The sequence below is a fragment of the Cricetulus griseus genome, chromosome 3 (genome assembly GCF_003668045.3).
Source record: "Cricetulus griseus strain 17A/GY chromosome 3, alternate assembly CriGri-PICRH-1.0, whole genome shotgun sequence".
In the NCBI taxonomy this organism is placed as follows: Eukaryota; Metazoa; Chordata; class Mammalia; order Rodentia; family Cricetidae; genus Cricetulus; species Cricetulus griseus.
In genome coordinates, this window is record NC_048596.1 from 271520940 (window position 1) to 271592501 (window position 71562).

The window sequence follows — 71562 nt, forward strand, 5'->3', positions numbered from 1 at the left end:
CCTGTGAGTCCAAAAAAATCTCAAAAGAACCCTTAATATATTTTGATGAGCATAAAAATGAAAATTCATTAATTAGTTCAGCACTTGTTGCTCTTGCAGAGGACCCAAGTTCGATTCCCAGCACCATTCTGACAGCTCACAACTATGTGTAACTCCATTCCCAAGGGATCTGATGTCCTCCTCTGATACCCATGGGTACCAGACACCCGTGTGGTACATATACAAATATGTAGGCAAAGTATTCGCAAACATAAAATAATACTTCTTAAAAAAATGAAAATACAGATTACCAGAATGTTGAGAATGATGCCAAGAGTAGTTAGAGGGGACTTCTAACACCAAGTCCATTGCTATAACAAAATTCCCGAGACTCAGTGCTTCCTAAAGAAAAGGAGCTGAAGTTGGCCAGCAGCTTAGGGTTTAAACACACATGTTCAGGCAGCCACCTCAGGTGAGCACCTCACGGTCACGCAAAGAATGTGATGGAATAGTGGCTGTGAATGGGACCAAACTGGTGCCATGACCTTGCTTTATAACAATCTACTGTTAAAGTAACCAACCTAGCCCACTGAGGCTTAATTTAGGCCTCTTAGCCATTAATCTTTTCCAAGGTTGGTGCCCCAGTGAACTCACCCCTCATACCAGACCCCTCCCCTCTTAAAAATTCTGCCACCTGAATATACCACACCCCGGCCAGGGTTCCAGCACAAGAATCTTTGAATGGCACACCCAAACCGTGACGATGTATCAGATAAAAGAAGCATGTCAGTCAAGTCAGTCCTCTATAATCTTAGGTGAGTGTGCTCTGTGGAATTATAGTAAATTCTTGAACCACGATGGTGAAAACTTTGAAACCAAAACTAGGAAGCTGTAAACAAAAATGAACAAAACCCACTTCGAGCCTTTAAAATTATCAACAGAATTATTAAACTGTCAAGCATGGTTTACAATAAAAAAAAAATGAGAAGAAAATTTGGTATCCCCCAAATTTAGCACATGGTTTTAACCAGGATGTGTGGGAAACTGTGTGCCCACCCTGGCCAGGAATTGCTGTGTCCACTGAGCCTCCTTGGCTGGAGGGTGTTTGTTTGGGATCCCTGCCTTCCAACTTTAGCTTCGTTTTGAATATGAAATTAACAAGCAGCCTGTCCTAGGGCCTCTCACTTCTGCTTTCTGTCTTGTCTTGCTTGCTGACACTTGTCTTGCTTGCTGACACTTTGAGGAAAAGCCACTTCCCTAGTGACAGACACCAGTCAACAGCAGGAAACCTCCGCTGTTCTCTGCCTGCTCTCCATTGCAGCCATCCCCATCTTCAAGCCTGTCGGCTCGGCTTGGTGCTATCGCAGCTCCATGCCACCTGGCGCCTGGGAGCCCAGGCCTTCTGTGAGTTCAGGAAGGTAAGTCAGCAATTAACAATGTGAGCCCAGGGCTCTCTGCATGATGGACGGGCATGGGAGGGCACACCAATTTCTGAGTGTGAGTGCTTCCCCGGCTGACACGATGCCCTGGTTACATTCATTTGTCTTGAGCTGTGAAGACTCGACAAATTACTGTAGTTCTCATGGGACAAAACTGTGTTTCTCCCTGTGTACAAAACCTTTGCCACTTTCTTTGAGCTTGGGGGCATAATTTGTGTATTTAGATACAGTCGTGAAATCTCGGGAGCCCATGGTAATTTCCTGGAATATTTTAGCGTCATGAATTTCAGAAAAACCTGGGTTTCCTTGAGCAGGAATGGCTGCATGGCGTGTCCTTTGTCTAACTTGGGTTGTTTGGCTTCGCTAGATGCCTTGAGGGCCTGTGTAGATTGTTTTTATGAGGTTGGCAGATGGGGAAGTAAAAATAGTGCCTAGACTCCAGCCGCTTCAGCCAGGCCTCCATGTCCTAGAGGGAAGTGAAGTGTGCTGGTCGCAGTGTCCACTATGGCCTCTACCCTGGCCACTTAACTGGGGTTCTCTGGGTTTGGGCTTCTTAGGGTTTGAGGTGGGAACTGAAGGAATACTATTACTTGACTGTTGACCTGTCCTGGTTGCTTTGCCCCAAGATGATGGCAGTGAAAGCTAGAAGACATTTTTATCATGAAGTGTCTGGTACTTGGTCAGTTGTTGGTATTTTATGTGTGAGTGTATATGGTATGTGTATGTGCGTATATGTGTATACCTGTATGTATGGTGGGGGTGGCGGAGTGTGTGTGTGTGTGTGTGTGTGTGTGTACTGACACATGCATGCCGTGGTACACACGTGGATGTCAGAAGACAGCCCCGAGTGAATGTCAGCCTCTGTTGTTCAGTGCTGCATATACAGGCTTCCTGGCCCATGAGCTTCGGCGATTTTTCCCTGTCTCTACCTTCCATTTTAAGGTAAGGCACTGGGATTAATGAGCTGTGCTTCCATGCAAGCAGGGAGTAGCTTGGATGGTTCTCCCTGGTTGGTTTCTCTGCTGTGCCAAATGGCTGTTCAGTTTGCTCTACCTGCCTGGCCAGTCCAGGAGGAATACAGTCTACCGGTTTCTCTCTCAGGCAATGTCCCTTCAAGAAGGAAATTGCTGGCTTCTAGCAGAATTTTCCAAGTTTCCTGCTGAAAAATCACAAAGAGAGAGAGCATTTGTACCAATGTCTCATTCTTTGGCCTCCTTGCTGCGTCTTTGCTAGTCAAAAGAGTGAGTGGAGCTGGCACCCTGAGAACACAGAAGCTCAACCTGAGAGCACTCTCTTCCTTGTTCCAGGAGTGTCATCCGCAGGCCACATCAGCCAGTCACCATAAGATACATAAAGTACACCGAGAACCAGGGTATATGCAGTCCTGGCTGGAACCTGGCACCTTTCATTCCAGAACTTTCTCTGCTTTCATGTTGTCAGGGAAACAAGCGTGTTCATGTTCTCGTTGGCACGACACTGACTGACTAGCTTATGGTGTCAGTTCAGCAGACCTGTCCAATGGAGCTGAGATTTAGATTTAGATTTAGGTTGCACCAGGAGCTGGGGAGATAGCTTAGTTGGTAAAGTTGCTTGTCAAGCAAGCACGGGGACCTGAGTTCAGTCCCCAGAGCTCCTATTTTAAAAAGCTGGCTGTGCTGGTACTGTGTAATTCTGGTGCTGGGGACGTGTGGAGAGAGGCAGATAGATCCCTAGGGCTCAGAACACAGATGGATGACACAGGTGGAGCAGCAGGAGATTGCTCTCTGGCCTCCACATAGGCACATGCACACATACATGGGTATGTACAAATATGAAGTGAGCTGCAGTGGCTAGCTGCTTGTTTGTAAGCAAACAGTTGATATTCTGTGGACCACGGGCATCCTCTGTGACTTGTGCTTAAGGCATCAAGATGGGCATAGAGACCAGGCTTAGGGAACTTGCCTGTGGACTCTGAGGGTGTTCAGGGGCCCATTGAGATGGGTCAGCCCCTGCCATGTGTGTTTTGGGGTTCTCTGCCCTGAAGCTTACCTCACACCGGTCTGGTTTTGAAGGCACAAGACCTTTTATATGAAGGCTTTTGTGTGTTTTATTGGCTCTCTGTTTCTGAGTGGTAGTGGACATCACGCAGCCAACCACGGCCGTGCTTCCCCTCTCTGAAGTATTCCGAGAAGTCTCCTACGCTTGCTGTCAGTAGAGACAGAGAGGTGCTCCTCAGAGAGGTGTGGTTCCCCCTTGAGAGGCTAGGTGTCTGAGCAGTGTGACATCCAGGCAGGGATCAGGAAGGCTGGGGGACAGACTCCCACAGGATAGCTAGCATCCCAGAGGACAAACCTCGATCTGCCAATGAAGCCAAAGCAGCTGTCCTGAGCAATCCAGGCCCAGCATCCCCTGCGTGCCATGCTTCCCTGCTCAGGCCCCAGCTATGTGCCCGTGTGTTTTCTGTATGGTGAGATCCCACACAGAAGCCATGTGAACACTCAGCTCCAGGAAGAGCGGTTTCGGGCATTTAGCGGCCGAGCCGGGTGCTGCGGGGTAGCCACTGAGGCACCTCCGTTTCCTTCATATTTCTCTCTCACCAAGCAGACTGACTGGCCTAGCGAGACTGATTCTCCCTCTAGGCTGGGTTCATTCCTCTTTTTCATGAAAATTAACCTAACCCCCCAGAGGAAGTTTTTCTTTTTAATGAAGTTCTGGCTTTTAATTTACTCAACTTAAAGCTGCAAGGAAATTTCCCATGTACACTTGAGTGGGGCTGTTTTGCATTGGGGTGGCCACATGGTTTCAAGTGTCATAAACTTGCATTTGCATCTTCCTGATTTTGTTTCCCTGTGTAGCCCAGATTGGGCAGAAGTTACCCTTGGGTGTTGTTCGGTTTTTTGTTTTTTGTTTTTTGTTTTTAATTTTTTTTTTCCAGTCACAGTCCATATTACACCAGGGGCTCTTGTGGCCAAGTGAAGGGGACACCAGCAATCTTACATGGCTGAGAACCTCTGGAAGTGTCCTCCAGGCAGCGGGATGGGAGCATCTGGAAGGGGAGGGGAGCCTTACCTGCAGAAACCATGCTCCAGTGGTCTCTGGATGGGCTGAAGCTTTGACCCCCCCTGGTCAGAGCCCCTTTGGTAACAGGGAGGAGGCTAATTATGAAAAGGGCGCACGGCAGAGGATGCCCCTTGTAGCTCATGTCCAGCTAGGAATTGGGGGAAATAACAGAGTTAACGAGAGTTGTGCATAGGTGAACATAGTCTTAACATGAAGGTAACTGGTTTTCCCAAAACTGCCCAGGCTGCAGTCTGTGTCTTTTCATGGAGGTGTGGAGAGGAGGGAGGAGATTACCTAGAGCCAGTGCACACTGGTCATGGATTCCTTACTCAAGATTCACTGTTCCCTGATCTTGGTTAGTAGCCCGTCCAGTCAAGTGTTTGTCTTGCAAGCACAAGGACCTGAGTTCGATCCCACGCACACCTACAAAACCACCACACCACCAGCAGCAGGCGTGGTGGCTTACACTTCTCAGCTCCGAGGAGGTAGGGACAGGTGGATCCCTGGGGCTGACTAGGCAGTCCAGCCTGTTTGGAAAGCTCCAAGCCAGTGAAAACAAGATGGTGGAGTCCGAGGAACAACAGCTAAGGTGCACCTCTGGTGAGTGTGCGCACACGCGCCTCACTATTCACTAAAACATATTTGCAGCCCCAGTCAATCATGGCACCTTTGCTGTTGTTTGTGAACGTGAACTAAGTGATCTCATCCTGTCTCTGTGATAAAATACTCTGACCAAAAACAGCTTGTGGGGAGGAAAGGACTTGTTTGGTTTACACTTCCAGGTCAGTCAGTCCCTGAGAGGAGTCAGGCTGAGAACGCGAGCAGGAACTTGAAACAGAAACTGTGTAAGAAGGCTGCTTGTTGGCTCATTCTCAGACTCAGGCATAGCTAGCTTTCTTATACAGCCTAGGAACACTTGCCTAGGGATTGTGCTGCCTGTGGTGGGCTGGGTCTTCCCACATAAATCATCGGTTAGGACTGTCTGTCGCAGACATGGATGCAGGCCAGTCTGACCCAGGCAACCCCTCACCTGAGGCTCCTCCTTTCAGTGACTCCAGGTTGTCAAGTTAGCAATCACAGGACAGTGGCCCTCTTCTTGCCTCAGCATAAACAGTCCCCATTTTCTTGATCTATTTGGGGCCACTTTTTAATAGCAGTTTTTGTTGGTTTTCTTCCCTACTGAAAATGGTCACAAACATGAGGGTAAAGTGCTGCCTTGTGCCTCTGAGCATGTGCTATGCAGGTCATTAAGTAAATCTCCATGCTTGGTAAGCTTCTCACACGCTCGGGAAAGCTGCCTGGAAAGCACTGTCAGTGCTTTGACAGTGCATGGGAGTCGTTTCTTTGAACAGACGCATATCTGCTACAAGGCTGTGCATTCTTTGCCTGATAGAATTCCGGTCAGAAGATCTCTAGGATTTCACCTTAAAAGTTCCCTGAGAAAGTGCTTGAAAATTTGTGAGTGCCATGCTCATGGTACCTCTATACAAAGTATCTACTGTACAGCACAGGAAGTAACTATATTTAGTTCCAGGCGTTAGAGGAAGCAAATAGGGTCCAGGGCAGGAATATGGATGGGATGGGGAGGAGAAAAGAGACACGAGGCTGTGGAGACATGTGAGCCATGACGCTTGTGATGTATAACTAACAAGAAAACTGGGGTTGTCTCTGATCCCAAACACAGTGAACAGTAAGTCCTGGGCTCAGATGGTGCTGCCCTGACAGAACCCAGGCAGAGTGCCCTGGCCTCTGGCCTGGTGTACAGAGAGAGGAGAGGAGAGAGGGAAGATGGGATAGAGCTGGAACATGCCCCAGGCATGTGTGTCTTAACATGTTGTCTTTGTGTGAGTTCTCCTCTCTTGAATTCTGGGTACCAGAAAGCCTTCTCCCGACTCCCCGGAGCCCAGACGTGAATGCTCACTCACTGCCCCCTGGTTTGTTAAGAGTCCATTCAGATGGCTGTCAGGTGCCGGCTGCTCCTGCAGTCTGGTTTTTTTTGTACATGCGGTCCAGGATTTAAAGCTCTGCATGTGACTGCCCTGAGAAATGTGACTATTTAATTAGCTCAGAGGCTACCAGAGACACGGTGCTTGCAAGGACAGGCACGGCTATTGCTCAGTCTCTATGGAGTTGTTGACTGACAAGATAGCACTACAAGGATGCCTATGAAAGGACAAAGGTCACACAGTCCACCTTAGTCCTGGGACTGGGGAATTGATATGTGATTGCCTAATGGGAAAAGAAGTTCAGATGTCAGTGAAGTGCTTGTCCCGCAAGCCTGAGGTCATGAGTTCACATTCCCAGCACCCATGGAAAAGGCAGGGGTAGCAAATGTTGCAATCCCACGGCTACAGAAGCAGTGATAGATAGGCAGACCCCTGCAGCTCCCTAGCCAGCCAGTCTAGCCAAGTCGGGGAGCTCTAAATGAGAGTCCTGTCTCAAAAAATAATGTGGAAGAGGAAGATACCAGATGTCATGCTCAGACCTTCATATGTACTTTCATTATGTTCTCTCTGTGTGTGTCTCTCTCTGTCTCTCTGTGTGTCTCTGTCTCTGTGTGTGTGTGTGTGTGTGTGTCTGTCTGTCTGTCTCTCTGTCTCTCTCTCTCTCGTTCGTAAGAAGAAAACTGCTTTAGGCTCCTTCCTGGCCTCGCTAAGCATCCCATCTTCCTTACACGGATGTGTCTGTCCCTGTGTGGTGAGCACGTGCCCTCGTGCCACACAAGCACTTCTCTTCCTCTTCTTCACATCCATGAGGCCCAGTCCTTTCTTCTCAGAGCTTGCTATCATGAGGCACTAGTTGCCATGGTATCATTCATAACCAAAGCACTACAGTCACTCTGAGACTGTGTCTTCTGCGTCCATAGGAGAATTGCTAAGGTGCATGGGGTCAAGGCCATGCAAAGCCAGGTGGAACGCCAGCAGAGCTTGCTTTCAGCCACTGTTCCGCAGCCCATCCTTTCTGCCTTCTAGGCTTAGATGACATCATAGGCAAGTATCTAGGCCTCCTGTCCTCTGCTGTTGTATGGCACTATCCTTAGAGACAGATAGCTGGCTTCCTCCTCAGATTAGCTGTTCCAGATTGCAGGAGTCCATCAGGAGCCAGTTTGGGGACCAGGACCCAACCTCAGAGAAGGAGGGTGTGATTGGGGTCACTGGACCCTCAGGTGATACTATTGTTAGACCCCCCCGGAAAACTCAGGTATCCGGGGCCCAGGCCACGACCGCAGTCACCCCAATCACCAGGCAGATTCGAGAGCTTGCTGCAAACTGCATGAGGCTTTATTGTAATTTAACAAGCTAACCCCATGTTAGCTCAGGTCTTTTGTCCACCCACTATGGCGGTTGGCTACAAAAGACAGCTCCTAGGGGCTCCTGAGAGATCTTGTAGGGCAGCGTAAGGGGAGTGTCTAGGAGTACGCACAGGCTCAGGATTGGTGTGCCTCCAGGCTTGGAGAGCTTGCCCTGTGTTGATTGGCCAACTGGTTGTTACGGCCCCTAGGCCCTCCCAGGGTGGTTGCTATGCTCTGTCCGTAAAGTACACCCAGGGTCGTAAAGCATAGCACCATCAGCTAACTTCTGATTGGTTCCTTGTCACGAGGTAGGCGTCTGACCTCTAAGTGACCAAGGCAAGGTCATAGTGAACACAAGTTACTGTCATGGCTGCCGAAATGTGGAGCTGGTCCCTTCACTATAGACACTCCTCCCAGTCGTTGTACACATTTGTGACCTAGTTGTATGTGGCTTGGTGTCTAGGGAGGGGCTGGAGTGTGTAGGTTGGGCATTCTAGAAGTATAGTCATGGGGAAGCCGTCATCCATGCTGGATTCTGATCTTCCAGTGCGATTACTTTAGAGTCATCCATGCTCCTGCCCATAAAACCCTCATCTGTAACTAAGTCTGGTGAACTCATTGGTCCCCTAGGGTGAATTGAAGGGGAAAATGCTGTTTATGCCTCTCCCAGGGAGAAATTTCCACATTGTCTGCTCATTGTTGAGAACTGTCATCAAATAGATAAGGAATGTTTAATTATTTAATATATCGGTGAAACCAAAGACACAAAGGCAGGCCATATCAGATTTGTGGTCAGGACACAGAAACTAAGCTAGTGGTTTCCAGTCAAGGGCACCTTTGCCCCAGGAAGACCTGGTGATGCCTGGAGGTGGCTTTGGGTTTGCATGATTGTAGAATGAGCTGCTATAGACGCCCAGTGAGTGGGAGGCAGGGATGCTGGTAAATAGTGTTAAGTGGGAGACAAGTCCCTACCACCACAAACACTCACGCCAAAGACTGGTCCAGCCCCTCCATCAAGACTGCCCAGGCTGAGCAGCTCTGAGACGACACCATAAAAGGCTCTGGAGAAACCAGTGGGTGTTCTAGGGTGACAATGCAGCTGTCCTCGTATGTAAATAGGGGGTGGGAAGGGTGTCATGACCACATGTGGAAGAGAAACTTCTCATTCTCCAGAAGCCCAGAGAAGATGCTGGACAGCTGGGGCCGTCTACTGCTGTGTTCATGGACCCCTGGCCCAGATCAAGGAGATCAAAGCAGCGGCTTCAAAGTCAGTGGTGTATTTTAAAGGGGCTTGCATGACATGAAATCATGTGGGAAAATTAGAAAGCCACGAGCACTTTGGCAATACTGGCAAGCAGGAAGAGTGTATTGACAGGATATGCCCTGGGGGCAGCCTTTGAGGAATTTGAGAGCAGCAGATCAGAATGGTGTCCTAGGAACACTGGGAAGACCAGGGCTGAAGAGAAGAGGCAGGGAATCGGGTGAGACTGCATTTCCTGCTTGAAGCATGGAGCATGTGACAGAAGGTTCCCTCCCCACAAGAAGCCATGAGCTCATACAAGACATGAGTGGGCACCATCAACACAACCACAGGGCCGGGCGTCTGGACAGCTGGTGAGCCGGTCTCCAGGGTCCTCCGGGCTCATACAAATTGGACTTTAAGCACTTTTGTTAGGAAAATAGGATATACTCACAGTAAAATCTCTAAAATGAAAGAAAGCAGGTGTCTATTAAGCACATGTGGATAGCTGGAAAACCCTGAGCAAGCCAGTTGCAATGCCGGGACCTTTGAAGCTCACATTTTAGCATCAGGGAAGGTGGAAGCGGTGGATAAGGGAAGTAGACACTTAAGTGAATTTAAATGAAAATGTGTTGGCAGGAAGCAATGACAGACAAAGGCAGACACCTAAATTCAGATCCTTAGGACAGCTGAGCAGAGGCAGGAACTTAGACCACAGGCCTGGAAAGAAGGAAAGTCACGAGGGGAAATGCTGTAACCCAGACACAATAGGTCTGGCATGTGAGGCCTGGAAGCACAGTGTGGACACAGCTAGAAGGGGTGGAGTCGGGCCAGTGATGGCCTCGTAGGCTAGGGAAGGTTTGGGATGTGCTGTGGATGTGGACATCTTGAGTTCACTGTATTTGCCAAGAAGGAAATGGACAAAGAATGGGGAGGGATCGGTAAGACTCGGAGGTGGTTGTCACCACTGGCTGTGTTGGGAATGGGTGAGGAACACGGGTGACTTCAGAATCGATTTTCGAATCTGTTGCTGGACAAGCCTAGAAACCGGCTCAGTGAAAGTCCCTTCAGATCCTTCAGGGAAGACTGGGACAACTCTGCCCCTGCGTGTGCCATGCTTGGAGAGAGAGGTCTTTCATGGCTCTGGGGATGAGCTATGGAGGAAGGGAGCGAAAGAAGGCTCCAGAAGGTCTCCAGCATTGTCTTGACTGGCTGTTGCAGTTGCTGCCATTTCCATTAGAGTGGGGAGAAATGTGATGGTCCCTCAAAACGAGGGGTCAGGATGAGGAGTGGAGCTGGGAAGGCCGAGCTACTACTTGGGCATCCAAGGGGAACTTGGATCAGCCAACACACAGTGTGAGCTCATTAGAAAGACTGACGTCTGTTAATGGGCAAATATTCATGTATTTTTATGATGCTTCACCAAACATCAAGAACTGCCCCAGGCATGGATGTGTAGCAGTCCTAGCCATGCTTCCCACGGCCAGCCCTGCTGATGTGTTAAAGGGATGTCACCGTGTGACGATGGACCATGGAGAAAATTGAAGTGGGAAGGGGAGACAAAACAGCCAAGGGAGCCCCAAAATATTACTTCATGTGAAAAACCATCCCCTCAGTCTGGGTAGCTCAGTCAGTAAGGTGATTGCCTCAAAAGCACAGGGGCTTGAGTTGAATGGCCAGAACCCATGCAAAACACCTCAGCTTGGTGGCGCACACGGGCATGTAATCCCAGCCCTGGAGAGGCAGACACAGGAGGATCCTGGGACTTAGTGGCCAGCCAGTGTAGCCTATCTGACAAGCTCCAGGTTCAGTGAGAAGCCTGTTTCAAAAGAATGAGGTAGAGTGATTCAAAAACAACACGTGAAGTTGGTGTCCACCCTTCATACGTATGCGTTGCCTGACATCCACCTGAGTGAACGCGTGCACACATATTCCCTTATTGCTACGGCCTGGTATGTAACTTACACACTAAAAGGCCCCAAGAGAGTGAGAGGTTTCCTGTGCTCTGACCGGCTCCCCTAAACCCTCGCTGCCGTGGAGCTCCCTATACAGGTGTGTGCAGAGGAAGGGCTAGCTCACTGTGGGCACAGGTGGAGTAAGAAGGAGTGGGAGGTTTGCCAGGACCGGGGTCTCCTTTAATCTTTCTCAGGGTTATGCTTTTATACAGTGGCCTCACACCCCTGTGAATGTCAAACTAAGAAAATGTCGTGGTGAACTGAGAAAGAACACAAGAGTTCTCAGTACTGGTGAGGGTGCTGGAATGATCTTGAGCTGTAGACTGTCTCTGCAGTCAGAGAAGGAGAGTCCAGACAGCACATGTAAGCCACAGTGGCAGGTGCTATGAGTTCAGCGGCACCCAGAGGAGTCCACTTGTCAGGTAATGTTGACTCTTTAAGGGGTGGCAATTATGGAGGTGCCAAGGTTGTGGCCAAGACTAAGTGAAGAAAGCTTAGTATCTTTGTTTTCGTTTGGGGTTCTTAGGGAGTTTGTTTGGTTGTTATCTTTCTTAGTTGGAGTTTCTATTCCTGTGAAGAAACACCATTACCATGACAACTTTTGTAACGGAAAGCATTTAATTGTGGCTGGCTTACCATTCCAGAGGTTTATTCCATTGTCATCGTAGGATCATGGCAGCATGCAGGCAGACATGGTGCCAGAGGAGCTGAGAATTCTACCTACACCTGGACTAGCAGGCAGCAGAAAGTGAACTGGCTTGAGTTTCTGTGACCTCAAAGCCCACCCCCTAGTGACACGCTTCCTCCAACAAAGCCACACCTATTCCAACAAGACCACACCTTCTAATAGTGCTGCTCCCTATGGGCCTATGGGGCCATTTTTATTCAAACTACCACAGTATCCTACTCTTGTTTCTGCTGCCATTATATAATATTTTGGTGGGCTCTAAAGATCAGCAGTCAGTGTGTGTCACTGCGGCAGCAGGGGTTGTAGTGCCCAAGGACCCTGTGGTTATCAGAGTCCCCTAGAAGGTGCAATACAGGAAAACTTAGGAGTGCTGGGTGGCAGCAGGCAGGGGAGGGGGGAGTTTGGTGGAAAGAAGGCAGAAGTAACAGGATAGATGGATGGACTGAGGAAAGAAAGCTTGGGCTGTCACTGTCACTAAGATGAAATCTTAGAAAGCAAAGGACATTCAATAATAGCCAAATGTCAGGAGAAGCCCCATGTTCTGTGGACTGTCAGAATACAACAGAATTTATCTCAGGGTGCAGTTTCAGGACATCCTGTCACCTGTGCCAACATGGCATCTTTGGCTTGTGAAGCCACAGAATATGACTCAGAAGCCACACAGAGGGTAAGCTGTGCAGAGAGGCTCTTTGGTGTAACTCTATGTGGTGTGATTCTGGTGTGTCTCTATGTGCTCATGCTGTGGTGTGTGTATGTATGTGTGCTGTAGTGTGTGTATGTGTGTGTGCTGTGGTGTGTGTGTGTGTGTGTGTGTGTGTGTGTGCTGTGGTGTGTGTATGTGTGTGTTGTGTGTGTATGTGGGTGTGGTGTGGTGTGTGTGAGTGTGTGTGTGTGTGTGCTGTGGTGTGTGTGTGTGTGTGTGTGTGCTGTGGTGTGTGTATGTGTGTGTGTTGTGTGTGTATGTGTGTGTGTGTTGTGGTGTGTGTATGTGTGTGTGTGTTGTGGTGTGTGTATGTGTGTGTGTTGTGGTGTGTGTATGTGTGCATGCTGTGGTGTGTTATGTGCTCATGCTGTGGTTGATACAAATCTTTTGACTTATATCTTGAAGCCAAGATATTTTAAAAATAGGTTGGTTTAATCTAGCAGCTTTCGTAATCAAATGTCTCTCAGTAGTGTTAGTATTTGCTCACTAACTTTCAAAAAATCTAAAGACAAGCTGCACGGTGGTTGTGCACACCTTTAATCCCAACACTCAGGAGGCAGAAGCAGGTGGATCTCTGTGAGTTGGAGTTCAGCCTGTTATACAGAGCGAGTTTCAGGACAGGCTCCAAAGCTACACAAAGAAACCCTGTTTTGTTAAAAAAAAAAAAATCTAAAGACAACACAATAAATAAAACCAACTCTCTCTTGGTTTTCCTGGTGATGGTACTGGCAGGAGCCACATTTATCACGCCAACTCTGGCAAGTGTCTGGGTCCGTGCAGCCACTGAGTGGTAGCAGGACCTCTGCAAAGAGCCACATCGTTTTTGCCACTAACACTGAGTCAGGAAGCTGTCTCTTAAAGGAGCCGCACCTCTACTCCCACCAGCAAACAGAGCCCACCTAAGAAAATGCTGCTACCAAGAAGCCCTGCTTGACTGTTCTTTCGTGTGTTTAGAATCCTTTTTTTTTAAAGCTTTCTTGAGTTTTATGTGCAACTTTGTGCCAAACATTTGTCCACCATATGTAAATGGACATTTTTCTCCTGCCTGCCTGTTTGCAAATACCCAGTGTTCGATTCCCAAATAATTGACCTGGAGGCTTAATTACTTATAAATGTTCAGCCAATAGAAACGTCTGACTGCAAAAGCCTGTGCTCTGAGGTGTGATTCTCCTGTTTGGCTGTATGGGCTTGGGGTGTGGCTCAGTTGTAGAGTATTTCCCAGCATGTATGAAGCCCTTGGTTACACCCCAGCCTAACATAAACTAGGTGTGGTTTTCATGCCTCTGATCTCACACTGGGGAAGTAGAGGCAGGAGGATCAGAAGTTGAAGGTTATCCTTAGCTGCCTAATGAGTTCAAGGTCAGCAAAGGCAATATAAGAACCAAGAGCTAGATAGGTAGGTAGGTAGATAGATCAATATCATCTGTCTTTATTTTTAGTGTGATCTGTGCCTCCTGAGGCCATCGAGGGCTTTGAGTCCTTGCTGGTTCTGTCCCATGGACCACTGTTCACATTCAGGGTGTGCCCTGAGCACTGTGTCAAAAGACTACTGTGCACTTCTCTTTTTCTAGGTGTCTTAGTTTTTTAGTTTGTTTGTTTGCTTGTTTTTGTTTTGGTTTTGGTTTTGGTTTTTTGGTCCATTATCATCAATGGTGGGGAGCATGGCGGTGTACAGGCAGACATGGTGCTGGAGCTGAGAGTGTACATCTTGCAGGCAACAGGAAGTCAACTGACTGTCACACTGAGGGAAGCTTGAGAAAAGAGATCTCAAAGTCTGCCCCCACAGTTACACCCTTCCTCCAACAAAACCACACCCACTCCAATAAGGGCAAACCTCCTAATAGTGCCACTCCCTTTGGGGACCATTTTCTTTCAAACCACCACACTGTGTTTCTTCTTAGAACTCTTTTTTTTTTTCACTAGAAAAAATAATAGTGAGTTGGGTCACCTTTGTCAAAGGCCATGGAGTTGGTTAACTAACCACAGGATGTTCTGGGAAACTGGAAATTAGATGTCAGGACCATGCACGAAATAGGGTGGTGTGTCCATTCTAAACTAGAAAGGCTTATGTCCCTGTGGAATAGGCCCTGGTGGGCTTAGTCAGTGCCCCTTGCTAGTTGGATTCCTCACTGGGGCTCACTCATCTTTGTTGTCCCCAGGTGCTTTCCCACATACCTGCTGGAATTCTGAAGAGGGGCAGACATGGCAGGCAATGCGGCAGACAGCGCCAACCACCTGCCCTACTTTTTTGGCAACATCACTAGGGAAGAGGCTGAAGACTACCTGGTCCAGGGAGGCATGACAGATGGGCTCTACCTGCTGCGCCAGAGTCGCAATTATCTGGGTGGTTTCGCTTTGTCAGTGGCATACAACAGGAAGGCGCACCACTACACCATTGAGAGGGAACTTAATGGTACCTATGCCATCTCCGGTGGCAGGACCCATGCCAGCCCGGCAGACCTCTGCCAGTACCACTCCCAGGAATCTGATGGCCTCATCTGCCTCCTCAAGAAGCCCTTCAACCGGCCTCCGGGGGTACAACCCAAGACTGGACCCTTTGAAGACCTGAAGGAGAACCTCATCAGGGAATACGTGAAACAGACCTGGAACCTTCAGGTGAGTCTGGTGGGCACTGCTCCCTGAGACCATGGAGCCCTGTCCTAGCATCACCCAGAATCCTTTGCATCCTTTACAGGAAGACTGAGACAGCATGGTGGTTGAGTTTCTGGTATGTTCCAGATCCCTGTGTGGCCACGCCCCTCACTGCCTTTGTTTCCCACTCCATCTGAGCATGTAGTCAGAGCCCAGTCTTCACATTCCCCTCAGCAGTCCATTTTCCTTCTGTGAGAAGGCTGTGTTTTCAAATATATATATATGTGTGTGTGTGTGTGTGTGTGTGTGTGTGTGTGTGTGTGTGTGTAGTCAGTAATCAAACTCTGGCTATTCATTACCAAGAAGATCTTTTTCAGTCTCTCTGAGAAAGATAGGGAAATCAGTCCTCTCTACTATTAATGGTACTGTTTTTATTTCCACCTTTTCTCCAGGTGGTCCAGGCTGCTCACCTGTGACTCCTCTGATGGCATTTCCTGTAGGTGTGTGTGTTTGGGGCGGGGGGGAAGATGGGAGTGAGGACACAGCTGAATCCTGACAGACAGAAAGCCACAGATGCCTGCCTCTAACACAACTTTTTTTTTTTTGTTTTTGTTTTTGTTTTTTTGGGACAGGGTTTCTCTGTGTAGCTTTGGAGCCTATCTTGGCACTCACTCTGGAGACCAGGCTGGCCTCGAACTCACAGAGATCCGCCTGCCTCTGCCTCCCGAGTGCTGGGATTAAAGGCGTGTGCCACCAATGACAGCCACAATTTCTTTGAAAAGTTTTCTTTGGTTAGAGTCAGTCTCTCTTCCACCATGTGAGTCCCAGGAATGAGGCTGAAATGGGCAGCGAGCACTTAGCCTGCTGAGCTACCTCTCTTCCTCGAACTCAAACACATCTCAAGCCTTCTTGCCCATTATGAAATGACTCTAGGTTTTCCCACAGAACCTAGCTTTCGTATATAGCTGTCTTTGTCAGATCCATGCTCTGACTCCAGGTGTATATGACCTACATATGCAAATTCTTGTCTGGCTTTTCAAGGAATCTTCCCTTCATTACAAAATGCATTCATTTATTGATACACGTGAAGACATGCAAGTAATATACAAAGATCTTATTGGTTCCCTTATTTTAGGGAATGAATAAAAGAAGGATGAGTGATGGGAAGAGTGTGATGGGAAGAGTAGAGTTTGGTCCTGTTTTGCTGCATAGAACTTGGGACACAGATCTAACTTCTCTGTACCTGGCCAGCTCACTCTCTCTCCATCCTCTGCAGGGCCAAGCTCTGGAACAAGCCATCATCAGCCAGAAGCCCCAACTGGAGAAGCTGATTGCCACCACTGCCCACGAGAAGATGCCCTGGTTCCATGGCAACATCTCCAGAGACGAATCAGAGCAGACAGTCCTCATAGGATCAAAGACCAATGGGAAATTCCTGTGAGTATCGTGTCTTCCCCCTACTTCCTAACTTCAGGGCTGCTCACCTAGGGGTAGCAGCTTCCCCAAGAATAGAACCCAGGTGGCCCCAGGAAGGTGTCACACATCCCCATTTGCCAATGAGAGTTGGTGTCACTTGTGACCCAGCATGTGTTTTATCTAGTCTGAGCATAAAGTGTGATGATGTGTTCAGCCACATGAGGGTTGAGTTTGTTATCCAACGTGGTGGGCCCAGAAGTGCTTTGGGTTGGGGATATTTTCAGATACAGGAATATTTGCACATATGTAAAGATATGTCACGAGCTCTTGCCCAAGCCTGCACTAGAAATTCCTTGACCTTTTAGAAACACTTTATGCTTATGATATCTAGGCAATTTCTTGTGTGTGTAGGATAGCATGCTCACATATGTAAAAGTGTGTGAAGTGTATACACATGCGTGTGGAGGTCAGAGGTGGACACTGGTGCCTTATCAGTTGCTTTCCACCTTATTCATCCGAGTATCTCGTTCTCATTTATTATCATGTCTGTTCATGTTGGTGGGGGAGTGCATAGATGCCGAAGTGCAACCTCCATGGAGGGCAGTTCTTTCTTTCACCTTTACATGGTTCTAAGCATTAAACCCAGGTCATCGGGCTTGGGCGCAGCCATCTTTACCCAATGAGTTAGCTTGCTGGCTCTTCCTTCCCAGTTTTGAGAAACAGTCTCTCCCTGAACCTGGAGCCTGCTGCTTTGTCTATAGTGACTTGCCTGCAGCCCCCAGGGTTCCTCTGGTCTGTGCCGAGATTACAGGCACTCACTGCAACACCCAGATTTTTACATGGGTTCTTGGGATCAGTTTGGGACATCGTGTGTTATAAACACTTCACCAACTGACCATCGTCCCAGGCCCCTAGCTAGCGTCAAGGTAATTTTTCCCACAGTATTTTAGTGTTTCTGGAGTAGGGTTGCTCAGCCTGAATTCTGCTTCACATGGCAGACATGGTGTACAATGTGGTCACGGAACAAATGTAAGACAGCACAGTTTGTTCGCTTCGATCTGCCCCCAGATTTTGGACTTCTGTTTGTGCTTGGAACTGTGTGCTAACGCAGACATTCAGGAGCAAAGTCCTGGGAGCTGCTTACACCAAACCTGGGCATAGATATCTGAGCAGAAATGGGTCTGTGGGCTTCAGCCTGTACAGCTCAGCTCATGAAGGCTAGGATCCTGGGTTCCTGGCCTGGGCATCTGCAGTGGCCCTGTGTGAGCCAAAATTCAGAAGGTCCCAGGGCAGTGGTACAGCTAGGCAGGGTCTGTAGTCCACAGAAGCAAGGGGTATCCTGGTGAGTGTAAGCCTCTTCTAAAGATGTGCCTGCCAAGGTTGTGCTGGGAGAATGCCTGCATTTGTGGTCACTCAGTGTCCCTACACAGAGGCCTTCAGGGTTTTGAAGAGCCACCCACATTCTATCCAGTAAAACTTTCCCAGAATCAATGAGGTTTCTTCATGGTCAGGCACATTGATCAGCACCAGGCTAATCTTCCTAGAAGTTCAGGTTTTTTTCTCTGCATTTGTATCTCGCTCAAGAATTGTCCTCTTACTTCTGATATTAAAGAATTATCTTAGGAGCTGAAGAGATGATTCAATGGCTAAGATCATTGGCTACTCTTAAAAGGAGAGCATTCAAGTTCCAGCCTCGATGCTCTCTCAGGGTCCAGACTGAGACAGCAGGGCTACACAGCAGGCAGTGAGGGTTTCCCTCAAAGGAGTCTGAGAGTGAGAGGGAAATAAATGGCTGTCACACACGTATTCCTCTCATGACTCTTTATTCTTCAAGAAAACGTTCTTCCCAAAAAGTTCTCTCTCAAAAGCTCTCTTTAAGATTTCTCTTCTATGAAAGTTTTCTCCTCAAAAGTTCTTTCTCTAAAAGCTCTCTCCTCAGAAGTTCTCTCTCTAAAAGTTATCTTAAGATCTAAAAGTCCCTTTTTCTAAAAGTTCTTCTGAGGTCTCCCTATCCCACAGGCTTCTAGGTTTTACACCTACAGGCACATTTAACCACTCTCTGACAATAGGGCATGCTATCTCTCAGAGCCAGGAAGTACGCTAGGATCTTGAGCAAAGCAGGTGCCACAAGTCAATCCCCTGGACGTGACTTGCAAAACATCCTGGCAGACTTATGTCTCAGGGGTGACTTGCAACTTGTGCTGTTAACTGATTAAGAGGGGCTTCTCAGTGCTATATCAGAGGGAAAAACTAAGGCTGTGCAGTGTAAGATCTGGAGGCTGCATCTTTTACTGCTGATGCCAGGTAAGAAGGATTTCCTTTCTCTGGGGCCTATTTGAAAATACAAAGCACCCAATATATATATATATATATATATATCCTATATACAGTGAAATTCATAGTAACAAATATTCTGGAGTCGGTACCTAGAATTTTAATTGCTACTTCTGTAATAAATGATATGGGCTCACTCTTCCAAAACACTGGGGTTCAATTCCCAACTCCCCAGTGGTGGCTCCCAAGTGTCTGTAACTCCAGTCCCAGGGGATCCACCACCCTCTTCTGGCCTCTGTTTGAGCTAGGCATGCATGTGGTGCATAGGCGTACATGCTGGCAAAACATCCATAGATTAAAAATAATACTAACAGAAATACTATTTTTATATTATCTTAACTATCTGTAGATTAAAAATAATACTAACAGAAATATTATTCTTATATTATCTTAACCAACCATAGATTAAAAATAATACTAACAGGAATATTATTTTTACATTATCTTAACAATTTCTTTTTTTTTCAATTTTTTATTTTACATACCAACTATAGTTTCCCCTCCCTTCTCTCACCTCCCTGCTACACACCCTCTTCTTGGCTTAGATGTGTTAAGGCTTCCCATAGGAGTCAGCAAAGCATGGCACATCAAACTGAGGCAGGACCAAGCCAACCCCCCCCCCCCCCCCCCCCGCCACCACACATCAAGGCTGAGCAAGGCATCCCACCATCGGGATTAGGTTCCAAAGAGCCAGCTCATGCATCAGGAACAGGACCTGGCCCCACTGCTAGGGGCCCCCAGAAGACCACACAGTTGTCACCCAGACACAGAGGGCCTAGGCCACAGCTCCCTAGCTGTTTGTTCAGTCTGTGAGCTCCCACGGGCTTAGGTCAGCTGTCTCTGTGAGTTTCCCGTCATGAGGTTGACCCCACCCCCCCTTGCTCATACAATCCCTCCACCCTCTCTTCAAATGGACTCCTGGAGCTTGGCCCAGTGCTTGGCTGTGGATCTCTGCCTCTGCTTCCATCGGGTACTGGATGAAGGCTCTATGACGACAACTAGGGTAGTCACCAATCTGATTGCAGGGAAAGGTCAGTTCAGGGACCCTCTCCAGTCTTGTAGGAGTCTTAGCTGGAGTCATCCTTGTGGGTTCCCCAGGAGCCTCCCTGGCATCAGGTTTCTCCCTAACCCACCCCCCTGCAATGACCCCCTCTATCAAGATATCTCCTGCTGTCCCGCCCACTACTCAACCATCCTGATTCCTCATGTTCCCTTCCCCCACCCTCCCTCTCCCCCCACCACTGCCTCAGTTTACCCAACACATCTCATCTACTTCCTCTTCCCAGGGAGATCCCTGTGTCCCTCTTAGGACCTCCTTGTTTCCTGGCTTCTCCGGGGATGTGGGTCGTAGTCTGGTTGTCCTTTGCTTTACATCTAATATCCACTTATCCACTTATGAGTGAGTACATACTGCGTTTGTCTTTCTGGTCTGGGTTATCTCACTCAGGATGATTTTTTTTTTCTAGTTCTATCCATTTGTCTGCAAATTTCATGATGTCATCCCCCCCCCCACTGAGTAATACTCCATTGTGTAAATGTACCACATTTTCTTTATCCATTCTTCAGTTGAGGGGCTTGCTTCCAGGTTCTGGCTATTACGAATAATGAACAAGTGTCCCTGTGGTCTGATTGAGCATCCTTTGGGTATGTGCCCAAGAGTCTTAAATATTTCTTAAAAAAAGAAAAGAGTAGGCAAGGTAACTAGACCCTGGTGACTGGAATGAGATGTTCTGTGGGACAGGACATCCCAGAGAGACTGTAGCAGAAGGAAGGCAATTTCCCCTCATGTAGACGCATAGCAAAACATTTTCCTGAGAGCTACTGCATTTCCTCTTTGAGCAATAGTTTCTGGCACAAATACCCTAGGGTAGCAGGCAGCATTGTGACACTCAGCGCACTCAGAAGACACGCTGACTCCCGGAAGGCTGCTGCCTAGAGCTTTTGGTCTCAAGCTCTTTGGGGAAGAACTGTGGCCACAGATTTCCCCCAAGTTCTGCACTCCTACTTTTTTCCCAGGGACACGTATAACCCCGAGCAGAAGGCAGGAAGTCTTCCAGCAGTCTGTCAGTCAGTTACACAGACATCCCACGCCTCATCCTGCCACATTCCACCCTAACACTGGGCCTTGTAGTTTATGCAGGATTTTCAAAGCTTGTGTGTGTCCGTATCAACTAGTAACAGAGCTCAAAAGATGCAAATCCTCATGGACCAGGGACCTGCGTGGATATCTGTGTTTCCACAGCGTGCTCACAGTCCCATTGGGGGTGGGTCCTGCTTTAGATTGCAATCACCTAAATGTCCACTGTAGACCCGAACTTCTCACACACTGCCCTCCCTACCTCTGTGTTGCCAAAGAGCCAGCCCCACTCCTTCCCAGACCCCACACCTGCAGGGCTTGCCCATGGATGGATGTATGGATCTTCAGCTAAGGCCTCACCTCAGGCAGGGTGAGAGTCCAAAGCTTGGAGAAGGTGTGACCTGTCTTCAGACCCTACCTTCAGATCTCCATAGGGTCAGGCTGAATCCTCTAGGTCTGAGCTTCATGATTGAATCTCTCTCTCTCTCTCCCTCTCCTTACCTCCTTCCTGAACCCAGGCTTCATGCATGCCAGGCGGATGCCCTACCCACTCCTCTACATCCCTAGCTCTGCACCACCGCCTTGAGGAATAAATAAAGATGCATGTGAGCTCACAACCCAGTGTGTGTGGTCAGCATGGGACACACACAGAGTTTCCCCTCTGTGGCTTCTGTGTGGTTTCTCCATCATTAGCATCAGGCCATTCTCCTGATGAGGGAATTTAGTGGATCTTCAAACAGAGGAAATAGGAGGCAGCATTCATACGACTTGGTGACTGTCTTGTGGCTTCCTGGCTCCCTACAGAACCTGATGATCTCAGCTGTGTCTGGCATGTGTCTTCCACTCCCTTCTTTAGTTTGGGTGTGTGAACGGGGCATGTAGCCTGTGGGAAGTTGGCCACTAGGCCTCCTGTGCCCCAGTGAGCCCAGGTGGCCCCAAGCCTGCTCCATCTTCCTTCTTCCACACAAGTACTCACATGTTATGGGAAATAGAGTCACAGGCTCCTGAGAAGTCTTGTAAACCAGCCCCGACCTGATCCATCACAGGCTTCTGTCCTGTTTCCCCAGTGGCAGTGAACCACAGTTTAAGGAGATCTTGAACTTGACTGAATAACCCAGAACTAACCCACTTACAGTTCATTTCGTAAAATGTCCCTTACTTCCAATGAGCGTTCAGGGCATAGAGTTTTTAAAGTCAAAACTGGATTATAATTACAGTTGACTGTCCTCAGAAGGGACATGTCACCCTTCGGGCACAGGCAACGGTCTAAGGCAGCTGTTGGCTTCCTCCTTCTCCCCTTTCTTTCAGGCGGAGTTTTCTTTTTGTTTATATTTTCCTAAAGGATATGTCTCCTGTCACTTGCTAATCACTCTGTGAGCCCATCCCTCCTGGATGAACATAGGTAGACTCTTCAGACCCAAGGAACAGAGCTCCTGGCACTGTCATGGCCACTGGACTGCAGAAGTAAGTTCTGCAAGAGTTAGGGCTGCTGTGTCTGTCTGCACATTTACTCCTCTTCATTCCTGCTCACTCTGGGTACCTTGGGAGCAAGGACCTGGCTCTTGTCTTCAACAGCTGCAATCTTCGCTTTTACAGCAATGACTGGGTGGGAGGAACTCTGAGGAAAGGGACTTCCAAAGGAAGAAGGTGGTTAGCTGAGGAGGGGAGTAGTACAGCAGAAGGAGTGTCTGTACAGAGCCCTGGGAACCTACATGTTGCTGTAACCAGCCATGGGAAGGGAGATGGCCAGACCAGAGAAAAAGCTGAGTAGCTGAGTAGCTAACCATGTGACATTTTGAGACTGCAAAAGGACTACTACCTGGAGGGGAGGAGACAGAGTGGGAAGAGAGGCAGGGAGAGGAGACCTGGGGGCAGGGGAGGGCAGGGAGGCTGGGGAGTAGGGAGGAAGGAAGTTACACAGCCTGGCTGGTCATCCTGTAAGGCAATGGTAGAACTTAGCAGCCACCCTTGTCAGCATCTGGGGTTGAGGTCCTGCTGAGTAGAGCGGACAGTAGAATAATGGAATTAGGAGCCCAAGAAGGTGGCAGGAGTGGGGTGAACTGGGAAGGGCTGGACTCACGCAGGAGAGCTGGGAAGCTCAGCAGGGAAAGTGCCAGTGAGTGTGTCCTCCAAGGACAGGCAGTTACAGTGAAGGCAAATAGGTGAATAGAGTGTTCTGGTGACTCCCAGGCTTCCATCATTGTGGGAGAGGACTTGAAGAAGCCCGAGGGAGATCCCAGGAGGGCAGAACACCATGCACAGAAGAGTGCCCCCAGGTGATGGCAGATTGGCTGGGTGGAAGAACACGTGGTCCCTCCATTGTCTTATGATCTCTTGCTGGAAGGGGACATTCTTAGAGACCCCTGGGAAAGGGGAACTGGAGACCAGGTCTGAGCTGGACCCATCACAGATGTCTTCAGGGGGTGAGAATAATGCTGTCAGTGGTTTAGCTGAGTGATGGCAGTGGGAATGAGAAGGGGAGTTTGAGAAACTTCATTAGAGAAAGGAAATCCAGGGGATTTTGAGACGCCCATGTGGACACTGGGTAAGGAAGATGGGAGTTATGTCTTGTGGCCCGGGAGCTCAATATCATCCCTGTCACTTGCAGTTGAGATGGCTCTTGGCACTTTGTTTTGGTCTTTTTCATCGTGCATGATCGGAAGGTTCGGAGGCACAGATAGTGATTCACGGGACTAGGTTCAAACATAGGTTAAATATAATTTAGTTCGGGAAGAAGTCACTTATACAAGAAGCAGATGGCCATCTCAGGTTCCCACTCTAAGGATCCGCACAGGCTGCTCCCTGTGACCTGACTGGACACAAGAAAGAGCCACCTGCCCAGACCCCAGAGCTAAAACTCACTCTGCATCAGGTCCATACCTGTGACCACGCCCAAACGGGTGTGGTCAGCACTACAGGTACAGGGGTGGGGGTGGGGGTGGATATCTCACTACAGGAAGGGACTCCCATGTGTTCCTTTTCCGTAATAGCTCTTTAGTAACTCAGCTAAACTAAGCTCTAAGAAGCCCTTGTTTCCTATATTCAGAGTAGAGTGTGTATACAGTCCAAAGCGGGTGAAGCCCAGAAGTATCTCTTAGACATGTGAGTGTCCAAGTATGTCTCTCTGTGTGTGAATGTGTGTGTGCATATATGTGTGCATAGGTATGTGTGCATGGCAGGTGTGCATGGAGGGTCCCCAACCCCTGAGCTGTTAATTCCCTGGGTGTGGTTTACGGTTTAGTGGTTCGAATTTCTAAGTTCTCAAATGCACTGCTGATGGCTGCGGTTGTGGTGGCTCTGTGGAGATGCCTGACACCTAGGTAGGCTACATGAAGAACAGTGGTCATTTGAGACTTCTGAAGGTCTGTTACCATAGGTGGGCAAACAGTCCTACCGCACACCCAAGTGCTGTAGTATTTGACTGGGGAGAGAGAGACAACCTTCAGACTAGATGATACTTCTGTGTAAGAATGTCTGAGAGACTTTCAAAAACACCTGCTAGAGGGGCTAAGGACCAGTGATTGAGCATTTGCCCAGTGTGTACAGAGACCATTGCCCACCCCAGCTGACCAGGTAGTAGAAAGAGTGGCGAACTACCAAGCTTGTGAGGCAAAACTTTATGTATTAAAAGGGAAGTAGGAGGCCGGCGTTGGTGGTGCACGCCTTTAATCCCAGCACTCAGGAGGCAGAGGCAGGCAAATATCTGTGAGTTCGAGGCCAGCCTGGTCTCCAGAGCGAGTTCCAGGACAGGCTCCAAAGCGACACAGAGAAACCCTGTCTTGAAAAACCAAAAAAAAAAAAAAAAAAGGGAAGTAGGTGTTGGAAAGATGGGCTCTTGCTGCTCTTCCGGGGACTGGGGTTTGGTTCTTAGTACCCACGGCAGGCAGCTCACAACCTCCTGTAACTTCAGCTCTGCGGGGTCTGGTGCCCTCTTCTGTCTTCTGAGGCCACTTTTACACATGTGGCATTCACCCAGACACACAGACACATAAGTGACAAGAACAAAAAATAAATCTCTTTGAAGAAAAGATTAGTAAGTTGGAGAAAAACGAAAAGTGATAACTTCCCATCTGTTCTGAGCAAGGGGGACTTGAGAACAAGTTGTGGTTGTGGTGTATCCCCTCGCCCGCATGCTGCTCCTCTCCGTTCACAGACCAGTTCTTCCTTCAGAGGAAGGCCATGGGGCCGCCTTATGGTGTCCTCTCCCGTGCTCTGCCCACTGCCTCTTTCTCTGCCACATGGGTCCTTGCAGAGCTAGCTTGTGTTCCATACTTTGTGGTTTTGATACTGAGCGTGTCTGGGTGTATAATGCCCCCGTTTTCCCTCCTGTCTCTCTTCCTTGATGCCTCCTCTCTCATAACTCATGCTCACTTACATTTGGAGTGATGCTTTTGAGCTCATGATTGGTGGATAGTCATCCGTGGGGAGGGGCCCCGCCCTGGCCTGAACCTCAACCCCTGCCCACTGCAGTGCTGCGCTGGTAGAGGTGTTTGTCTTAACCTCGCTCGTGTGTGTGTGTGTGTGTGTGTGTGTGTGTGTGTGTGTGTGTGTGTACGTGCGCACACAGGTACACATATGAGTGCATGCATACAGAGGTCAGAGGTCAACCTTAAATGTCATTTCTCAGGATCCAACCACTAGGACCGGGAGTTCATCAATTAGACTAGGTTGTCTGGCCAGACAGTCTCAGGATCTGCCTCTCTCCACCTCCCCAGTGCTGGGATTAAAAAGATGTCGTGCCCCACGCCCCACCCCGTCAGCTTTGTTTGTGAGTTCTGGGAATTGAACTCAGGTCTTCATGCTTGCTCAGCAAGGATCTTACTGCCTGAACAGTCTTCCCCAGCCCCGAGCCCATGCTTTTGCTCTTATTTGCCAATTTTGCCTCCTCAAGTTTCAGCTCACTTTGTGGTCTCTACATGCACTACAAAATTATATTGTGGGCATCAAAGAAACACCTCTCTTTGTTCATTAATGAATGAAGCCGTAGCTGTTGCAAGCCTCCTGTACCACAGTGAAAGCCGAGTTCAGTCAGTCTTCCCACACTGCCATGCTGGATCAAAGCAGGTCATTCATTTGATCTGTGTGGCTTTGCCAGTAGGGTCATCCAAAGGAGCGTCACAGCCTGTCTGAAGGAAAAGTTCAAAGATGGCCCTGGACTGATGTTAGTATCTGTTCACTGCTGCTGCACAGAGGCCCTGGGAAACTGGGAGAGAAGCCACAAAAAGAACTGGACCTTTAGGGACTGGAGCAGAGAGACCACGAGAAAGAAGCATTTGGTGTGTGTGTGTGTGTTTGTGTGTGTGTGTGTGTGTGTGTGTGTGTGTGTGTGTGTGTGTGTGTAAAGGCCAGAGGTCCACCTAGCTGTTAAGGCAGGAGCTTTCACTCAGACACTGGGCCAGCAACCCAGCAAGTCCCAGAGATTTGCCTCCCCAGTGATCTGTCTCTGCCTCTCCAGCGCAGGGATTACAAGCACAAATCTACACTTGGCTGTTGTTTGTTTTAATAGGGATTCTGAGGCTTGAACTCGGGCCATCATGGATCAAGGCAAGCGCTTTACCTAGTGCACCACCTCCACCATGCAAGGAGAGACATTTGTGAAAACTGCTTTAAAAGATGCACTATGGAGAACACGAGCTTGGCATGCCCCAGATCCTGTTTGCTGTAGGAACTGATCTTGCTTTCAGGGTCTGCACCGAGGACACCCAGGGTGCCTATGTGTTGCTAGTTCAAGGTGTTGGCAGATACAGTGTTTCTGTCTGGTATCACTTACTCCTGAATCCCCATCTCCCTCTTCCCTTAGCTCTCCTGGAAAAGCCGCTGTGCATTCTTAGCTCTGAGTAAGGTTCATTTCCTCCCATCTAGTAACCCCTCCCCTCCCCTCCCCTCCCTCCCCTCCCCCTCCCCTTCCTTCCCCTCCCCTTTCCTCCCTCCCCTCCACCTCTCTCCTCCCTCTTCTCTCCCCTCCCCTGTCCTCTCCTCTCTCCCCTGCCCATCCAGACATCCTTCCTCCCTCTGACTCTGATGCCCCATCACAGATTGCCCTGGACAAAAGCAGCAGAGCCTGAATGGTCCATGACTGGAATGTACCTGCTGCTCTGTTCTGTTGGCAGCAGATGCAGGCCATATCCCTAGAGTCATAGGGAGACAGCCTACAGGGTCTCATCATCTCCCAGGGCCTCGCTCGGTGCCTGGCCTCATTGCCACCCATACACTCTCTCAAGCCCTCCTCTCTCACCTCTGTGAGGGACACGAGGTCTGCCTGTTTAATCAAGACCCAGCTTCTGGAGGAACACACCAAGGAAGAACAAGGACTCTTGTAAGGCCAGTTAGCACAACATTCCAGACAGAAAAATCCTCAGGGCATCACCTTAAAACTAGCATTCCATACTTACTACAAGGAAAACGTTGGGTGGAGGTTGTCAGATGTTGAGCTGGGGAGGTAGCAAAGTCAGTGAGGTGGTTTTCTGACAAGCCTGAGGATCTGTGTTCAATCCCCCAGAGCCCACATCCATGCTTGTCATCCTACCACTGAGGACAGGGTTAGGAGGCTCTCAGGAACTTGCTGACTGTGTTCAGTTAGAGGCCCTGGCTCAAAAGGAAGACCCCAATGTCAGACTCTGTCCTCAGTTTGCACACCCATAAACACACATACACATACACACACGCGCGCACACACACACACACACACACACACACACACACACACACACACACACACGTCAAACATTGGTCAAGGGCCAGACTACGAACAGTCTAGGGCCAGTAGAACCCAACAGAATCCCAATGATTAACCTTGGGGCTCTGTCCATAGACCCTGGCCTGGGTGTCACCCATGATACCTGCCAGGTTTTTAGAAACAGGAAATGGTGGCAGATTCCTAACGAGTTCTGTTCTGAGTTAAAAATAATCCCAGCAAGGCTCTGCCTGCAGCCTGCAGATACCTCAAGTTGCTGGGCCATTGGTGAGGCCAATGGTCTTGTCACTTAACAGATGCTGAGCCTGTGGGTTTCCCGTCTCTGCCTTCATTTCCTCCCAGCTACCACGGGCACTGCTCAGGCCATGTGTCCAGGCAGTAACCACAGCTGTCAGCTACCTGTTGTCTGAGGGCTTGGCCTCCAATACAGAGAGTCACTTGTACATAGCCTCCAAGAAGAAGGGTTCTTGGCAGAAAGACTTGTCCAAAACCAAGAGGCTGTCTCCATTTCCTCCTTGTATCTGCCATGCTGTTTTTACAGTGAAATACTAAATTCAACAGAACTAGGCAGGGACAGTTTAATGAATAAACATCAGGCAAGCACTACCTATGACAAGAAATGAAATGCAACCCCTCCCCCAACCTTCCTCTCCCCCCCAGGGCGATGTGCTCCTAGACCTGTGTTCACAAAGTGTTTACCTTCTATGTCTTTTTCTTTTCCTTTTCCTTCCTTCCTTCCTTTCTTTCTTTCTTTCTTTCTTTCTTTCTTCCTTCCTTCCTTCCTTCCTTCCTTCCTTCCTTCCTTTCTTTCTCTCAGTTTTACCACCAAGAAGTACTTCTCTAACCACAATCTTTTGCGTTTGCCCTCCTGGGACTTTGGGTATGTGGAACAAGGAGCATGCTTACTGGTGTGTGGTGGGTGGTGGTATGTGCATATGTGAGGGCATTTGTGGAGGCCAGAAGCTGGCATTGGGTGTCTTCCCAGCTGTCACTCTCCTTCTAGTCTTTGGAGACAGGGCCCCACACTGAACCTGGAGCTCAGCAATTTAAACAGGGTCCTCCTGTCCCCACCCCCTCAACACTAGACCTACAGACACCCACCACCACACCCGGAAGTGTGAGTCCTGGGGATCAGAACTCAGGGCTTTGTGCTTGTGTGGCACCAATGCTTTGCCAGCGGAGCCGTTCTGGCCTCAGTGCATTTCCTGTTTGTGACACTTGTTAGTGTGGCAGCCCCTCTCGAACTTTGTTGTCCCAGCCCCTTCCCCTGTATGAATGGATTTGCGGTAGGATGTGACAATTTATTCAGTAGCTTGTGAATGTCGGGATTGTGTATGCAGTTTTTGAGAGACACAGAGAGAGCCAGTCCGTCCTTCCAACACACCTTCTGCGGTACAAGTGCACATGTTTAATTGAGCAAAGATCCCTTTCGTTATAATTTCCCATAATCTTTTTTGTCTAAATCATGCACTGCCTGTCTCTCTCATCACAGGACAGGTGTCCTGCACATTTCAACAGACAAAAATAAAGAGGAGGGGGTATTAGAAATTATAATGGATCCACTATGCTGTTTTCTTACTTTCTTTAGTCCATTAAATAAATGAATAAAAAGGGGGGGTACTTCAGGGGGCATGCAATAACTTCCCTTAGGTTCGTGATGTAGTTTTTATTTTTTTTTTCCCCTCAAAGGAGGTTGGAAGCGTGCACTCTCTGTAGATGTTTTCCACTACCTTAAAACAGTTTTCCTCTTCCCCAGGACACATAGCCAGTGTTTGCCTAAACTCTATGGAACCTATTAAAGACTCTAATTATGCAAAATACCCTGAGCAGCCACAGCAAGGAGGAAGCACATGAAAAATGAGTAGTTGTTATCACTATTAGATTCACGGCATTTAGAATCGCCAGTTCAAGGCAGAGAGTATGAAGTGGAAAAGTATTTAAAAGATAACAAAATTTGACTGAGTATTTGATGTAGATTTTTCGAGATTAAAAGGGCTCCTTGGAGGGATGATGAAATAGACAGCCTGGGAAGAAGGAAGGGAACGAACAGGAAGGGCTTGGTTTGCTGATGTTGACTTCCCCCTGCTGACTGCGAATCTCTAACACCTGGAGGTGGAATTGTTGGCCCTGTGGTATGAATAGTGGCAGGAGCCCGTGGTTTTCCAAAGCGGTGGGTCACATGTGTGCTCCCATTGGCAGCACAGGAGGGCAACACTTGGATGACTCATCATTTAGCCGTCTGCCAGGGTCCACAGTGTCACGGCATTTCCGCTGTGAGCTTAGTTTGGATTCCCCAGATTTCTCATGGGGTCAGTTGCAGCATCTCTCTGGACACTGTCTCACTAGGTCCCTGTGGTCTGCTGTCTCGGGTTTGTTTGTTTAACAGAGAAACACTGCTATGTTGTCCAGGCTAGTCCTAAATTCCTGTCTCCCCGGGGACCCTCCTACTCGAGCATGTGAGAGGTGAGCACCATGGAGTCCAGACCTTTCTTGTCAGCTTTAGCTAGGGAAAAGCAACCAGAGTCAAGGGTTAATTAGCAAGCGTGAATCTACAAACTGAAATTCAGACCCCATCTTTTATTTCCATGACGTTGGGATCTCAGGCATGAAGGACTCTCAGTGAGGAGACTGACATTGAGATGTGTCTTCTGGTTACCTTTGTCTCTAAACAACTTTTCTAAGTGTATACACAAATTCTTCATATGCTGACGCTTCCATGCCTCTGTTTCTGGTTTGTTTTCCTTGAGATAGTGTCTCCTGTACCCCAGGCTAGCCTCCGGCTCACTGTATAGTGGAAGATGGTCTTGAGCTACTGACCCTGCCACCTCTACTTCCTGTTGGTGGGATGATAGGTGTAGGATCCCCTCCTCCTTTGTCCTTTCTTCTCTCTCTCTCTCTCTCTCTCTCTCTCTCTCTCTCTCTCTCTGTCTCTCTCTCTCCTCTCTCCTCTCTCTGTCTCTCTCTCACTCTCTCTTTCTCTCTTCCCCCCTCTCCCCATCAATCACTGTGTCTTATGCCTATTCACGTGTGGGTATGTGCGTGCCATGTATGTGAACACGGGTGCCAGAGGAAGACTTTCCGCCTTGTTTCTTGGAGACAGGCTCTCTCACGGGACCTGAAGCTCACTGTGCAGCTGCTCTGGTAAGCCCAAAAGTTCCCAAGTCTGCGTGTCTTTACCCTCCAACACTTGTAGACACACATGGCTGTGTCTGGCTTGCTTTCACAGCAAGTGCTCTAACCCCCTGAGCCACATAAACCAGCCCCTTACATGTATGTTTGCACACACATTACCCTTTCTGCAAGCTGCTGGTGTCTACAAAATAGAGCTAGCACACATTGTGCATGGCTTCACCAGAGAACAGACTGGGCTCTCTGTCCATATATGGTGTTTTATTGCATGTTTGGGTATTGCCCAGTAACCGACAAGGCTCTCATCAGCCACATGACCATCTGAAAGGAATTGGCACCTCAGGGTGCTGGTGACTCACTGTAGGACGAAGGGGCTGTTTCCATAGTGGTGAAATTTCAGAATAGCCATCCTCAAAGGCCAAGAAGGCTTTGGCTGTGCATCTCCCACCAGGTGTATCTTGTGTATCTTGCCAGCTGCCCTGAGCTTCAAGCAGGGGCTTGGACGGAACCCTGGCCACTGTGCCAACCAAGCACAATATCAAAAGAAAATCATTTTAAAGTTACAACCTCCCCTCGCCCCCCCCCTTTCAAGAGGTGGGCTACATGGCAGGAGAAAGGGAAGTGTGGTCACATCCGGTTCCAAGACCCAGTTCAGTCTGAACTGTGGCTGTGGTCTTGACATCTTGTACCCGGAGAAAGCAGTACAGATGGTGCCCGTTTGCAGACACCCTTCTCCTCCTGGCGGCTGGGGCCTGACTAAGCTATTCTCAAGCTCAGAGCATTTGGGTGTTGCTTGCTGAATGCTGAGATTCAATCTTTCTTGATTTAGCAAATGCAGAGGCCTCACACTTCCCCAGATCTCATAATCAGGGGGTGTGAATTGCCTGAAAGTGGGGAGGGCGGCAAGGCTGGGGAGAATGAGGCTTTAAACTGGAAGAGTCACACCCCCGGGTGCTGTGTCAGCCTGGAACACACCCTCTCTGGGGCCTAAGGTTTTGAATCACTGCTTCCTCCTGTAGTGTGAGGACTGTGCTGTTCAAGTGTCTCTGTTCAAGGGTGCTTCTGTGTTGTCACCTAGTGAATTGGAGTCTTCAGTTCATCTGCAGATGCCTGCTGGACCTCAGGCTGTCTGTGTTGACTCATCCCACACGGCTACCATTGCCTACCATTCCCTTCTCAGGCCTGGGATGTCAATGCCACCTGATAATATCAAATAGTGTTTTAAACCTGGCCCTGGTATTGGGGAACGGGTAAGAAAGTGAAGAAGAACATGGAGAGTTGAAGCATTCCTAATCTTTCATGTGTGCTCTGGAAGGTTTTGTTAAAATGCCCACTGAATTCCCCAACCAAACCACACCTGCACCCGTGGTTTAAAAATGGAGGTGAGACTGGCTCATACCTTTAATCCCAGCACTCGGGAGGCAGGAGGAGCTCTGTGAGTTTGAGGCCAGCCTGGTGTACAGAGTGAGTTCCAGAACAGTCAAGGCTACACAGAGAAACCCTGTCTCAAAAAACAAAACAAAAATGAAGATGAGCCTAGGGGCCTCATAGATACCCAAAGCCTGTGCCTGTTGCTGGCTCACTGGCTCTGGTACTGAGCCTTCCTGGGACCTCGAGGTTTGGGTGCTGCCTGCCAAGCATGTGCCCACTTGCTGGTTCTGGTGAGCACTTGTGATCCACTGTGGCTAGGGTACTGTTTCCTGGGCCAGAGGGTCAGAGTAGGGGGTGATCCTGTGTCTTCTGTCTACAGGATCAGGGCTCGAGACAACAATGGCTCTTATGCACTGTGCCTGCTGCACGAAGGGAAGGTGTTGCACTACCGTATTGACAGGGACAAGACAGGGAAGCTTTCCATCCCTGAGGGGAAGAAGTTCGACACCCTCTGGCAGGTGCGTATATATCTGTGTGTGTGTGTGTGTGTGTGTGTGTGTGTGTGTGTGTGTGTGTGTCTGTCTGTCTGTCTGTCTGTCTGTCTGTCTGTCTCTCTGTCTTTCTCTGTCTGTCTGTCTGTCTGTCTGTCTGTCTCTCTGTCTTTCTCTGTATGTCTTTCTGTCTCTGTCTTTCTCTCTCTCTCCCCTCTGAAGGGCACAATGCAGGCCCATGTGGCTGCTAGTTCCAAAACTCTTAGAAAGAAGGGGAGGGACGAGACTATCTGTCCCATCCACTCTCTGATTTCTAAATGGCGTGTTTGAGAACATCAAGTCAGAGAGGCTGCAGAGTTTCCATCTAGAGCTATTAAGTTCTTGGTGCCTCAAGATCATGTGTTTCAGGGCAGTGTCTGGAATTTAACAGAAAGTCCTGCCATCAGGGAATAGCATTACACATAATCACAGATGACCAAAGAAAAGAACCTAGGGGTTGTGACCCAGCTGGTCCTGGAACTGTGAGATGCCCGGATGACACTAGGGTGGATAAGCCATATGGGGACTACCCTCATAGCAGAGCCCCCATGGGAAGTTAAAGCAACTGAGGGGGGGAGCATCTCTACTCTTTCTAGGCTCCAGGCAGCTAGCTGCCTGTCTAGGAACTCTGCAGGCCTGCTCTGCAAAGGGTTCATTCTCAACCTCGCTGTCATTAAACCTAGAGACAACTCAAGCGTGTAGAGGCACCCAACGTTGTTCACCCAGATCCCCTCAATTACTACTAAGCACATGTTGCTTCCTTAATTTGGCATCATAGCTACACTTACTGTGATGGACCAAAAGTTGAAGGCCAGCCTCAGGTACATAGTAAATTCGAGGCCAGCCTGGGCTACCTAGCAAAATCCTATCTCAGCAAACAAACAACCAAGCCAACAAAGGACTAGAAGATGGGGGTGGAGACTTCAGATCACTAATATATCGCCATCTGTCTGTGTGATGGTTAGTTTTAATGGTCAATTTGACACACACTAAAACACCCGAGAAGAAAGTCTCAATGAAGGATTGTATAGACCAGATTAGAGCATGAGCGTGTCAGTGGGAACTGTTTTGAGCGCATTAATTGATGTGGAAAGACCTAGGCTGTGGTGGGAGGCACTGGCCCCTGGGTTGGAGTCCTGGTCTGTGTAAGAGTGGCGGATGTGCCTGGAGTGGTGGCGCACGCCTTTAATCCCAGCACTCAGGAGGCAGAGGCAGGCGGATCTCTGTGAGTTCGAGGCCAGCCCGGTCTCCAGAGCAAGTGCCAGGATAGGCTCCAAAGCTACACAGAGAAACCCTGTCTCGAAAAACCAAAAAGAAAAAAAGAAGAGTGGTGAATGTTAGCTAAGCAGTAAACAGCATGTATCTATTCACTCTCCATTCTTCATTATGGATATGACCCACTGCTTCAAGGCTAAAAATTTGTTGGCTCTACCCAAGGACATCTGAAGCCCATCTCCCAGGTGCCCTGTGGAAGAGACTGTCTGGGGTTTCAATGGCTTTAAAGTCAGTGAGAGTCATGATTCTGTCACTGTCTCCATTTCCCTCCCTCTACTAAGCACTTTCTTCCTTGCTTCCCTTGCAGCTGGTGGAACATTACTCTTACAAGCCAGATGGACTGCTAAGAGTCCTCACCGTACCATGTCAAAAGATAGGCGCACAGATGGGTGAGTGACTGGGACACAGAGGGTCTGCTTTGGGGGAAACTGATCACTGTCAGCCTGGTGTCGGATTTGTCTCTTCCACACTCAGATGAGGCTTCGATTTTTACCACGTGATTAAGCTCAATGTCACTGCAATTCTAAGAATCATTAGTTGAAGGATAACTAATCACTATAACTTTTAAAGGAAACTAGTGGATTTTTAATTGCCACCAGGGATGGTGGCACACACCTTTAATCCCAGCATTGAGGAGGCAGAGGCAGGCAACCTGTGTGAGTTCAAGGCCAGCCTAATCTGTATAGTGAGACTCTGTCTCAAAAAAATATTATTTAATTGAAGGTGTAAAAAACCCAGTAAAAGAGAAAAGCATTGATGCAGAAAGTTTACACTCTCCTCAGTATGTTCCAGTCATCTTGACTGATCTGACAAGTAGATGGTATGCACGAACACCACTGTAATTGTCTAACTGTCACCATGGCTTACTCTTCTTGCAGGTCACCCACAAAGTTCAAATGCCCACTCTGTGGTGAGTATTATTATAGGTCCCTCTGCTGGGGAAGCAATTGTGTCTGAGTACACAACTGGGTTTTAGTTAGCACAGGTTCTGAACTCCAAAACAGCCCTGAAGACCTGGGAACTCCAGCGAGTCTGGGAAGGCGCCTGCCTGTGGCCACTGCTAAGCTAGCCTATTTTCATGGCTTCTTGGCTGGCTTACTTTCTCCTCATGCTCTGTAAGTATGCAGGATGAGGAAGAAACCCACTGTTAGATCAGAAAGGCCTCCTGTCACATGTAGAAAAAGGAGACATATTGTTCAAGTTCAGTCTGTACAAACACGTGTGTGCTGCCCATAGGCCTGCCGACCTGCATAGCAGCAGGGCAGGGCCAGCAGATGGGTATCTCCTTGAGTTTAGCAACTCAATTCTTTTGGCCAAACCAACTGACACAGAATTACGAGGGACTTGACCTCCTGGGTAAATCATTTTGACTAATGATTAGGGGAGGGAGGATGTGCTTGGTAAGAGCTCGAGAGAAAGGTCCAGAGAAGGAAAGAGTCTGGGAGTCTTGGCCAGAGCGCACACCCCACTCCATGTCACTCAATGAGACTGTGCCCTCGATGTCCTTGTGTTGGATTACCACTTTCATCTTCATGCCCAGAAAGAGAAGGGAATCTCAAGCTCCTTCTCCATCCAGGATGTCAGAGTTGGTACTTAGATGTTACTCAGCAGGAGCTGGCTTTCTCATGTCTTGGAGACTTCATTGTGGACATCCCAGCCCGTTAGCATCACCAGGGGATAATTCCTGACTTTTGCCCTGCTAACTCCTAAAACACAAAGTCTACCAAAAGCCAAACACCTGTTCTGTCTCCAGTTGGCCACTCAGTACTGACACTGTTGATTCCACAGTCAGCACCTGTTACCAAACTGAGAGACCTTGAATTGGCTAAAATATCAGCAAACTTGGGGGTCCTCTGAAACATAGTCCCACCGGCATGGGGTCCTCATGTTTCTCAGGGACCTGGTGTTTATCACTGGGTGCCCTTGAGACAGAGCTGCTGTCCCTCTCAGGCATGTTCAGCTTGTGACCTGAGGGCTGCCTGTGTCCCAGGACTTGTAGATGACAATGTCATGTTGCAACCAGTGCCACTGAAGCAGGCAGTGACTAGAATCTCTTGTGGAGCCTGAGACACAAGATTTCCACAGACAACATGGTGGCTTCCTGTCTCAGTCTTAGCTTTGTAGACTTCAGTGGAAAACACTTACTGAATATTCTAGACATCTCAGTCCAGATGGTTGGACGCTTCTGGAAGCATCTCAGATGGTCCAGACTTGCAGAAAATCTCCCTGGGGCCGGTGAAGGGTGCAGGCAGTGCAGTCGTAGAAGCAAGGCCAGGTAGCTTGTCATGACAAAGAATATCTTGCATGTGTTTCCTGAAACTAAATACTCTATTCCTCTCTGCCATTGTGGTTTCTAGACTTGGTCACCGGGTGGAATAATCTCAAGAATCAAATCCTACTCCTTCCCAAAGCCTGGCATCAAAAAGGTGCTAAAGCATCCCCTACTTGCTGTCCCTGACTAAGTGGTAGGATAGACCTGCACGCAGACCATGCTTGGCTCCCTTCCCCGAAACCAGCACAGCTCTGCCTCCGTGTCTCTACCGCACGCCCAATTCTGAGTGCACCTGCTGAGCCTAGCAGCCCCTGCCCAGTGCATCCCATGCTTGGCATGCAAGTTCTCCTGTGCTACCGCTGCCTAGCCAGACTATGTTGCTTTGTTTGCTACCAACACACAGCCTCAGTCATTTCAGTGAGCACAACCAACTACTGCCGATTCTCACATCAGACACTCACACAGCTCACCTTCCTTGTCCAGAGTCACAAGTTGTAGCATTACAGCCTGTGCTACATAAAGTTCTTCACAGTGGAGAGAACTGAGGTCTCCGGAGGCGCTCTGCCGCCCCCGCCCCCTCCCGAGACATCAGGTTGATTTTTGTATTTTCTTACATGACTGAATTTTGGGACAATAAAAAGAAAACTTTGAGGGCAAGATGACTCAGAGGCGAAAGGCACCAAGCCTGGCAGCCTGAGTTTGATTCCTGGGAGCCACATGGTGGAAGGAGAGAACTGACTCCAGCAAGTGGCCCTCTGACCCCATGTGTGCGCTGTGACTCATGCGCATACCTAACAAACAGATGTAAAAAGTGTATTCAGAGTTTGGGAATCAAACTCAAGTGCTTTACCACTGAGCTATGTCCCAGCATGTGTTTTTTTAAATTTATTTTTAGTTAAATTAGAAACAAGCCTGCTTCACATATCAATCCCAGCTCCCTCTCCCTCCCCTCCTCCCCCACCCCTTACCAACCCCCCTACTCTATCCCCCCTCCACTACCCAGGGAAGGTGATACCCTCCATGAGGGATCGCCAAAGTCTATCATATCATCCAGGGCAGGGCCTAGGCCCTCCCCCATGTGTCCAGGCTGAGAGAGCATCCCTCCATGTGGCATGGGCTCCCAAAGTCCATTCATATGCCAGGGATAAATACTGGTCTATTACCAGAGGTCCCATAGATTACCGAGGCCACCTCACTGGCACCCACATGGGGGGTGGGGGGTCTGGATCAGTCTCATGCTGGTTTCCCAGCCATTAGTCTGGGGTCCATGAGCTCCCCCTTGTTCAGGTCAGCTGTTTCTGTGGGTTTCACCAGCCTGGTCTTGACCCCTTCGCTCTTCACTCCTCCCTCTCTGCAACTGGATTCCAGAGTCCAGTTCAATGTTTAGCTGTGGGTGTCTGCCTATCCTCACATCAGCCACTGGATGAAGGCTCTAGGGTGGCATACAAGGCAGTCATCAATCTCACTGTTGGGGAAGGGCATTCAAGGAAGTCTCTCCACTATTGCCCAGGTTGCCAGTCGGTGTCATCCTTGTAGATCTCCGGAATTCTTGCTAGTGTCAGATCTCTCCTCAAATCTATAATGGCTTCCTCTATTATGATATCTCTCATCCTGCTCTCCTCTGTTCTTCCCCCCACTCAACCTTCTTGCTCTCCCATTTCCTCCTCTCCCCTCCTCTTCGCCCCCTCTCTTTCTCCCAGCTCCCTCTCCCCTCCCCCCATGTTCCCATTGAGATAGAATTTTACTCTGTAGCCCAGGCTATCTTTGAACTTACTTCCACCACCCAAGTCCAAGAATTACAAGGAGTTCTTCCTGACCTTCGTATCAACTTATTTATAGTGAAACACACACACACACGAGACACATCTGTATGTGTGTATGTATGTGCATATGCACAGATACATGTATATCCACACATGTGTGTGTATAATATGTGTAGATTGCTTTTTTCATATCTATTTTTGTCTTCTTTAGGTAAAGCTGATTCTATTGATAGGTGTTTTCATTTTGTATTAATATTTTTCCAAGCATGTGGGCATAGTACTAAGCGTAGGCACACAGAATTGAATATCTAAAGTACTTATTAAGACAAAAGGCACAAATGCCCAGGAATTTTACTCTAATTATTCTCTATGTTGATCACTCACTTGAGGATCTGAACCCTGTTGACCAGAGCACAGAGAAGAGAGCGGCACGGCAGCGGAAGAGACAGGAAGCCGTGCTGTGCTCTGTCATCAGTGATAGTTCATGCTGGAGAATACTCTGCAGCTGCCCCGGCTCAACAGCCTGAGCCTCGCTCAGGTTCTCACACGCCTTCCTTGCTGAGGGCCCAGTGGGAAACAGGGAGCTTAGTGCCTCAAAAGCTGGGGTACTTAGTGTTCACCCGTTTAGGGAGCTTTTTGAAGGTGTTGTTATGAAGTCTGCTCAGGCCAGCAGCTACAGCACTGTGGTCACTGTTAGACTCACAGACACCATAGTCCTGAATGTGACACCATACTTACCAATCCTCACAGAACCCCGTGGGGCACTGAGTAAGCCTGTGTCTCCTCCTCCTCAACCTGACTCCTCATGCCCTTCCTACCACACACTGACTGTCTTTCCACTGCCCTAGTCCAAGGCCTGCTGCTAACTCACAGTCCCCAGCTCTGCACAGCCCTAACAAGGAGCACTTCCATTCCAGCACCTCACAGGTTATCTCTCGGGTTCCACCAGAGATGTCGTGTGTGCCTGAGCACATAAACATGTATGACACACTCATATATCCATCCATACATGGAAATACCTGTGCCCGCGTGTACACATTTGTATATTTGTGTTATATATGCACTTCCACACATATATATAACATGTGTATATATATAGCTATATAAATATGTATGCATATATCTCTGTTCACACATGCAAATTTACTACCTGCATATATCTACACACAGATTTATTACAAGAACTAACCTTATAAGACTAACTAAGCAAGTACAATGTCCATGGGGGAGAAGGCTCAGAACCATCTGGAAACTCAGTGACATGGCCCATGGTAGGGGTCAGTTAGCTTCCCTTTACCCCTTTTTGTATTTCTTCAGAAAGTCTAAACTTACAGCTAAGGACCCTCGACTCACTGAGTCAGGCCCGTGGGGGTAATCTTCATGACCTAAGTCAGCTGGCTGGGGACTGTAATTCCATCAACAGAACCCCTTCTCAGCAGCTACTCCTCATCCTGGGATTTCCACAGGGCTCAGTCATGATCACTCACATAAGCCACTTGGCATATCAAAAAGCCAGCATTGCATCTGGGAGAGATGGCCCAATCGGTTAAATTCTAGTCACTCAAGCTTGAGCACCTGAGTCCAGGTCCCTGTCACCCATGTAAAAAGTCAGGCACAGTGGCACATGCCTGTCATCACAGTGCTAAGGAGGCAGAGGTAGGAGGGTCCCTTGGCTCGCCAGTCTAGCCAAATAGGCAAGCTCCAGGTTCAGTGAGAGATCCTGTCTCAAAAAATAAGGTGGAAAAGCTATTGAAAAGTATATCTGAGCCGGGCGTTGGTGGCACACGCCTTTAATCCCAGCACTCGGGAGGCAGAGGCAGGTGGATCTCTGTGTGTTCAAGACCAGCTTGATCTACAAGAGCTAGTTCCAGGACAGCCTCCAAAGCCACAGAGAAACCCTGTCTCAAAAAAACAAAAAACAAAAAAAGAAAAGAAAAGTATATCTGACATCAGCCTCTGGCTCCAGAATGTACACATACATGCACACACACATCCTTGAACACACATGAGTGCACACAGGAATGCATGCATGCACACACCACACACATACATGCACACACACAGGAGTGCACACACACGTAACACACACATGCAAAAAAAAAAAAAAAAAGCCAACACCAACAAAGCCCATCAACAAGACCTTGAATGAACTCTAGCAATTAGAGTTAATGAATACTCTGAAATTCAAGTACGTTTTTAAAAGTGATCTTTATTTACATAGGCATGTTCATGTCTGTGTGTCTGTATGCTGCATGTGTGCAGATGCCTTCAGAGGCCAGAAAGAACATTAGATCCCCTGAGTTACAAAGGGTTATAAGCTACCCACTATGTGTGCTGGGCACTGAACTCAGCTCCTCTGCAGATTGCAACAGTGGTACATGATCTTAACCACTGAGCTGCCTCTCTAGCCCCAAGACAGATGAATTTGAATTTAGAAAATAGCAATGTGTTTTATATTCTGAGGATGTAACCACTCTTAGCTAAGGCATAAGAGCGCTGGGAGTCATATAAAATCCCCGCTGTTGAGAATTGTGGCATTTCCCTGGGTTGGTTACCTGTGTCCACAGCCCTGTCCGTGAAGATACTTCCCAGGGTCACACATCCTCCCTGAGACCATTAAACAGAAACTAGTCCCTGGATTTCTTGTTTTATTCAGTATAAACTTTGACGGCTGGGATTTTGAGAAAGTGTACTCTGAAAGGGCCAGGTCTTAGATCTTTGCCGTGAGGTAAAAGGATAAGCATAGAGGGCATGTGCTTCTTCTCTTCAGGCAAACCTAACCATAGCCCACCTTCCAGCAGAGTCCACTCTGATCTGGGCACGCTCGCTCCTGGGTGGCCTGAGTTCCTTCTGAGACACATCCAGCTCATTGCAGCCCACGTCCTGGAGCCCGATGGCTTTTGGTCTCTAGAGAGTTTTACCACCCACACTCTCACTGTTGTTTAACTTGAAAATACTTGCAGGAAACTGGGATCCAGGGTCTGGGAAGTAAAATGTGAGGCTGTGCAAGCGTGACACTGGGTGGAGACCATCAGCTCCATAGGGTAGTGCGATTTCCTCTTCAAATCACTTCAAAGTCCAGAGGGAAGGAGGGAGGGAGGGAGGGAGAGAGGGAGAAAGGGAGAGAGAGAGAGAGAAGAGGACCTGAGTTTCATCCCCTGTGCCCACATAAAAGCTGGGTGCAGTGGAGTGGAGAGCTCTGGTTGTCACAGGCCTGGAGAGGCAGAACCAGGCAGATCCCTAAGGCTTACCAACCACCCAGCCACCCAGCCAGTGGAGACTCGGTGTCAGATACTAGGGTGAATGGTTCCCAAAGAACAACACCTACTAAGGTTGACTTATGGCCTCCACACACACACATGCACACACATACAATATCATGCATGCACACACAAGCATGTCTAATCCATCATCACTTGTAATGCATTTTGACAGAGTAGTTCTTTCGGTCTTGAAAATTATCTACCAAAGGTTAGGTAGCCGACACCGTCAAGAGGCGCCTAGAAGTTGTGTGTTGGTGGAAAGTAGGGGTGAGGGGGTGAGGCTGTCAGCACGTCCCTTACAGCTCTGTTCTCAGTGCAGAAAAGGTGATGCCAGTGAAGGGGGCCGACCACCAAATACAAAGTGGAGAGACTGGTAACATACGCCATCGGTGCTGTTGCCCAGCATCCAACTTCTCACTACTGTTTACATTTCCCTCCATTTTAATATTGAACCACACTCGGTTGTTTGTCGTCGTGTCTTTGTGTTCATTCCTTTAAAAGAGCCCTAGTGCTTTCAACTGAGGCTTAGCTTCCAGAGCTTCTAGTGGTGACAGAGGTCCTGGCCAAGGCCTGTTCTCAAGTACTGTGGGAAAGCTGGGAAGTGGGGCCTTGTGTCTTCATCTACATCCTAAAGCAGCCAACTGATGCTCGTTTAACTATCCCAATGGAAAACCACCCACTCCTACAGAACATGCCCAAAGTAGGGTACCAGTATTGCCCCAAACCCATAGGTCTCTATTTTTATATGAGGCGGGAGGTGGTGGGTACCAGGGCTGACACATCCAGATAAGAACAGTTATGTATCTCTTACAGGGTCTCAGGGACTAGCTCTTTCTGGATCACAAATGTTCATTCTCATAGGGTACTTTGTGTTGGGTAGCATGGATATGAAGCACTGAGCCACATTCACTTAAAATGGAGTCCTGCTTTCCAAAGGAGATACCCAGTCTTTTCCTTTGTCTATCAGAAAGACAGGGATAGCACCCGTCAGTCTGGATATGAGCTCCCTCCAAGAGCTTGGGATGCTGAGGATCCCTTGCCACTGATCCCAACTTGCTTCGGCTGCTACACTGCCATTTTTTTCAGTGATTTTTAAGACCCTCAACTCTGCTTTAGAAATATCCCTCAGCAGATTTTGTTGGGAACTTTTGGGTGCTGGTTTATTATAACAAGCCTTTTGAAGTCCTCTTGCTCTGGGGAATATTCCAGAGAGACTGCATACAGCCCCAGAATGAGGTTCTGAGTGGCAGAGGGCAGGAGAGGAGGTCTTCTAGCCCCAGGAAGGATTAGGCCTATTCTCCTCATCTTGGGGTATCCTTTAACTCTGTGGTGGTTCAGAGTTTGTCTTGGGAATCTCCAGAACTTTCTTGTATACAGAGAAAAATCAAAAGACTTGAGATTGTAGTCATGCCAACCTGAAAAGACTTTTACAAACTGTTTGCAACTGGAGTTTGTTTATAGCGGGAACAAAGAATGGGAAGGATAGATGTGGTATGAATTACAGAGTATAAGTTAGGAGAGCTCTCTTTAGGCAGGGCAAGGGCAGTATAAATGATAAGGAGAATCCAAGCAACAGCCACCACTACTGAAGTCATATGTAAACGTTTAAGAGGGTCGTGAGAAATTTACCTGGGCTGATTTCCCTTTCTGAGTGCAAAGACTTAAGAGAGAACTCATTTTAAGCTATTAAGTTTACATTTCACATCTCCCACTCATGAAAGGTCACTTTTAAGTCTACCTGTCCATCCGTCCACTCATCTATCCATCCACCCACCCATCCACCAACTGATCTATTCAACTATCCATCCGTTTATCTATCCATCCACCCATCCACCCACCTATGCATCCACACACCTACATAACTATCTAGCCATGTGTGCATACACACACACATAGACTCATACACCATGCATTCACCCACCTAACCATCCAACATCCATTCTTTCACATGTATGTGTTGTGTGTTTTTCCTAAGCGTCCATTACTAGCTTGGCCCAGCTACTGAGCTTTGATTTAATGCCTGCATCTGCATAACTTCTGTTCTGTTGTCATGGTTAGTTCTATTACATGATCCAACAGGAGTGTTTGGAGAAACCACAAGAAAATGAATCCAGTGACATCTCCATGACATCTGAGACCAGATGTCCTTTGGCTTTATTGAAAGTCCCTTTTCCACAGGCATTGCCAGCCTCTAACTCGTGTAAACACCATGAAGCTGGGAAGTCAAAGTATCTTGGGACATACGTCCCTGTGTTGGTAATAACACAGTGTGACTCTGTTGTTAAATTTTGATGCATAGAAATGTCATGTTACTGAGACAGGTGAGAATTTAATGTGTGCTTCTAGACAGTGGCTGTGTAATGTTTGCTGGATGCCTCTGTTTCTTTAAATTTCCCCCAGATCTGGTGCAGTCTCATTTCTTCATGGCAATATGTGGATCTGATAAGGTAAATAGATACACTACATAAAACAGAAGTAGGGGCGAGAGGAGGGTTAAAATTGAACAGCGGTTTGCTTGTGAGACAGGTTTAGTAGCCATCACTTTTTTTTTTTTTTGTGGGTGAAGATGGGTCAGGAAAAGAGAAAAATGTTTCAAATGGAAAATCCATAGGAATCTAATGAGATTCCCCCCTCCACATACTTCGTGAGACAAACCGCTGGCAATGAGTGAGAATCCCTGTGTGAGGGCCAGTGAGGCTTTCCTTCAGTTTCCGTTTCAATGACCAGCCACAGGTAAAAAGGAAGAATTCATTTCCTTCCGGAAAGCCACGAGAACTTCTCTTTGTGGCATGGCACATGCCTGCTGCCATCACCGCTGTCATTATCATTGTCATCGCTGGCAGCAGTACACAGGGTGGGTGGGGTGTGGAAAGATGTATCCTTCCTCTTTGGCACTTGCAGCTAACTGGACTGGGCTACCCTGTGGCATCAATGCATTGTGCCTAAACCTGTACGGAAGGCGAAACAGGTGGACACAGCCTAACTTCACTTTTTAAATAACTTCCACATAAAATTAGATGTGGAAGGGCCAGTTCAAGGCAGAAATGAATCTATGGGGAACGTACGAGATTCTCCCGTCTTCTGAGAGACGGGAAACGTGCATGAAGGGCATGTAACTGGGAAGGAAGTTCTGCTGGAATGAACAGAATGGACACTCTCCCTCCAACTCTGAGACCGTGTCAGGGTGGAAGCTGTAAGGCGTGAACCCGTCTAACCTTCTCAGGTCCAAACAGTTGCCTGAAGATTGAGATAAGCTTTTCTGACCTCTTACTAATTCTTTTCTCTGTCTCCCCTGCCTAAGTTAACTTGTGCTCATTGAAAATAACGGCATCTATGTAGAAGTGATAACACGCTATCTTTTGTGTGCTTCAGCCTACCCCACCCCCAGGAAATCGTCCGGAGAGCAGTGTGTCCTTCAACCCCTATGAGCCAACAGGAGGGTCCTGGGCCCCAGACAGAGGTGAGAGATGCACTTTTACTCAGTAAACACTCAACAAACACTTATCAGTATGTGGAGTCAGCTTACAACTTCCTGGCACTGTTCCACATTTGCTTTCCGGGGATGGCCATCATTAGGCCACAGGCAGAAGATACCACGTATCCACAAAACAAGCAGTTCTGTCGAGTGAAAATGGTCTTTTCCACTTAGAACAAACAAACGGCAACAACACAACCGTTGTCACCATTGACGGCACCAGGCTTCTGTTTCAATCCCATGTCTGTCATACTCCACAGACCCCAGGTACCTTTTCATGGAAGAACATGTGGCCTTGACAGTAGCTACAGCTCAGTCATGATGACTGGGAGGCCACAGGGGTGACTTGTTCCCAGAAGTGGTACCTTTGGATGGCTTTCCTGGGTTCATGAGTGTCTCCATGATTTTTTTTTTTAATTAATGAACTTGGGGTTTGTTTATTTCTAGAAATTACTTCCAAACAGAAGCTTAAAGCAACAAGGGCCAGTTCTCTCTCATTTAATTTATACTTTGTGGCTGGAGATGCAGCTCATGATAGAGTTCTTGTCTGGCATGCACAGAGCCCTGGGTTTCATTCCCAGTACTGCAAAAGCCAGACACAGTGTCATCCACACCGTCAAGGTCATTGTTGGCCAGATGTTGAGTTCATGGCCCTTTTCTCAGTTTGGTGGCCTCAGAGCAGCAGGCCTCCATCCACAGCATCTCAGGTACTAAGCATTGTGACTTTTCACAGCCTCGCCTTGGGAAACACATGCAACAATTCTCTTGAACTCTGTTGGTTGAGTTATAAAAAGCCAGCAAGGAGCATGTCATTGGCAGCACCTCCCAACAGGAGAGTGTCAAAGAATGTTCACACCTTACTTAAAGCCTGAGGAGGGGGTGTTATCCACCTTTATCCATCTTGATGTTCTTTTCTTGCTTCAGTTCTCAGCTGCATGCAAAGGAGTGGAGCAGAGGGCAGGGTATGAAGGGGTAACACTCACAGGAGTCCTGTCTGAAGTTACGCATTACCTAACTACCTTGCAGGCCTTCAGAGAGAAGCCCTGCCCATGGACACGGAGGTGTATGAAAGCCCTTATGCTGACCCCGAAGAGATCCGGCCCAAAGAGGTCTACCTAGACAGAAGCCTGCTGACCCTGGAGGAAGATGAACTGGGCTCTGGTAACTTCGGGACCGTGAAAAAGGGATACTACCGAATGAAAAAGTAAGTACCTTTGCCAGTTGTGTTACTGTGGTCCTCGGTGTGAGCATGTGTTACAGAAACATCTAAGAATGCCCCTAGAATGTCCCTTTAATCCCACACATGAAGTTTAACCTGGCATGCTAAGCACGTTTTCACTAGCGTTAGATGTATTCATTTCTGATGCAATATTTTTTCATGTATGTTTTATTTTGTGTGTTGTGCATATATGCCCAGCACCCGTCTCGTGTGGTCAGAGGACACATGAGTCGGTTCTCTCTCTCATACACATGGGTTCTGGGCATTAATCTCATCATCATGCTTGGCAGAAGTTCTTTTACCAACTGATCCATTTCGCCAGGCTTCATTGCTGACTCATTTGTGGCAAAAGTACCCTTTGTGTAAGCTGACTGTAGTTATATTAATGAAATGTTTACTTTAGTATATGTGCCCCATAGGAAATAACTAAATCAAAATAAGCAAACTCCTAAGAAAATATGAATATATTGTACCTCCCAAACATGACTACCTGTGACTAACCTTAGTGTAGGCAGATGCGGGATCTTTATATGTGTGTAAAATTTTTAAGTATGTGTATGGGAATCACAGTCACTTTTAAAATTGAATGGTAAGAGACAGAGAGACGGCTCAGAGGTTAAGAGGGTGTGCAAAGTTGAACATGAAGAGACAGAAGGCTCAGCGGTTGAGAGGGTATACTGTCTCCCTGAGGGCCTAAGCTCACCTCCCAACACCCACATCAGATGACTCACAGCTGCCTGGAACTCCAGCTCCATGGAATCTGATGCCCTCTTCTGGATTCTGCACTCAACGTGCACATTTACACACACACACACACACACACACACACACACACACACACACACGAATACATAATTTAAAAAAAAACCTTTTGAAAACCTGAGTATTAATTTTCTACATTTAGACATAGATTTTTCCCAATTTGTCTTGTTTAAATTCTTCGGTATTTAACACCTTGATTAATTAATATGAATTAATATGGTTAATTAATACAAATTTACACACAATTTCAACTGCAGGTTTTAGGGAGTTGTGAAGCTGTGTTCTACCAAGACCATTGTGAGGCAAAACAATGAATGTCTTTACATCACCGGGTCTTCCAGCTGCTAAACTCAGCCCAGTCTCTCTCTGGACTCAGTTCTTTACACTCTCTCAGCAGACTTGTTTAGCTTTCTGTATCAAAATGTGGTCAGCTTCCCTTACATGCGTTCTCAGGTGGTTTGTGTGTAGTACTAAGTACTTTTGGTACTCAGGGTATTTTGATGCTAATGTGCAGTATCACGTAGCATTTTCCATTTGATCTTCTATACCTTATGTATGAACTAAAACTGATTTTATACATAGATGTGACAACCAGCAACACTGCTGAGGTCGGTTGTGACCAGTAGCAGTTTATCTAGCTATTCTCTTTAACACAGAATTGTGTCACTTATGAATAATGGCAGATCTGTGTGTGTGTGCATGCACACCTGTATGTTTGTGTGAGTATGGGTATTTATGTTCAGATGTGTTCACAAGTATGTGTGGGTGTGAGTACACATTTGTGCAGGTGTGTGTGTGTGTGAGTGTGTGTGTGAGTGTGAGTGTGAGTGTGGGGGGCGGTGGGTGCAAATGCATGCAGAAGTCAAAAATGAGCCTCAGCTGTCATTCCTCGGGAGCCACCCACCTTGTTATTTTGAGGCAGGGTTTCTCACTGGGATCTGGGTCTTCCTGATTAGGCTACGGAAACTGGCCAGAGAATCACAGAGATGCACCTGTCTGTGCCTCCCCAGTGCTGCAGTTGTGTACCACACCCACATTTTGACATATTTGGGCACTGGGGATTGAACCCCAGTCCACACGATTTCATGGCGAGCACATAACAGGCTGAGCTGCCTCTCTGGCCCAATAATGATACCTTCTTCATCATGCTAATCTGTATTCTCAGAGTGTTTTTCCTTGCCTTGGTGCAGTATCTAGGGAGTGGAGAGTAGTGTTTTATAACTGTCAGGAGCCTCATGCCGGCTTACACAGAGAGAGATCCCAGCATTCCCCTTGGGTATGGTTGGTAACTGTACATTATGGCTGCTGTCTACCAGGCTGAAGAAGTTTCATTTTGTTCCTGTATTTCTGGGAGGTCTTTAGTCATGGATCTATGTTGAATTTTGTTGAAGACTCTCTCCCTCCACTGAGCTCATTCTGTGGTTCTTTTTGTGTGTGTATGTGTGTTCCTCTGGTGAGTTACACCCATCAGATTTTAGATCTTAAACATACCCCTCATTCTTTGGGTAAATTCTCCAGTCTTTCATCAATTATATCTTTTCTTCAGAAATGATTGAAAGTCGGGTGGTGGTGGCACACGCCTTTAGTCCCAGCACTCAGGAGGCAGAGGCAGGTGGATCTCTGAGAGTTAGAGACCAGCCTGGTCTGCAAGAGCTAGTTCCAGGACAGCTTCCAAAGCCACAGAGAAACCCTGTCTCGAATCCCTCCCCCTGAAAAAAAACAGAAGTGATTGAATATAATCTCTTAGTATTTACCTCATAATTATCATACCTGTGCTCATGAAGTGTCTTAATTACTTACTGTCTATTGCTGTGAAAAGACATCCCAGCGACCAGGGCAACTTAAAAAGAAAGCATTTAACTGGGCACTTGTTACAGTTTCAGAGAGTGGTGGCGCTGCAGCAGTAACTGAGAGTTTGTGTCTTATCCACAAGTTGGAGGCAAAGAGCAAGGAACTGGGCCTAGCATGAACTTTTGAAACCTCAAAGATGGCATACCTCTTCTAACAAGGCCACACCCACTCCAACAGGTCACACCCACTCCAACAAAGCCACGCCCACTCCAACAAGGTCACACCCACTTCAATAAGGCCACACCCCCTTATCATTCTCAAAACAGTTCTACCAACTAGGGACCAATTATCCAAATATATGACCCTACAGTGGTTATTCTCATTCAAGCCACCACATGAAGTTATTATTATTTCTTACATTTCCGGTAATTGGGCCTTATAGTCTCTTACATCAGAACACCGGCAGCCTCATAGACTAAGTGGAGAATCGCCACTTTCTCTCCTGCTTTTCTAGAAGAGGTGGTGTTTTCTTTTGTAAACATTTAGAGGGATCAAGAGCCTTTTTCTTTTTTAACTTCTTAATTTGGATCCCTCCCTCACACCCTAGATGTAACAATAGACCCAAATACAAAAATCAAAGTAGGTGGCTAGAGATGACAGAATGGAACCTTTCATGGTCTCAGGAGGATCCAGAGAGGCTGCTTGGGTGCTGCTACTACTCTAAATCCACCTGTAAAGACCACTGGCTACATCCCAAATTACTACAATACTGGTTATGTGTGCTTTTCTATGTGCCTGTCAGATTTGCTCTGTTTCTATTCGGTGTGTGTGTGTGTGTGTGTGTGTGTGTGTGTGTGTGTACACACATGCCCATGGGGATCAAACTTGGGTCATCAGGCTTGGCAGCATGTACCTTTGCCTCCTGAGCCTCTCACTGCCCCCTTACTAACTAGTTCTGCTTTTATTCTCCAGTTTGAAAGTTCAGAAAAAAAAAAAGGCAACTTCTCGTTCTTGTAGAAATTTTACCACAGATGTGATTTTTCAAGTCATACATAGTTAATGTTTGTTCTTTCATTTAAACCACATTTTGTTAGAAAATTTTCAAGAGGTCAGCATGATCCACATGATATTTTTATGAGAAAATGAAAAATCTATGTTATGGAAACATGTTGAGGGCTTGCTTAAACTTAACAAAGCCTAATGAGAGAGAGGTGCAAACTAGGCATGGTGGTGACTACCTGTGATCCCCAGCTTCCCATAGGTGGAGACAGGAGGGCCAGAAGTGTAAGGTCATCTTCCACTATACCGTAAATTTGAGACCAGAATGGATTACATAAAACCCTGTCTCAAAAAGAAAAAAATATAAAACAACGTATGCTCTTTAATTCTGGGCCCAGATGCTCATTTTCAATATCACAAAGGAACCTGGTATTCATGTATGCATATAACCTAGTTGGCAAATTACATGACATTGCAGGGAGCTATATGTATGTCACAGCTGGTGGATCTTTACAGAAGCTGTTTTAATATTTTACAGTCTGGGGGCTTTGCTCAGCTTGGAGCATTCTCCATCAATGTCCGGTACCCTGCTTTACAGGTTGTGGGGCATTGTTCTTCTGTCTATCAAAGAACAATAGATTGGAAGACTGTCTGCTGCCGAGGCTAACCCTGGGTGATGTAACCAAGCACCTAGTCATTCTTCCAGTGCACCAACCACAAACCAGAGCACAGTTCCCCCCGAAGTCCAACCTGGGGGACCAATGAGCTTATTAGGCTTGCTACAGAGCATGTATGAGGGGTTGCTTACAGGAGCTGCACCACTGAGAAGCCTGGCTTTAGTGTGGATGATGGCTTCTACAGGGATGTGTATGGTCCCTGTCTTAGTTAGGGTTTCTGGTGCTGTGAAGAGACATCACGACCATGACAACTCTTATGAAGGAAAACATTTAATGGGACAGCTGACAGTCCATGATCATCATGGAGTGACATGGCAGACACTGTGCTAAAGAAGTAGCTGAGAGCCCTACATTTTGACTCATAGGCAACAAGAAGTGGTCTGAGACACTGGGCGGTATATTGAGCATATATGAGACCTCAAAGCCCACCTCCACAGTGTCACACTTCCTCCAACAAGGCCACACCTCCTAATAATGACACTCCCTTTGGGGGGCCACTTTCTTTCAAACCACCACACCCCTCTCACATACACCCTCACACACTCCTGCTGACCTTCACAGTCTGTGTGCTCTAGTACCTCCCAAGACCCTGAGTCTATGTTCAGTTAGGACAGAATCTCATACAGTTATCTGGGAGGTGCCAGAGAGTCACAGGAGTCCAGGTGACAGTCCTGTGATTGTTCCCACACTTTCCTTCTGTGAGGGATCAGTGGCAGACAAAGCTGGTCTTGCTGCTCTCTTGCAAAAGGCATGGCTGATCTGACAGGAATGACAGCTGTTATATTCAGAGGGAGTTAAAGATGACCTTAAACTGTTGGTCCTCCCGGATCTACCTCTGGGATGCCGGGTGCCGGGTCACAGGTGGTCACCTCCATGCCCAGTTCACACATTGTTAAAGCTCAGAGTTAAAGATAAAGAAACACTTCTCTCCCCCCAACGGGTTTTGTTAAATTTAAGCAACCCCAATGTGGTTCCAATATATAGATTTTTTTTTCATTTTCTCACTAAAATATCGCATGGATCACACCAAACTCTTGAAAATATTCTAACAAAATGTGACTTAAATGAAGGAACAAACATTAACTATGTATGATTTGAAAAACTACACCTGTGGATAAAATTTCTACACAAATGTGTAAAATGATACTAGCCATTTTTCAGAGCATTTGCGGTGTGTGTGTGTGTGTGTGTGTGTGTGTGTGTGTGTGTGTGTGTGTGTGCAGGTGCTCTTGTCACACCACCCATATAGAGGTCAAAGGACAACCCTGGGTATCACTTCTTATTTTTCATCTTGCTTGAGACAGACTCTTGGGGTTTGCTGCTGGCCCCACAAGTGTCCGTGGATTATCTCTTGTCTTCTTGCCCTGGAAGTGCTGGGATTCCAGACATATTCCACTGTATCCACTTCCTGTGGGCTCTGGGGATCAGAACTCGCGTCCTCACGCTTGCAAGGCAAGCGCCTTGCACACTGATCTGTCCCCCTAGCCTGTGGTCGTTTTCTGAATGCAGCAAGCATGTCAGCATTCCCGACCCCAGCCACCCCCGGGGAATGTGCCTCACAGGGGAGAACTTCTAGACAGCTTTGCAAGTTTCTCAGGAGCTACAATCTGTATTATAGAGTTACGAAAACAGTGGCTGTGAAAATCCTGAAGAATGAGGCCAACAACCCTGCTCTGAAGGACGAGCTGTTGGCGGAAGCAAACGTCATGCAGCAGCTGGACAACCCCTACATTGTGCGCATGATTGGAATCTGTGAGGCCGAGTCCTGGATGCTGGTGATGGAGATGGCAGAGCTGGGGCCGCTCAACAAGTACCTGCAGCAGAACAGGTGCGCGGAGCTCAGGAGCCCAGGAGCTGTGCTGTGCTGTGCGCGCCGTGCTGGGGCCTGGTTTCTGTGGGGAGCTCTCTCTCTCTCTCTCTCTCTCTCTCTCTCTCTCTCTCTCTCTCTCTCTCTCTCTCTCTCTCTCCTCTCTCTCCTCTCTCTCTCTCTCCTCTCTCTCTCTCTCTCTCTCTCTCTCTCTCTCTCTCTCTCTCTCTCTCTCTCTCTCTCTCTCTCTCTCTCTCTCTCTCTCCCTTACTACCTTCCCACATTGCTCCCTGCTCAGGGAATTGAGAAACCAATGAAGGAAGATGCAGCCTTTGGATCTAGTTCTTTTAGCTCTCTCTCCCCCACCCCCGGCTTCTTCTCCGTCTCCCTCTCCCTCTTTCTCTCTCTGCGAGTGTTTGCACCTATGGGTGAATGCAAGTGTGTGGAGAACAGAGGTCAATATTGGGTGTCATTCTCTATCCTCTGTCACTCTCCACCTTATTGTTTTTTATTTATGTGTATATGTCTGAGTGAGTGTGTACCACATGAGTGCAGATACTCACAGAGGCCAGAAGAGTCAGAGCTCTTGGAGCTGGAGTTTCAGACAATTGTGAACCTCCCAACCAAGCTCAGGCCCTATACAAGAACAACATGTGTTCTTAACCACTGAACAATCGCTTAACTCTCTGTCTTACCATTTGAGACAAGGTCTCTCATTGACACTAGAGCTCACCAATTCAGACAAACTGGGCTGGCCCGGGACCCTGGGGATTCCAGGTCCCGACTGCCATACCTGGCTTTTATATAAGTGCTGCGGATCCCAACTCAGGTCTTCATCCTTGTGCATCAAACATTTTACCAACTGGGGCATCTCCCTAGCCTTTGTCAGAAAACAACTGGAATCCACCATTTGGTCTTTATTCTCCCTGAGTCTGTCCAGTGATAAAATCCTCAGTGTGTGTGGACAGGTCATCTCCCTGCAACAGGCAAAACATTCTTCTTAGATAAACATCTGGAACAAGCCGGGCAGTGGTGGCACACGCCTTTAATACCAGCACCTGGGAGGCAGAGGTAGATGGATCTATGTGAGCTCGAGGCCAGCCTAGTCTACAAAGGGAGCACCAGGACAGGCTCCAGAGCTACACAGAGAAACCCTGTCTTGAAAAAACAAAACAAAACAAAAAAGAAAACACCTTGAACAAACACATTCCTGGGTACCAGTTTTGTCTTCCATGGTTGACCTCTTGAGTCCCTGCATCTGAAGGGGCAGGCTGCTGCTCACTGATTGCTCATCAGAGGTCTCGGCACAGCTGCTCTGAGGCTGTGATCCATAGAGAAACTATTGGAATGAGCCAAATTCAGTGGCTTAGCTCACCACATTGTTGCTACATTGTTTGTACTTTACTTAGCTGTTGCCTCAGACTGAGTGTAGCAAGGCATTGTGAGCCCTTCTTTACAGGTAGGAAAAAGAAGCACAGAGTTGATTTGTAACCTGTCCAGTTACAGAACAGGGGATTCAGAGCCATCCCTGACTCCCCTGAGTCAAGACTGACCACTTCTCATTTTATACAGCTTTTCTTTATTATTTACAATATGCATGTGTGAATATGAATGTTTGTGCAGGTGCAGCAGGTGGAGACCACAAGTCGACGCAGAGCAATGCCCGTCCCCTGGAATACCACCGGCCTCCTATGAGACAGGGGTCTCTTATTGGCCGGAGCTTATCAATTATGCTAGATCAGTTGGTCAGAGAGCACCAAGAATCCACCGGCTTTACTTCTTCAGCATTCAGATTGCACACATGGGACCTCTTTATTTTCACACTGGCCCTGGGCATCAAACTCAGGTCCTCATGCTTGCAAGATGCGCTTTGCCAACTAAGCTGTCTCCACAGCCCTCTATGACTTTCTGTGCGTGCCTAAAAATGAAACACACTGTGTCAGAGAGATTACCTGCCACACTCATGCTTCCTGGGGTTGTTGTTTGTTTTCGTGTCAGTGTGTCGAGTATGTGTGTATATACACATGTGCATGGATATGCATGCCCATGTATACATGCAGAGGCCGGAACATTGTGTGTCCTCCTCCACCTCTTTCTGCTTTATTCCCTGGACACACAGCCAGGTGTGGTAGGTATCACATGTCTTTAATCCCAACACCAGAGAGGCAGAGGTTGGTGGATCCCTGTGAGTTTGAGACCAGCCTCATCTACATAGCAAGTTCCAGACTAGTTAGGGCTGTACAGTAGTGATGCCCTGTCTCAAAAAAGAAAGGAAGGAAGGAAGGAAGGAAGGAAGGAAGGAAGGAAGGAAGGAAGGAAGGAAGGAAGAAAGAAAGAAAGAAAGAAAGAGAAAAAATGGTTCTCTCACCAAGCAGGAAGTTCTGCTGTTTTGTTTAGATTTTTTTTGGTTAGGCTGGTGACCAGCAAACCTCAGGATCTTCCTGTCTCCCCCCCTACTAGTGCTGACGTTACAGGCACATGTGGCCATGCTTAGCTTTTTCACATGGCTTCTGGGGACCAAAATCTAGGTCCTCACACTTATGCAGCAAGTGTCCTCACACTGAACCACCTTCCCAGCCCCCTGACTTATTGTTTGAAAAAAAGGAATGAATGGACCCCCTCTTCCATGTACAAGAAGAACATGACTGTGTTTGGAATGACCGCCGTGTACTCTTGCTAATGATAGCCTGTGACTCATGACTGTTTGGAATGACCGCCGTGTACTCTTGCTAATGATAGCCTGTTATTCTAGACACATCAAGGATAAGAACATCATTGAGTTGGTTCACCAGGTTTCCATGGGAATGAAGTATTTGGAAGAGTGCAATTTTGTGCACAGAGATCTGGCTGCGAGGAACGTGCTTCTGGTCACCCAGCATTATGCCAAGATCAGCGATTTCGGTCTTTCCAAAGCCCTTAGTGCTGACGAAAACTACTACAAGGTAGGACAGCTCGGCGCAGGCTCATGGCAGCAGGCCATAAAAACATTGAAAGATAAATATAAGCTCTTTGTATTTCATTGTGCTAGAAATCTCACTAGTAACCTTGTGGAAAAGTATTCTTAAGTTTAATTCTGTCAGTCAAGTAACAAAAGCCCAAATACTTAGCATGTCTCAACTGAAGATTCGTTTAGGCCAGCATCTCATGTCTTTTATTTTTTTTTACATTTATTTATTTATCATGTGTGTGTGTGTATGTGTGTGTGTGTGTATGTGTGTGTGTGTGTGTGCATGTGTGTGTGTGTGTGTATGTGTATGTGTGTGCACGTGTGCATGTGTCTGTATGTGTATGTGTGTGTGTATGTGTGTGTATGTGTGTGTATGTGTGTGTGTATGTGTGTGTGTGTGTATGTTTGTGTGTGTATGTGTGTGTGCATGTGCGTGTATGTGTGTGTGGTGTGTGTGTATATGTGTGTATATGTGTGTATGTGTGTGTATGTGTGTGCGCGTGCATGCGTGTGTGTATGTGTGTGTGTGCATGTACGTGTATGTGTGTGTGTGTGGTGTGTGTGTGTGTATGTGTGTGTGCATGCATATGTGTGTATGTGTGTGTGTATGTGTGTGCGTGTGCGTGTGTGTATGTGTGGGTGTGTATATATGTGTGTGTGTGTGTGCGTGTGTATGTGTGTGTGTCGTGTGTGTGTGTGTGTGTGTGTGTGTGTGTGTGTGTGTGTGTGTGTGTGCGTGCGTGCGCGCCACCATGTACTAATAGAGATCAGAAGACAACTTTGCAGGAGTTGATTCTCTCCTTCTATCCCAGGAATCGAACTCAGATCTTCAGGCTTGGTACCAGGCACCTTACCCACTTGAACCATCTTGCTGGCCCTGGGGATTTTGAGTTTTGAAAAACATGATGGAATGTTTGTGCCAACTTGCTTTCATCATTATAAATTGAAGAAGTTGATTTTTCTTTTTTAGGCAGGGCTTCCTGCAGCCCAGGCTGTGTGCACAGGCCCGAGTTCTGGGGTTAGAGGCATGCACCACCGTGATGGGGTTATACTGTTCTAGGACTCAAACGGAGGGCTTCGTGCATGCCCACTACTAACTAAGCCACTTCCTCGGCCCCAGAACGGGATGATTCTTGAGAGATTTTTCTGACTCCTTTGCATTCGAGTTGACGCTACGAATTCCAGCAGAGGCTTTTCTCCACCCCAGTTCTCAAACCCAACTCCTGCACAGCTGGGCATGTGCACACCTGACTTAACGTCACTCTGCTTCCAGGCCCAGACCCACGGGAAGTGGCCCGTGAAGTGGTACGCCCCTGAATGTATTAACTACTACAAGTTCTCCAGCAAGAGTGACGTCTGGAGCTTCGGGGTCCTGATGTGGGAAGCGTTCTCCTACGGGCAGAAGCCTTACAGAGTGAGCCGTGCTCAGCTGTGTGTCTGACGTCTCAGCCGCGTGCCTTAGGAAAGCATCACTCAGTGTAGATCGTTGACACAGGAACCTGGGGACACCCCGGGGTCTCTCATCACCCTCTAACGGCGGGCAGTTAGTGCAGCCTCAGCTTACGGTAACCTGGGCATGACATGATGCTAAGTGAACGCGTTTCCACTGTGTGTTAGGTACACTCAGCAGACATGGCCCCAGACCATCCTTCTTGAGAGTTAAAATAGAAATGGTGCCAGTGACAGCGTCAACTATTTTAGCCGTTGCTATGTGTGTGCTTGTGTGTGTGCACGTGTGCACACTTTCCTGCATGTAAGCAGGTCCTACAGTGCCACTCAACAGATTGTCGCGAATAAAAGCCCTGCATCCCACAAAGCCAATCCCTAAATGAAGAATCAGAGCAGAAACCCCAAAGCCCGCCTTCTCCCCAACACATCCAGCCCTTCACACTGGGCAGTCACATCTGACTCTAGGAGTCCAGAGGAAGGGCCCCTAGCATTGTGACAGATGTCACCTGAAATTGCACAGCCTGTGTCTGTGTCCCTCTGTCTCTGGGGGTGAGGTACTTTTGTTTGTTGGCCTATGTTTGAAGAGTTTGTGTGCATTTCCATGTCTCAGGGGATGAAAGGGAGTGAAGTGACTGCCATGCTGGAGAAAGGGGAGCGTATGGGGTGCCCTCCAGGGTGCCCCAGAGAGATGTACGACCTCATGAACCTTTGCTGGACGTACGAGTGAGTACCAAACCCTTGCCGCCAATGACCCGGCGGTTTATAGGAGTAGATGGTGTGGCTAGTGTCCTAGTTATTTCTGTTGATGTGATAAAATGTCTCTGCTAAAAGCTAACATAGGGGCAAGGGATCTATTTTACGTCAGAACTCCAAATTACAGTCCCTGATCACAAGGAGGTCATGGCGGCAGGAACTGAAAACATTTGGTCGCATCAGCGCAGTGGAGAGCTGAGAGAAAGGCTGTTGTGCGTGCTTTTGGTGCTCGTCTCACTCCTTTCTGGGAAGGGCCAGGATTCCCTGACCCAAGGACGGTAACCCATGGTGGCCTGGGTCTTCACATCAAATAACATGACCAAGACAATCCCCCATAGGCCCGCCTGTTCCAGACAACATTGAGACTGTCTTCCCAGGTGGTTCCAGACTGTGTCAAGTTGACAATTAAAACTGCCCTTCACAGCTGGTGTCATGGTGTTTGTGACCCCTGGGAAAGGACCACACAGACCTAATCCAATTGTAATTAAAAGACTTATTGATTAGCTGCTCTGGGACAAACAATCTAGGAGCCAAATTTGAGAAGGCAATGAAGTGGACTGAGGGGTGGGGGGGTGGAGAAGGTTCTTTCTTTCTTTCTTTCTTTCTTTCTTTCTTTCTTTCTTTCTTTCTTTCTTTCTTTTTTCAAGACAAAAACCACAAGAAGACCTTCATATCTACGCAAGCAAGCAAAATCTGGTCTTTTTTGTCAAGTTCAGTGGTTAAGGCAACTCAAGACACTCTTTAGGTATCTGCATAAGCAAGTTACAGAAGCCAAAAAGCAGCTGGTCATATCATAACAAGTAGACAGCCATTCCTGTACATCTTTGGATAGGGTGACAGAGTCGGGGTGACTGGGAACTTATCTTCCAGGGACTGGAGTCAGTGACAAACAGCTGGTGGGTACCAAGATGGATGCATAGCATAAAATGGAGTGTCTTTAGCCATCACACTGAGTATTAAAATGAAGTATGAATTTTTTTTTGATGTATCAGGAATGCACTGCCTTCTACGTAAGTGATGGCAGGAGGTGGGGCCAGAGATCGACTGTTTTACTATCCAATCATGTCTCTTTGAGGCAGGGACAGTCATATATGCATTTTGCAGCTGTGGGAACATAGTAGAACATACTTAGGACAGCTGCAGAGTTATGCTGCAGAGCTGTTGGGATTTTATGAGACCGTAATGTGGACTCGAGGAAATCACAGAGTCCCACATGGCATCTCAAGCATCCAGAACAGCCCCTGCCTCTGACAGTGTCTGAGCGTATCCCTGCTTCCCCAGAGCCTCACACCCAGTCTAGAAGCTCCTGATGACCACAGGCAACTCAGGGCTAGAAGTCCCCACACAGTGGGGCAGGGCTGCCACCCGCCACACTCAGACTGCTCCGCCCACAGGGTCAGAAGCCCCACCCCATTCTTAGGGGCAGTGTGCTTTGCTTTGCCTAACAGCTGCTGAGCGGGACACTGTGTGCGTGGTGACAGCACCAGGAGCCACTAGGCATGTCCAGAGGCGCCTGTCAGGGAGGGTCCCAGCCACTGTGCCGAAGCCTTCTGGTGCCACCGAGATAGGAGATGCTCCCTGTTAGAAAGATGAGCTTGAGACCAGTCAGCTCTACAGAGCTCTGCCCTGGGAGGAATTCCTGGCCCTGAGATTCCCACAGACTCTGCACCAGCAGGTTTCCTAGGTTATTTTTTTTTAATTGTGTCTGGTGTGAGCATGTTTTTCCTGCCTTCAATCCCTGCGCCTTCAACCTCAGGTACTACGAGAATCCTAAAGGTGATTTTAAAATGTCAGAATTATGTGCAGAGACTGATCCCTGTGCGCAGTGGGTGCAGGTTTGTGTGCATGTGTGTGTGCGTGCAAGTGTGCTCGCCCGTGCATGTGCATGTGGAGGCCACAGCTGACTTGGGTGTCTTCTTCCATCACTCTCCACCTTGTTGTTTCTTCATTTACTCTTTTGCCTCTCTCTCTCTCTCTCTCTCTCTCTCTCTCTCTGTGTGTGTGTGTGTGTGTGTGTGTGTGTGTGTGTGTGTGTGTGTGTGTAAGTACATGTATATGCAAGTATTAGAGTGTGCCCCAGAACATATGTGAAGGTCAGAAGAAACTTTTGGGACTCAGTTCTCTCCTACTGTGTGGGTACTGAGGATCAGATTCAGGCCCTTTGGTTTGATAGCAAGTGCCTCTGCCCACCGAACCACCTCACTGGACCTTTCCACTTTATTATTTGAGGCAAAATGCCTTCCTAAACCTAATCACACCACTTCTGCTTTACTGGCAGCCAGCAAGTCCCATGGGAGTCACGTGTGTCCACCCCCCAGTGCTGGACAGATAGGTCCGGCCGTATCTGCCTTTTATATAGCTGTTGGTGACCCACACTCAGGTCCTCACACTTGGACACAGACACTTTATACACTGAGCTGTGTCCCCAGTCCCTGTGCCATTTTATAGAAGGAACTTGAACGCCAGAGGGTTTTGTTAACCTGCAGGGCCAGGAACCCCTCCCCCCCCATGAACACAGAGGGAGTGAGCTCCCTTTCAGTCAGGAGGTAAAAATTTCTCCCATCATTTGCTCACCTCGGCATCTCACTTGTGAGCAGCACAGACCCACTCACGGTGCATAGATTTAGGATGCACGGGGTCTGCTCTTTGCTTTGGTCATGGAAGTCTGGAGGCTCTTGCAAGAGCACATGCCAGCACCCTCTTTCTGAAAGTCCAGCCAGGGTGCAGGTAGGGTGCATTACAGCTCTGTCCATAACCTCTTAGGATTTTGAGCCAAGAGACTTAGGAGATGGCTCAAGTGGTAAAGCACTTGGTATGTAAGTGGAGAGACCTGAGTTCAAACCCCAGAACCTATGTAAAAACGCCAGCCACAGTGGCACGTGCTTCTGGTTCCAGCACCAGGGAGGAGATGGAAACCGAAGATCCCAGAGACTTATTGATCAGCCAGCCTGGCCATTGAGTTCCAGGCCATTTAGAAACCCTGCCTCAAAAAACCAATGTGGGTGGTGTCTGGGGAATGACACCAAGGCTGTCCTCTGTCTTACACACACACTTAAATCACAGCTCCATACATGTCTACCCACATTTATAAGACTACACACAGAGATCACTAGTCAACTGTTCAATACGTCTACAGCACAGGGACAAGTTAGCTGTTTTCAGACACAGAAGGTGTTCCATAGCATAATGTAAAATTCTTCCAGATCACAAGGCTGGAAGACAATCTTGTAAAATGCAGGCTTGTGCCCTGTAACTTGGGAGTGGAAGAGACTTCTGACCCACACTGGTACAGGGTGCAGTGACCAGTACTTACCACCAGGGGGCACAGTGGCATAATCATGTTTCCACAAGCCTATCTACAAACACTGATACATCTCTTTCTCCTTCAGTGTAGAGAAAAGGCCGGGATTCTCAGCTGTGGAACTGCGGCTTCGCAATTACTACTACGACGTGGTTAACTAAGAGCTTGGGTGCCTTTCATTGGCCTCCTTGGATCCTGGAGCGATTACAGAAACTTCACTCAGATAAACTGGTTTCCACTGTTTCCTCTCCCTCTGTCCAGGGTGAGAGCTAAGCCAAGCTAGGACTCACCTTCACAGCCAATCTGGTCCCAAAAGACAGAGCAGCAGCAAGACCCCATGGATTCATCATTCTGGCTTTTGTTTCCATCCATGTGGTTTTCATTATGGGTCACATTCAGGAACAGCCCGGGACTGCAATGTTCCCCTGCAATCGGGAAAGTGCCGTGATACTTAAGCAAAGGAAATAAAGAGAAAACTCACCAGCACAGCTGGCAAGCACCAAGGCGGTTAAGGACAGTAACAAGCCTGGACACTGTTTTTGCTCTCAACACTGGAGACAGAAATACCACATGGATGAGACACACTGACTTGGCTGACACGGCCCTGGCGTCTGCCTTCCTGCAGAGTGACTTGAAGTCTGTCCTTGTGTGCTTGCAGGAGGAGGTGTGAATAACGTTCTCCGTGGAGGCTGCCAGGGAAGGTGGGCTCCCTTGACCCTCTGCGAGTGAGCAGTGTGTGTCCTGCACGAGTCAGAGACCCTCCCTTCTGCAGAGGAAGCATAGCCAGGATCCCCTCTGAGTTGGTGATGGCATGCATGTCTGCTAGGTACTTTTCTCATTGTTGCCACAAAAGACCCCACAAGCAGTTTAGGGAGGGAGGGAGGATCAGTTTAGGCTCACAGTTGGGATAGGTCATCGTGGTTGAGAAGACATTACAACAGGAAGGAAAGACTCAGCAGCCCGAGCAGGAAGCTGGAAGGCCACATGGCATCCACACTCAGGAGGCCAAGGAAGTGGGGTCAGGCTATTAGGCCTCAAAGCCACCACCACCCCAGTGACCCACTTCCTTTAGCAAGGCCCTACCTCCAAAGGTTCCACAAGCTTCCTAGTCAGTGAGTGCCACCAGCAGGGGACCAAGTGTTCAAATATGTGAGCCTTGGGTGGTGGGGCCCTTCACATTCAAGCCACGACAGGATCCACCCATTTCTGTCGCTGTAGCTGAACACCTAGAAGGGCCATGTACAAAGGGAAGAGTGTGTCTGTTACACATGTGCACATCCCTTCTGCACCAGGCAGGTGCAGCACGAGGCAGGGGCCTTCCTATAGGGTTAAACAGAGCAGGTGAGCTGTCTCAGGTCTGTCCTCCTCTTATGAAGGCCCGGATCCCATCTCAGGGCCCCCCTCAAGACCCCACCTCATCCCCCAAAGGCCCCATCTCCAAACACCATGCCAGTGAATCTGGGCACTAAATCTCCAACACATAGACCCTGAGGGGACACATTCAGACCAGAGCAGAGGGCAGCATGGTGACCAAGACCATCTCAAGATGAGTTTCTGAATGGAATTTTTAATTCGCAATAAAACCAGAGATTTGATCTTCACCACAAGAAAGCCTTGCTAAGTGCAATTCTGAGCTGAGGTCATGTGACCTGAGAATTCCGTTCTATCCTCCTAGACTTGGCTTATGTGTGGCTTCCTATTTGATCATACGCCAAGTGTCACCCATTCAGAGCACTTTTGCTGAGGACCTTAAGAGTTACAAAGGCTGCATAGCCCCCATTCTGTCTGGGAATACACACAAACCTCATCTTCACCTCTGAGACACTGTGACATGTACAAGCAGGGATGGTGCAGGAAACCCCGTGGGTGGTAGGGGAAGAATGGAGAGAGGGTGTAATCAGTGCCTTTCAGGCTGTGGACACAAGGAGCGTGGCTTCTCTTAGTCAGGAGTCCTTTAGAGAAGAGTTGAGAAGTACTCAGAAGCCATCAATGTGTTTGGAATTGTGCTGACGGATCAATCGTCTCATTAAAGAGGGGATCCCTGTATGTTGAACTCACTGAGCAGACCCACGGAACACAAAATTGCTGATGAAGTCCCATGGGTCAGGCCACCTGCAGGTTTAGAGTCAGGAAAGAAAGGGGCCGATGTATTGGTTATGGAGACAGGACCATCTGGACCACATCTGAACAAGGACTCTGCTCCGGCCTTCCCCTGTCCCCAGGGTGGGGCTATAAAAAGGTCACCTTGCAGGTTGGAGAGCACATGTGAGAGGCCTGTGGAAGCCTCTGTCTTCTTTTTGGCCTCTCTAGCAGTGTTCCTCCTTTCCAGGCTGACCGTTGTCTAGATAATGACTGAATGGGATGGAGGCAGGGGCTCTGCCTTCCTCTAGAAGGCCAAAACAGGTTCTTATGTGTAGACATCACACTGTGGCCAGTGTTCAGCCCTCTCATCTGGTGAAAATTGTGTCTTGCTGTCAAGATTAACTCTCTCCCTGGGGCCACAAAGGAGGACAGACCAGGAGAAGATCCTCCCTGGATGATTTCCACTATGGATGCTCAAAATTTGCAAGGTCAGGAACCAGTCAAGGTTCTTGGCTGGGTCCTTTTTCATGAGCTGCCTCTGAAGACCAGAGCCCCTTCTACCTGGGCTCACTGTGTGCCTTTTCCCTATGACCTTTGTCAGCAGAGCGCCTCACCACACCCCCGACTGCAAATACCAAATACCTCATGCAGAACTGAATGTCTCTCCAGTAAACACCCAATCCCGCCGATCATTAAAATGGTCTGTGTGTGCACTGGGACATGTCCCCCCACACACACCCAGCCCTGCTTCACGTGCCAGACAGTGACTCCACGGGGATGTCAGCCCTTGCAATTGCAACTCTCCCTGCAGAGCGAAGCCCTGGTTGTCAGTTGCCAGCAAGCGCTCCCACCAGTAGCAGTACAGAGTGTTTATTTTAGAAATTGTTTTTAATAAAGATCTACTATTAGTTTTGTAATGACTTTTATGGAAGTGGGTAGGATACAATGGGATAAAGCCTCAACCAGAGTTGGCCAGCATCTTCCTAAGTGCAACCAGCCTGTGAAATGTTGAGTCCTGGACCATACTGCCACATGTGGGTGGGAACAGAGCCGAGAGCTCACAGTCAAGTTCTGACAGTGGGGGGAGCCTGCAAGGAGGGGTCTGTCTTGTTGGGGGAGCATCTGTGTCAGATTCACAGGCTGAGGACCTGACAGCTTAGCCTTAACCTACTAGAAAGTGGGACAAGGAGTCCCAGTGATCACCTGGGGTGGCAGTGGCTTTGCCACTGTCCATGAAGACACCCTGAAAGTGGCAGGCAGAGAACGTAAAGGTTCCAGAGCCCCTGAGCTCCTCTGTTCTAAAGGAAGTTATGGACAGGCACAAATGCATGCATGACAGACACACTCATGCACCACATGCATACACATTCATGCATGACTAGACAAGCGTTGTGTGCATGTATACACATGCATGTACAAACACATGTATATACAACATGTATGCATATGCAAATGCACACAGCGCACACACAAATATGAGCTGTGTTTATATGTCCACAATTACATGGATAGGTTGACACACTCTTACCCCCCAATGCCACCTTGTACACAGGCTAAGCCAATAGTGACAACCTCTCAATTGGGATTCCCTTCTCGGGTGACTCTAGGGTGTGTCCAGTTGGTAGTTTAAGCTAAGCAGGGCACCGAGCACAAATGGGGACCTGAGTGTCCTCCAGCACCCATGTAAAGAGACATATGTACCCATCTGTAGCTCCGGCTCTGGAGGGAGAAGCAGATCACTGCAGCTCACTGGCCGTGCAGCCCTGACCATCATGGTTGTAGCATTCCAGGTCTTAAGACCCTGTCTTAGAAAATAAGGTTGGAAGTAGCTGAAGACACGTGCACACACACACACACACACACACACACACACACACACACACACACACACGTGTGTGTGTGTGAGAATGTAGCATGTGTGCGCGCGCACACACACACACACACACACAAGTGCCAAAGAACACATCCCCTGTGAACAACCTCAGTTTAAGAGCAACGCGTACACATGCATGCAGTGCTTGTGTATCTGCACATGAATGTGTGTGTGTGTGTGAGAGAGAGAGAGAGAGAGAGAGAGAGAGAGAGAGAGAGAGAGAGAGAGAGAACAAACTTTTAAAGCTGGTAGAGTTACACATTGTTCCAATCAGTTTCCTGGTACTGAGATAAATACCCCAGAAAATCAACTTAGAAGGAAGAAAAGGTTATCTTGGCAACAGTCTCAGAGGTCTTGTTCCTGGAGTAAGTGTTAAAGCCTTGGCCCTTGGCCATCCTAACAATCCAGGTCCAGCCATTTGTCTTCAGTAGTTTAACAGAAGACACAATAGTGAAAAGCAGACAAGGGAGATTTGTCCAATGTAACCATTAGGAATATGTGGTGATGTATTATTTATGATTTATTAAAGCTTTCCTGAGGGTCCAGAAAGCCACAAGCCATAGAGCCAGGCAGAGGTGATACGCACTTTTAATCCCAGAAGCCACATGAGTTAGCCATACAGCCAAAAGTGGTGGTAGCACTCACTTTTAACCCCAGGACTCAAGAGACAGGCAGGTGGATCTCTGTTAGTCCAAGGCCACACTGAGCTGCATGAAATTGATCCAGACCTACAGAGACAAAGCTCACACAAAGGTGATCTCAGCACTTGGGATCCCACATTTTCAATCCCAACACTGAAGAGGTATAAAAGGAAAAGGCAAAGGTCCTCGTGTGATGAATTAGTCTCCAGTCATGCTAAAGCCAGGATCAGCCTGTTCGGCCTGAGGTAGAGGTAAGATCTACTGACTCGGATGCTTTGCTTCTCTGATCTTCAGCTTGAAGCTTGAACCCTAATGTCAGTCTCTGGGCCATTTATTATTTGTGTTACAGGAAAGGACCAAAGAGGGCCAGTGACCCTTATGTTCATCTTTTCCGGTCCTGGCAGGAAGTTGAGGTTTAAATACAAGACCAGAGATATGCATCTCTGCATCCCTGTCAAGCAGTGGCCCCACCCATCAACAAGTCTTAGCTCCAGTCTCCGGAAAAACAGTTTGACATGCTGTAAACCTCTCCCTGGGAGACAAGCCCCCCTCCTGGCTGACACCAGACTTCAGCCTTTTCCTTCTTCTAGCATGAGACTCCCGGGGAAACTCCAGTTGCTTGGCAAGCAGTCTCGAAAATCTGATGGCCAAAGGAAGGTTGACGAGGTTCTTCGTACAGTAACTGTACTCCTGCCAGGACATCACAGCTTCAGTCATGGCACTGCTGATGTGTGCCTGTGGGGGCACAGTACATCACCAGAGGACACACGGTTGAGGAGGCGGCCACCTTACTGTGGCCAGGAAGCAAAGAGAGAGGCGAGAGGTGGTCCCAGTGTCTCCTCCAACAGCATTCCTGGTGAACTACTTTGCTTCCACTAGGTCCCATTTCTTTGAGTTTATTATTTTATTTTTCATTTGTGTGTTCATATCTGAGTGCACGTGCGCTCGTGTGTGTGTGTGTGTGTGTGTGTGTGTGTGTGTGTGTGTGTGATGTGTGAAAGGTCTCCTACAGAGGCCAGAAGAGAGTGCTGGATCCCTGGAGCTAGTTACAGGTGGTTGCAAGCCACACACCTTAAGTGCTGAGAACTGTACTCTGTCTAGAAGAGCAGCAAATGTTTCTAACCACTGAGCCATCCCTCCAGCCACAGATGGCCTACCTCCTAAAAGTCCCATTACCTCACAACAGAGACTCAGGCATATTCTCTCTCTTTTCCTCTCTCAGCCCCTCTCCTTCTCTTTCCTTCCCACCCCTCTCTCTGACACATCCCAAGGCAATATAACCAATAGTTCCTGCAAAGAAAAAACGATACCATTTGGATACAGCAGAGGGCGCCAGTGAGCCAACTTTGACAATTCATCTCAGAAAGCTGTATGTACAGCCACTTTTTATTTCTTATAGCTTTGCAAAATGAATGCATAGGAAGAAAGGACCCTTCCAAAATTGCCACTACCAAACCCTGAAAAAACAGTCCCTGGGGTGTTCCAGCTGCTGCCACCACCCAGTACGGGTCACCAGAGCTTGAAGCCTGCAGAGCTCTTGACTTGCTTTTCTTTCTTTCCTTTCCTTTTCTTTTCTTTTCTTCTTTTTCCTTCTTCCTTTCTCTCTTTCTTTCCCTCTTCTTTTCTTCCTCTTCTTTTTTCTTTCTTTCTTTTCTTTTTTTTTTTTAAGCTAAGCATTTTTCACTGAAGCCATTAGTCACAGGCTTCAGGGCTCAGTCTCCTATGTCTGTGGGTGACTCAGAACACCGTGGCTGTCATCGAGCCATGGAACAAAGAGTTCAAAATGCAGACTAGTCATAAACAACTCTCCCTCACTCATGGAAAATAAAGAGCCAGTGTCTGGGACAGTTTCTTCCCCACAGCTCCTATCAGATGACACCATCAATTTCTATAAATCACCGGGGTTGATGAAACCATTGAATTATAGGTCATAAAGACTCAGCTGCCTGGGGAGAGCTTCTCACATTCCCCATGTCCTCATGTCCCTTATGCAGGAAAGGCCCCCACCCCAGAGGGTGTGGGACAGGCGAGGAAGCAGAGGGATCCCCGCTTAGAAAAACACACTGCCAGACAGGAAGTAGCTTTCCAAGGCAGGGTGAACCAGCGGCAACACTGCACCAAACTGCATAGCTTTGTTTCTAGAATGAGCCTGGAGGTTTGTCGTGGCCCGGCATGTCTCAGCCCCAAGACACAGTAGCCATGAAGTTTAGCCTGAGTGGGGGAGCATGGACTTGGAAACTCCTAGCAACCCAACGGCGATAGAGACCAAACATAGGCATCTTGTCATCTTTAGAGAACTCTCAGTTCCATGCTGCAAAACTGGAGTCTTCCCTTTATTCGGCATCTTCCTAACTGTGCTTCCCTGGCCATGAGGCCATTTCTCTCTCCTCCGGTAGACCCCTCTCCTGGTCACTCCTAATTCTCCCTGTCCTCACTTGTTACTTACACACCTTGCCCTCCGCCCTGGTGCAGGCCTATTCAAATGCTTAGTCCTGTAGAGATGCAAACTAGGGGACTGTCCCCAATGAGGCCATGCTACTCAGCAGCAAATCAGCTAGCAATTCAATGCAGACTGGAGCTGAACCGGAGGTTTGGACCTTGAGATATTCCTTAATAGAATTTTCCTGGCTCCCAACAGAGGTTCATGGAGCATTTTGGACAGGCAGTTTCCTCCCAGTTGTAAAACTTCTCCAGACAGCTCGTGTTCACCCACCACGCCCCCTGCAATGGTTACCCCTCTTCTTGTTTTCTTTGATATTCACTAGTGAAGAACAGAGAGGAGATGAAGCCAGTGCTTGCTTATAAAGCCACCCCTAGTGACCCATGAGTGCTGCAGGGGTACTCCACAGGGTGGACACTGGAAGCTAAGCAAGCCTCCTGACAAGGAAGAAGTCAGGTCTTGGGAGATGGAGAGACAGTCCTGGGAGCATGGCACAAACTTTGGTTGGTATTTTTTCCTGGGAATGTTCATTCCAGAATGCACGTACCTTGAAGTCGAGCAGATACCGCATGTCAATGTTTTCTCAGAATGCATTTCTCTTGAAGTTTCTCAGAAGACTCATCCTCTCAGAGTCTTCCCACCACTGCAGTCTCGTGTGCCTCTTGTACATCAGTTCCCTCCCTGATAAAACATTCCATCCAGCAGGGGAAGCGTGAACAACTCAAAAGCTTCAGGAAGTCCCTGAAACTGATCAAATGCACAAGGCCACTCCATCTTCAAGTTTATATAATCAGTAAGGATTGCTGGGACACCAGATGAGCCAGTCTGCCTAGAACAGATATTCTTCCAACCTGTGGAGGTGCCTGGAAGTTGTGCAGTGAGCTCCAAGACTCCAGCTTTCATGAACCATCACCCATTCTAAGGTGGGCTTTTAGTCATCCCTGCCCCCATAGCTAACCCCTCACCCATGATCCTGCCAGGGGTGCCAGCAACCTTTTTGGTTCACAAGTTGAATTTTGGTGGTATGGTTACTTTGGTTTGTAATTGAGTCCCTATTTGGGGTGAGTAGATATTTGTTCACGTTTCCCCAGGAAATGGTGTCACATGACACCACCAAACAGTAGCCAGCCTCCTACATAAGACCTGCCTCATCTGCCCTGATGCACCTGCTCAGCTATTGCAATGGAAACTTGAACTTCTGCCCACGGGATATGGAGGCAGAGTCTAAAGAGGGATGCTGGGCCTTGGTTCTTTTTGCTTTGTGTGTATCTGTTTTGGTGTGCTTACCTTTGTATGTGGATGCTGTGGAAGGGCCCCCATGTACATGGCATGTGATCCTATGTGTTTCTGTGTGAGGTGTGTATATGTATTATCCATATAGTCTGTGTGTCTGTATGTAGGGGAACCTGTAGCCACACCTGCTTAGGTGGCTAGGTCGCTTTCTGACACCAGATAAAGTGGGAAATTACCAATACGGAGCCAAGTAGAAATATAAGTATATTTAATAGGGAAAAAACTTACTTACAGAGCGACCTAGCCAGCTGGCGTGGCAGCAGTCTGTAGGCAAGCCAAAAGGGAAAAACAAAAGTGAAACGCAGCTCTGACCCTCTCACCCTACGTCACCCTGACCATGCCCTTGCAGGCGTGGTCAAGCAGACCTTAGCCAGCCCCTAAGCAGGCATGGCTACAGGTTCCCCTACATCTGTATAAATGGGTATAACTATGTATGGTGAGTTTCTCTGTATGTGTGTATCTGTGTGTGGTGGATTGTCCTAACATATGTATCTGAGTGTGTTCATGTGCATGTGTTTTGAATGTGACGTATGTGTGTACATCTTTGTGTCATGTATGGATGACATGCATGTCTCTTTCTTAGGCGGTATATTCCTACATGTATGGGGGCTTTAACTGTTACATAGATGTCTTTGCCTTTTTTTATCTCAAATCCTTGGGTTCCTGAACCCCTTGACCCGACATTAACTCTCCTATTGATCACATTAACTCCATTTTCAGGTCCATGGAATTGCCCTGAGAATGGCTTCGTGGAAATAACCCTCCCACATGGTGTCTGGCCTGATGCTGGCATCCCAGTTTCAGACCACCTACCAATGACTCTGTCATATATACCCATGCACCCACTGGAAGCATGACACCACGAGAGGCCATGACATCACAAGAGACCCTGATTGTAGCCCCAGAGAGCCCAGGCCAATCCTGCTTAATCATTTGCAAGAGCAGTTACTCCTATTCAAAACCGGTGGACTCTGCCAAGGAAGCCCCTTGGGAGATGGGGGTGGCTACCTCTTCATCTTGTAGGTGCTGGCAGAATCTGGACTCACGCTGTAACTAGAGTCTTGCCCTGGCCATCCGCCAACCTGGGAGTAAGATTTTTGACTGTCAGAGCACAGAAGAGCAGCTTCCAGTGAGTGGCCTGACTCAGGGGGCGAGCCTTCCAGCAGCTGGAGCCACTCCAGCCCCTACTATGGTGGACAGGACATGAACAGGTCTGACCACTTCTTCAAGTCTGGGGTTATTCTCAGAGACACTTTCTCTCTCTCTCTCTCTCTCTCTCTCTCTCTCTCTCTCTCTCTCTCTCTCTGTGTGTGTGTGTGTGTGTGTGTGTGTGTGTGTGTGTGTATGTGTGTGTGTGTGTGTGTGTGTACACATGTGCAGCCATATGCACACACTACTTGCATGTAGGTGTCTGCCTAGGCCAAAAGATTTCCTGGAGCTGGAGCTACGGACACCTGTGAGCTGCTTGATGTGGGTGCTGGAATCAAACTCAGGTCCTCTGTCACCCACAGCCATCTTTAGAGATAGCTGGTATTCTTAACTAACTTTATAAATGAAACCAGAAATAAATGAAACACATATACAAATTGGGCCCAGATGTTAGGGTCTCAAACCTGACTGACATTCAGAACAAAGCTGAGTGTTAAGATGCTGATGTCTAATCCTGAGTCCCTGAGATTAGATAAATGTGTCTATAGTGCAGCTTATGGCAGTCTCGAAAGTACCCCAGGAGATGAAGCTGTCCCTTCCAGAACTCCATGTGACAGTCACTTGCCACGGTTCAGATGGCAGCCACTTGAGCCCTGTTTCAGGGAGGAGGGGGTCAGACCAGACTGAGCCCTAGCCCACTGGAGTGACCCCTTCTAATGAAGGTGCAGGCTTCCTGTGTGAATGTTGGGTCACCAAATGGCCTCAGGAACATGGCTCTACAATGCCAAGGAGCTCCAAGCTGGGACTGGAGCTCACAACTACTCAGATTCTGCCTTTCAAAATGCCATTGCCTTTCTGTGATTTGAGTCCCATGGAAGAGTAGTCTATAGTTGACCTAGAGCATAGGGAGGCCGATGCTGTGACCAATCACAGTACTAGTACCTCCAGCAGCAGAGCTGAAGTCTTGGACACACCCTTTACTTCTTTAGAGGGCCAGTGAGTTGAAGTTTGGGGCATTGGGTACAGTCTGAGCCAGGCTTCAAGAACGCATGTCAGCTGGGGATGACTGTCCAAAGGCACCGGTGTTCTGTAGAGGCCAGACCTTTTCGGGAAAAGAAAATTCCAGCCTGGAATACCACATCATGATGTTCATCCTGGCTGACTCTGCAGATGCTAAGCAATGAGCAACACCAGAGGTATTTTCAGCTTAAAACCACCCCTCACCAGAAGCCCTGGGGCCCGTGCCTTCAGTGTAGAACTTCATGTCAGAGAGGCCAAGGGTCTCTCAAGGCTGTTCTCAGAAGTCAGGGCATATCTAGACCCCAATACTCATGTGATTTGGGGGAACCTCTTTTTTTAATTTATTTATTTAGTTTGGAAACAATCATATTTTACAGTTCCCTCTCCTTCCCATCCTCCCATGCCCCCACCAACCCCCCCATGAGGCCTTCCTTGGGGATCATCAGAGTCTGTCACATCATTTGGGGGAGGGCCTAGCCCTCCTCTGAGTATGTAGGCTGGTAGAGTGTCCCTCCTTGGGGAATGGGCTTCTAAAGTCCATTCGCGCACTAGGGATAAATACTGGTTCCACTGTCAGAGGTCCCATAGATTGCCCAGGCCTCCTAACTGGCAGCCACACTCAGAGGGCTTGGTTCGGTCCAATGGTGGTTCCCCAGCTTTATGTCTGGGGTCCACGTGCTCCCACTTGGTCAGGTCAGCTGTTTCTGTGGGTTTCTCCAGCATGGTCTTGACCCCTTTGCTCATCGTTTCTCCCTCTCTACAACTGGATTCCAGGAGTACGGCTCAGGGTGACCTCTTTAAGAAAAAGGAATGCTGAGGACCACATTGCCAGG

General features: G+C 48.1%; 1 protein-coding gene across 1 annotated transcript; it reads left to right on the plus strand.

The window, feature by feature from the left end:
- The first annotated feature begins 14537 nt into the window (after positions 1 to 14537).
- On the plus strand, positions 14538 to 60392 carry Syk (spleen associated tyrosine kinase). Its single transcript, XM_035441541.1, has 13 exons — positions 14538 to 14951; positions 16204 to 16364; positions 32328 to 32466; positions 34061 to 34142; positions 34632 to 34663; positions 36111 to 36179; positions 44424 to 44511; positions 45553 to 45730; positions 51593 to 51802; positions 54534 to 54723; positions 56002 to 56142; positions 56788 to 56900; positions 60320 to 60392. Exons 1-13 carry the CDS (start codon positions 14538 to 14540, stop codon positions 60390 to 60392), a joined length of 1890 nt encoding a protein of 629 aa, XP_035297432.1.
- The last annotated feature ends 11170 nt before the right edge of the window (positions 60393 to 71562 follow it).

Excerpts from the sequence above, each read along its gene's own strand:
- Syk (XM_035441541.1), top strand. The coding sequence starts at position 14,538 with ATGGCAGGCAATGCGGCAGACAGCGCCAACCACCTGCCCTACTTTTTT. Across the intron at positions 51,803-54,533 it reads AAGTACCTGCAGCAGAACAG|ACACATCAAGGATAAGAACA; the intron begins GTGCGCGGAGCT and ends CTGTTATTCTAG. Across the intron at positions 54,724-56,001 it reads CTGACGAAAACTACTACAAG|GCCCAGACCCACGGGAAGTG; the intron begins GTAGGACAGCTC and ends CTCTGCTTCCAG.